This window comes from Cryptomeria japonica, chromosome 11 (assembly GCF_030272615.1).
Source record: "Cryptomeria japonica chromosome 11, Sugi_1.0, whole genome shotgun sequence".
NCBI classification, from domain to species: Eukaryota; Viridiplantae; Streptophyta; class Pinopsida; order Cupressales; family Cupressaceae; genus Cryptomeria; species Cryptomeria japonica.
Window position 1 is genome coordinate 304,171,692 of NC_081415.1, and position 72,089 is coordinate 304,243,780.

The window sequence follows — 72,089 nt, forward strand, 5'->3', positions numbered from 1 at the left end:
TAACTCATCACGCAATTTGCATTATATGTAGTATACTTGCTCATTACCAAGACAAAAAACTGTTACCTGCACCAAAATCACTTTGAAACTCTCTTCATATAATATGCATACGCGTCATAATAATTATTGCTCATAAACTAATATAACCAATTCACCAAACTTAATCGATTAGGGTTTATCAAAACAATAGGTAGGGTTTACTGGTTCAACTCTCCAATACTTAGTAATACCGGTTCACTCCACAAAGAAACCTTCTGGTTATGGTTTCCTTTCACTAGCTCTTCCTACCAGTTACAAAACAACATTACAACAACATCATTACCAGTTAATTGACATTAATGACAATATAATAAATCATTAATGCAATATTCAACAAAATGCCAACACATAAAGTCTATGCAAATGTGTATGCCCCCATTAGGCTTGCCCACAAGATTAATTGACATCAATGACAATATAATAAATCATTAATGCAATATTCAACAAAATGCCAACACATAAAGTCTATGCAAATGTGTATGCCCCCATTAGGCTTGCCCACAAGATTAATATTGGAGACCCTTTGAGGATAATCAATGGGTCTAATGAAGCCAACATCGAGAATTTTCTGTAATTTTTCTTTGACAATTAAGGCAATCTAAGGGTGCATATTGTGATTTTTTTGTTTCACTAGCTTTGCATCTATTTGGACAATAAGTTTGTGCATCACTAGCTCTAGATTTAAGCTTGGCATGTCTACATAAGACCAAGTAAAGTTGATTTTTGTCTCCTTGAGGAAGTTTATAGTATTCTTCTTTCCTAAGCTATGAGGGTCTTAGTAAAAAGCACATTCTTTAGATTGTCCTTTGTTCCCATGTTAATGGTATCGGTCTCTTCAATAAGGAGTGATGATCTTTTCAATAGTGGAGAAACACATGGTAGGCAGGTCAAGTCCCTCATCTTCTAGCACCTCATCTAAGTTTTCACTAAAGGATACATCCTTTGTTTTTACTTTCTATGTCCTGAGGTTCCTCGGAGAGGTTTTCACCTGAGGACTTTTGATTTTTCTTTTTGTATTCACTTTTGTGACTAAGGGAGTTGACTTGACTACCAAAGTATGCCTCCTTCTTGAGCTCGATTCCATTCATAGTTGTGTGATTCTCAAATTCTTGCATACTTAACAATGCTAAGAGAGCATGTTTATCAGCATAGATGTCAAGTGCCAGTGGCCCTTGTTGGTCTCAATCAATGAGTTTTGGGTATACAAGTTGTAAGTCTGATGGGGTGGAAGGAGTGATAGGGGTAATGGCATTTACGTAGGCATCATCAAAAAGGTCATCATGGTATTCGAAAGGAACTTCATGGAATTCCTCTTTGTTAGAGTTTTCTACATCGAAGGGAGGGTCTATCGGAGCACCAACAATGGTGACCTTATTCACTAGAGAGTAACCCAAGCCCTTGTTGTACTTGTATGATGCTAGTGAGATGGGTGTTTTTTTTCCTTGTTCCTTAGGTCCAAGACCATGTCCTTTATAACCCATCTTGTATATTATAGTTGATGCCTTAGGATACATTTCTTTAGGAATGTCTGCTAGTGCTTTATTTTCCTCTTTGTAGAACCCAGAGGTGACACCAGTTTCAATAGTATTTTCATCAAGTGGGCCACACTACTGAAAGGTGGTCTTCTTGCATTTGAGGGTAGGTTTCTTTTGAATCTTGATTTCCTTAGGCCTACCATAAGAATTTGGTGAAGGAGGGAGATGTTCCACATATAGTGCATTTTGAAGGGTATAATCTCCACATCCATTGTCAACTATTGAAATACTCAAAATCATGCAAAGAAACCTTGTTATACCTTTTCTTGTCTTCTTCATCCAATTAAGCTAGAAGTGGTGTGCACCCAATTCTCCAATTGATTTTCTCCTATGATGATAGATTGTAGATTTCTCTCCACTACACAAAAAGATTTATTTAGATTGGATTTCAATGATGATGGACATGGCTTAGATAAGGCAAGATTTGGGCATTATGAGGGTGCTATGGATGATTTTGAGACTCAAATGGATAGCATAAAATTACTCAAAATATGGATGATTTGTGAGGAGTGGAGATTCCAATTTATAGATTGGAGGGGCCTAAAATGGATGGCAAAGATTTATCATGAATGGAGGGCTAGGATTGAAAGAAAGTGGGAGAGGATTGAGAGGAGAAAGTGGGAGATCTAAGAGATTTTCCATAAATGCATTTCTTGTATCCACACTTTTCAAGTACATGGGGAAGAGTTCCCCAAGTACCTTAGCAAGAGAAGAAGGAATATAATTTTTTTGGGAAGGGACACCTAAGGAATTAAAAATTCCAAGATAATGGATTGTGTGGGGAGAATTAATGGAGAAAGGAATAAAAAATTAAAGAGACATGGGGATGTGCGAGGATTTGACATTCCTTGAATGGACCAAAGTTGGTGCATTTAAGGTTTGGAAGGTGAGATGCGAAAGGTCATTTATAGAAAAAGAGTCGACTCATCCCTAATCAAGGTGATTAGGGATGTGAAAATGATTAGGGGGATTGATTAGGTGGCTTAATGAGGGATTAGGACTACAAGTGGGAAAGTTAGGAGGATGTGACATGAGGATAGAGAATGAATGGATGAATTTAATAATAGGGAAAATGATAGGAGGGTTAATTATCTTAAATCATTTAATTAAGTAGGCATTGAATAATTAGTTTAATAGGAATATGTTATCACTATTTTAAACATGGATGTTTTTCAGTCCATAAATGGGCGAGTTTTTGACAATTTTGTGTCTAGTACGCCCATGTTCTTTCAAATTGTTTTAGATCTTAAGGGGTTCAGGGTTTAGGTTTTAAGTCGCTTCAATATCTGAGAAAAACCCTTTTGGTTTCTAATTTGGTGTTACTTTATTCACTTAAGTGATGGGTCCATTTATCATAAAAGTGTTCCCCCCTTGTCATTTACCTAGGCGGTCCCTTTTAATTTTTTATTTTTGTTCGCTTTTCATATGCCTTTTCTAATGTCCGTCGGGCCTTTTAAGCATCATGCAACTCTCTATTGATCTGATAGCCCATGTTGATTCACGATTGAAAAGTGCTCGAATGTTAGTTTTCATGAAGTAGCAAAAGGCAAAAGTGGACCTGACATATAGGTTTGGACTGATGCTAAACACCGATCAAGTTTCATCTAATTGGATGGACGACATGGTTTCGTGAGATCAAGTTGAATGTGTTTTAACCTTCGTGAAATAGAGAAAAGGTGGTGGGTCCCGCTAAAGGTGGCAGTGAATGCGGAAGGTCCAGCTGGCAATGACAGAGCAATGACTAGGCGCTCAGTTGGCGGTCTGTAGTGGGCCCGAGCAAGGTTGTTGTAGAAAGGAGTAAATAACGAGCAAGTTTTTGAGATCTAACGGCTCGCGTGAATTCGTGAAGATAAGATGCTAGTAGATTAACCTTCACAAAGTGGTGAAAAGGTTGGTGGGCCCAAGGGACAGGTAGGACATGAAGCTAAAAGAAGATCAGGTCTGTTTTGATCTAATAGTTCTCGTAGTTTCGTGGCTGCAAGCCAAACAAAGAATAATGTTCATGAAGTCCCAAAATAAAGGTGGAGATCACATGGAGCCGTGACGTGGCATAACAGCCGTCACTTTTTGTAGAGCTCGATAGTGATGTGTTGGATGACACGTGGTTTTAAAAGTGGTTGAGGGCCCACCTAGGTGTGACCGGCAGTTATGTGGGAATAATAAAGATAGCACGTGGCAGATCAAAGGTGGAACCCAGAGTAGTTTCCAGGGCTAATGACCCACTACCATGTGGCATTTTTCAACCGGAGAACAAGAAGGATAACTAATTCCCGGATAAAGGGCCCCCTTAAAAGGCATTCATCTCAAGATTGATCCAACCCTTCTCATTGTTTCATGGCTTGTTTCATGGCCCGAAGATGCCCGCAACTTAACTTCAATGAAATGGCAAAAAACCGTTAGCTATCAGAATAAGGCGTGGTTAGTAAGTAAAATTAACCATCCCGGTTGGAGTTAAAAGTCAAGTGATTTGAGTTTGATCTAACGCTTGGCGTGGCCTCATGAAGGAAAAGTCAACCACTTTTAAAGTCTGTGAAGTGGCGAAAAGGAGGTAGGGTCCGACACTAAAGCAAAGACATCAATGAAGATAAATGTGATAAATCCTCATGATCGAATGACCAGTGTTGTTTCACAAAAGAAAAGGGCACAAGTTTTATGTTCTACAAAATAGCAAAACAACAAAATAGAGGAAAGACTTAGAAGAATTATGACCCATTGGAGCTAGTTTTGAATTCAATTTGGTGAATTCAATTCTCAAAAGAAAGCCGAAGCATGCGGAGTTAATTTCCAAAAAACTTAAATGCCAACTTGTCCTGTTGAGTCCGCATCAACTTGATTGCTAAATATTGTTTCATCAAAGTTTGTTGCAGAGCGAATTATTGCAAAGCATATTGTTGCAGGGCGATTTTCTTCAGGTGAATAATCAAGTTTTCTGTGCTTTTCTTAATAACTCTTGGTTTGTTCTCAAAGACTGTTGTGTGAATTACTTCATTGGAGGTCTGTGCTAGCTTCTAGTGATATAATTGTTTGACCAGAATGGCACCTAGAAGAGAATTAATAGGGAAGGTGAATTACCAGGACCGAAATATCTGTGATGATTTTTTAGAGCAATTAACCATGTCCACCAATGTTGGGGCTAAGACAAAAGAGCTAGTACCTAAGAACCCTCGTCTAAAAATTGGAGATGACCTCTATGATAAGGGTAATTGGTTGAGGGACCCTGAAATAGGATTGTCAGGCTTAGGACTATTCAAAGTCAGTTTTGGGCAGAAGAATTCCCCAGCTCCTTTGAATGGCATATGGGAACAAGATGTAGGAAAGCTTGTGGTCCCAGGTGTTTTTATGGATGTAGATCTGTTAGCCCTAATTGCTCAGAATTATGACCCTGTGGCAAGAAGCATCAGGAACATAAAGGGATCAGTCTTGATTGAGATAAATGAAGATGAATTCAGGAAAGTGTTTAAGCTTAGTGAGTCCTCCAATTTGTTAGAGCCTATTGACTTTGAGTCACTAGCCCAGGTGTATAATGCTCAAAGGGATCATCTCAGAAATGGCCCATTGAAAGAATTCTTTGTAAAGATAGGGGGGTTAACAAATTGTAGGCCCCAGCACAATGGAACCATTCTCGCTCAACTTACTAAAGGTATGTATTGTGCATTATGCCAGATCTTTGGAGAGGATGCTAAAAAGAATATGCCAACCCATTATATGTTAATGACTGCACAAATTCTAAACCCCTCCCTAGCAGTAACATTTGATTATGCCTCATACCTTTCTAATGCAATTCATAAAGGGCTAGTGGGAATCAAGAATGGTAAGGTGTATAGGCCATTTGGATGGTATTGCATGTTAATGCACATGTTCTTGTTCAAAGGTGTTTATTATTTTTCAAAGGAAATGGACCTAATCAAGGTAAAGGATAAAGAAGAGATGCTAGTGCAATTGTGGAGTACTATTCTATCTTGGGATAGAGAGGATGCAATTTATCTAAAATTTGATAGATGCTTTGCATCTAAAATTAGGATTGTTCTATGCAGAGAAAACCGTAGAATTCCTAAGGCTCTTTTGGAGTTTCTCAGACCAAAAGATTTTGAAAAGGATATCAAGATTGTACTCAATTGGGAAGACCTGTATTTGTACACTTGTCTACTATTTTTATAGTGTTTGGGTTTAGAGGCACCCCCTATTTACTACCCTATCAGGTCCCATTGAAGATAAGGATTGTAGAAGTCCTGAGATAGATTGGAGGAGTGCAGGAGGCTAAGCTAACTAATAGGGGTAAAGGGACTATTTTCCCAACTATTACCATGGCTCACCATTTTCTGATCACTAAGGGTGGATGGAAATTTTTTGAAGAATTCTTCAAGCCATATAGGTTGTCTACTACAGTGTCAAGATTTGTAGACCCCGAGGATTTTTTCAATGGCATGTTTAGAAAAAGAGCAATCTGTAGAGGTAGGCCTCATCAATTTCAGTTCCTAGAAGATTTGATTAGAAATGAGTTCAGCCTAGATGAGCAGGAATTGAGGAAGTACAAGTGGGTTTCATATAAGAAAGCCCTTGATTTTATACATCAATTTGACGCTAGCTATGATCCTCTCTCTAGCTTCAACCCATTTGAGGACAAAATAAAGTTCATGATTCTTTATTTTGAAGACCTCATGCAAACTTTAAAAGAAAAGAGGGAGGCCATAATGCAAAATCATCCTAATAAGGCTAAGATGGTATTGGCTAAGCCTACCTTTGCTAGAGATATCCCACCCGGTGACTATGTAATGCACAAAAGGTCAAAGTACACTGTGATGATGCAAGTGACAGGTGAGCCTTCCACTTCAAAAGGGAAGAGGAAAATTGAAGATATCATTGACATTCAGGATTCCCCTAAGAGGCAAAAAGTGGGAAAGGAAATTGAAACTAATGAGCCTCAATATTCTCCATCTCAGTCTCCTATCCACATTGGAGATGAACAAGCTATGGCTGAACAATTTTTACAGCTAGGGAGTCTCAATGAGATTGCCTACACCTATAAGGAGACCCAAGATGGGATGCCTGAAGAGCCACCTACTGCTGAAATGGATTTGACTGATGGTGAGTTAAAGGGCCAAGAAATGGACCTTACTATTAAGCAAGCTAGTGAAGAATTCCTAGCTGATAGTAATTTTGTCACACCATAAGCTTTAATGCAGTTTGTATGGAAACAAAACATGGAACAATTCAGAGTCAGATGTGAACAGAGGAAAAGTGAATAGCCTCTCAAAAATACAACCCAAGTGGAGGAAGAGGTTAAGCAAGAAATGATGGAGGAGTTCAAAGCCATCAATCCTAACAAAGGAAGAGAGATGGTAACAAAGGCTGGTGTGTTGATTCTCCCTAAATGGGATATAGTTGATACCTTAGTGCTTGATGCAGTGAGGAAAGAAACAAAACCTATGGAAGGAGTGACATTTAGCAAGGATAATGTTGCTCTTGTCATGTGGTCCCTAGAAAGAGATGAAAATAGAAAGAAAAGGGATACCTTAGATTCTAGCTTCTTAGGAGACATGATAGTCAAAAGAGTCCAAGACACAGGGGTAGTAGAAGCTGCTAGCACAGTACTAGAGACAAAAAAGTTTAATGTGGCATTAGTAGAGAGAGAGGCACAAGAAAAGGCTAATCTCCAACTGAAGGTGGAGACTATTTTAAAAGCTTACAATGATACTAAAGAATGAATAGCCAACATGGACATCATAATTGCTAGACTCCAGAGTCATTTGGCAGGTCAAGATCATCCAGGTGAGTTTTCTACACTCATGATAGCCTCCTCTCTAGCAAGGCCCCCTCCTACTAGTCCTATCATTGAATACCCCCCTTGTCCCATGCCTTCCAGTTCCCAATTACCTGAAAATGTCCAACATGAGTTGGAAAAGTTGAAACAAGCTCAAACCTTGTATGCAAAGAAATATGAGGAGAAGGTGAAAGCCACCATTTTAAAGTTTTCTAACTTAGTCAAAACCTCCAATGTATACACAAATATGAAGAGGATTCTTGAGATTTTTTTCAAATTCAAAGAAGAAGAAGCCACTTTGGAACCAATCTTGAATAAGTGGGTACCTAGATGTAAGGAGTTAGAGCTTATGTGCTCCTCCCATGCAGATGCAGAAGAAAATGACAATCTTAGGTCCACATGTGAGTTTATAAAAGAGATGAATATTCTTTCAGTGGAAGGAACAGGTATAAAAAGAAAAGCCCAACTTTATAGAAAAGAATATTCGGATCATAAATTTGAAATATTTCCAAAAGGTTTCATTGGTCCTATTCACCTAAAGGAAGAGAAGACTTGGTTAAAGGAGGTGGACCACAATTTGTCCCTAAGGACCAATCAGATTATTAGTACTGATGACACATCCTTATTTTTCCAAACAATTGAGGAAATTGAAAAAGTGAAATCTCATTATGGTTTCATAGAAATAGAGATTGGGCATGTGCAAGTCACTTGGAAGCGGCTAGAAGATATGAAATAGAAGGTTGTTAGTTTTACTTGGCCTAGTGATGATGTGTATCAAGAGTGGAAAGATAAGTATATGGGACAAATGGAAGATGCTCGGGAGTAGTTACAAGAGGGTACAGTAGAACAACAAGTAGAAGAAGCCACAGATGCTGAAAAGGACCTATAACCACTTCTTGGAAAAGGTTGTTGTTTGCAACAAACTTTCTTTTGAAAGGTCTGAAGCTTGTATGTATCCATGATATTATAAATGGATACCAGGACCTTCTAAAAAGGGATCGCAAGAATTTGTAAAAAAACTCCACAGAAATATATCTGGGATTTTCTAGTCTTATGGAGAATACTCCGAGTTTTGTAATATTTTCTCAAAATTAATATCAAAATACACATTATCAACTTTTGAGCCTAAATTTTTTGTTGTCTTCTAGTCTACTTGCAAATATTTACTGTTTTCAAATATGAGTAATTTAGGGTTATTTATTTGAGGATTTGATTGTAAGGCAGTCTTAATAGAGGTGTTTCTTAGCTTTTCTCTTTAGGAGGGAAATTAAATACGCATGAAGCATTTCTATCAGTGAATTCTTTGTGGGAGATTTTGAATTTGATGAATGCAGTTTAGTTTGATGAGGGTAAATTCTTATGTATGTCAGGCATATGTGGGGTTTTATAGAAGTCGAGGTGATAGGATGTGTGGAGATATTTGATTGTGGAATTATTATTTAAATTCAGATGACTCGGTGGCCTGGATAAGGCACTGGTGTTAATTGTGGTTATCTTTTACATATCTTGTAGGTCAATACTGAATAAGATTATCAGCTTTCTTTATTTGTTTCAGTTAGTTTTGAGGCAATAGGATTCATTGGTTTTTGGACTGGTTTACTGTGGATTTGTCTTTTAAAAGTGTGAAGTCAATTCACATAAGGTATACCCACCTGAACTTTGGATAAGTTCGAAGTGTAGAAGGTTGTAAAACCTTGTCATATGTTGCTCTGAAATTTCCTTCTCTTTGATCTCTCTTCTACGGATAGAGTTTATCATTTTATTGTAAGGTTTTTTAAGGGGAATCAGATTTTGACAACAACAAAAGTGGTGACTCTACCGAGGAGAGTCATACTATGAATCCAGATGCTGATTGCTGCTTCAATAAAATATTAGTGTTGTCTTGATATATATATTAAAAAAAAGAGTTGCACGATATATTTGATATGTGATGTTGGTATGAGGATTTGCAATATTTCGTTCAAAGCTTGTTTTCACATTTCCCATAGATCTGTGGGTGGCGACTCTGTTAGTTCAACTAGTCCTTAAAATAAGAGAATTATTAAAAGGAAAGAAGAATAATGCAAGGAGGAAAGAACACTAGGTCCTTCATGAAGAAACATCCTCATGAGACGTTGCAGGAAGGATTACCTGAACAGTCACGAAGAGGTCAAAAAAGAAAAAAAGAGTTGCACGATATATTTGATATGTGATGTTGGTATGAGGATTTGCAATATTTCGTTCAAAGCTTGTTTTCACATTTCCCATAGATCTGTGGGTGGCGACTCTGTTAGTTCAACTAGTCCTTAAAATAAGAGAATTATTAAAAGGAAAGAAGAATAATGCAAGGAGGAAAGAACACTAGGTCCTTCATGAAGAAACATCCTCATGAGACATTGCAGGAAGGATTACCTGAACAGTCACGAAGAGGTCAAAAAAGAAAAAAAGAGTTGCACGATATATTTGATATGTGATGTTGGTATGAGGATTTGCAGTATTTCGTTCAAAGCTTGTTTTCACATTTCCCATAGATCTGTGGGTGGCGACTCTGTTAGTTCAACTAGTCCTTAAAATAAGAGAATTATTAAAAGGAAAGAAGAATAATGCAAGGAGGAAAGAACACTAGGTCCTTCATGAAGAAACATCCTCATGAGACGTTGCAGGAAGGATTACCTGAACAGTCACGAAGAGGTCAAAAAAGATCAGTACAACATGAGCCATCAAATGCTGCATGGGTGTAGAAAAGTAACAATACTAGTAAGGTATCTGATAGACCTGTATATGCAAAGTCTAATTCTTCTTCCTGAGAATCTGAACATGATGTTTTAGGTTTTCATTCTGGATTATTTGGAAATATAGATGATGTTCAAGCTTTAAATCAAAAGTTATCTCATGTTAGCTTTTCCGAGAAGGATAGAAGTAGTTCCAATGTAGTCAGACACTCTATGCCTAGAACAGTTGATGGAAACATCAACTTGATTGATATAGACCAAGTTAACGTATTTGACTCCGAGGAGATCTTCCCTAATGAAGATGAAGTGTCCCAAGAAATAGAAGACCTAAATAGAAAGGTCCATCACTTAATTTCCTTAAGAGGAGAAAATAGGGAGAGAGAAGTCAAAGCAAAACTGATGGAAAGAGATAGGCTTCTCAGGTAGATTACTGATCTTGAATTGTTAGCCCAAGAAAAAGAAAAAAGTGATGATGGAGGTCCTATGATTAGGGAAATTCTAATCCCCAAAGCCAAACCAGCGTAGAAGTCAGTAATCCAACCAAGTAAGGAGGTTTTTAGTGACCCACAGCCTGTTAGAAATGAGGTTGATAAAGGAAAACAAAAGTGGATGGAAGGTGGGTCAGGATCAAAGACTATGGTGGAGATCTCCCATACACTCAACACATGAGAGGGAGATGGAAAGAATGAGGAAGGAGAAAGAAGATCTACAAATGGAGTTAGAAAAAGATGAGTTAGAGGTAGCTAACCAAGAAGTCAAAAGAAAAATTGGTTATGTCAAAGCTCCCCCTATCATTTTCCCTTCAGAGGATCTGAATAAGCCTGTTCCTCAGCAAGTTTCTCCCCCCCTATTAAAATTCATCCCACTTTGCCTGTCAATACAACAATAGTTAGTCAAGCCCCTGTAATTAACTAGAATAATCAAATCTCTCAGATTCAAATCCCTACTATGAGAATGAACATGGGTAATAACAATGTTACTAACCATTTCCAAATGAGACCCATCAATTTAGAGCAGTACAGGTAGTTATTCTTTGATGGAATCCCAGGATATCCCAACCATGTTCCTACTGAGTTAAGAGATACACTCCCTAAATTTGCTGGAAATAATGCAATTAGTGTAGAGGAGCATTTAAAATCCTTTAGTGACTTGATAAATGATTATGAGATAGCTGATGAAGATGTCATAATAAAGTTATTTGTCTAGTCCCTAATAGATGATGCAAGATATTGGTTTAGAGGTCTCCCTATTAATAGCATTGGGTCTTGGGAAGATTTCAAGAATTGTTTTCAAGAGCAATACAGCGACAAAACAAATGTGAGTTTCATGTTAAATGAATTCAATAATATTAGAAAATCTGATAATGAGATGGTCACCGATTTCAATGCTAGATTTCAGAAAGCCATGCATAGGTTGTATCAGGTGATGAGACTAGATGATAACATGTGCCTAAACACTTATCATAATGCATTTGATTCCAAAATGGCTTATATTTTAAGGGATAAGAATCCACATAGCCTAAGAGATGCATTCAGAATTGCTATCAATGTGGATAGCAATAGGAAAGCATCCAAAAAATTAGGGAGAAGAACTGATGGTAGGCTATGGCAGGAAACAAAACAACAACCAAACAAAGTTGCTAAGGAGGAAGACAAGATAGAAAAGTTAGTCACTACTATGAAGGACCTAACTGCCAAGGTAAATAAAAATGATAAGCCTCACTATAATTGGCAAGATAGGCCTCCCAGATTGCATGATATGCCTTATAATACTAACTGGAAGGATGGTAAACCTCAGAATGAGAAGCCTAAGAATGCTTAGAGCCAAGACACCCCTGATCCTTTAAAAGGAAAAAATGTTCACAATATAGAGAACACTCCCTGGTGTATTGCTTGTGATGGGCCACATTCTCCTCATCAGTGTGTAGTAGCTCAAGCCCTTGAAGAGTCCCTAAGGCAAGAGGTTGAGCTTGATATCAATATGTTTGAGACCATTGTAGAAAGTGATGAGGAATATGTACAAAGTGAATTTAGTGATGTGTTGGATAGTAAAAGGACTTTTCAAGGACAACTAACACTTGATTGGCATCCTACTCTAAATGTGGTAACCATTGAAGATGAAGAAGTTCATCTTAGAAGGCCTAGTGAGGAAGAAGTGAAAAATCTCACCAAGGCTACTATAGCTAAGGCAAAGCACAATTATAACTTAAGGAGCACCAAAAGGGATAGTGACCAGGGTGAACCGGGTTCTATGTTTATAAAAGAGGTTCTTCAGAAAAAAGGCAACAAGTAGTGCTACTACCCCTCAGATGGGTCAAGAGAAGAAAGATCAAATCGAAGATGTACCCAAGAGTACAGATGATAACAATACAAATGATACACAAGGAGCTGCCACAACAAAGAAGGCAAGTCAGCCTAAGGTAGAAAGAGTTAAAGCTAATGCTGAGTTGAGCAACAATTCTACATTTGACATAGCTCAGGCTCTTACACAAATGAAAGTTACTATCCCACTGATAGAGTTACTGAAAATAAAGGAACATAGAGAAGCTTCCTTGAATTTGTTTTCTAATATATCTGATAGTAACACAATACTACCCACTGGTGTAGCTGAAAATGGAAAGGATCAGGAGTTCCAAACCGCAAAGGTTTATGTTGGAACAACTATTACTCAAGAGCCTTCATAGGTAGATCCTTTTTATGTCACTTTGTTAGTAAACAACCAGTTGATAAAAGATTGTATGATAGATTCAGGTGCAACTACTAATGTAATGCCTTATGGTGTCATGAAAGAATTAGGATTATCAGTGACTACAGTATATGGAGAATTCTATGCTATGGATAATAGGGAAGTTCTTGTGATAGGTACAATGAGAGATGTTGAAGTAAAGATAGCAGCATTCCCTGAAGTGACCTATAAGATGGATGTTATTGTCACTGACACTAAGCCTCATTATGGCATGTTATTATCCAGGCAGTGGGTAGCAACAGTAGGCAGAAATGTCCAATTGGATATATCTTATGCTACCATCCCAATCAATGGGAATCAAGTCAAACTATATAGAGAATCACATGCCCCTAGAGTGATTAAAAATGTAGATCCTAGCATGCTCAATTGTATGATTGATGTGTATCTTGACAACTTTAGAGTGCAACCAATTTTACCTCAGTTAAAGACTACTGACTCCATTGTGATTGAATTAGAATCACAACAACATGGTTTATGGCAAATGTATTTTGATGGAGCTTCTTCCAAAGAAGGGTCTAGAGAAAGAGTTCTCTTTGTATCCCCATCAGGTATAACTTTTAAATATTCCTTTCTATTAGCCTTTCAATGCACAAATAACACTACAAAATATGAAGCTCTATTATTGGGGCTTGAAGTTACAAAGAAGCATGGGATACAACTGTTGAAAATTCTAGGAGATTCATAATTGGTTGTCTCTCAGGCAAGATCCAAATATGCATAAAAAAATGATAGATTGAAAAGGTATAAACATGCAGTTTGGGATATCATTGAGCATTTTAGTGCTTTTTCTATTAATTGGATACAGAGGTTGAAGAATATCATGGTAGACTTTTTAGCCAATGTTGCATTGAAAAATGATGATGCAACACTAACCGCATATCCACTGTGGAAATAAAATCTAGGCCTGCCATCCCTGATAATGTGTATAATTAGCAATTTTTTGCCGATGATGAAGATATTCTTAGGTTCATACAATGCATTGATGATTACGACGGACAAAAGATTGATTGCAATGCATTAGTAGAGGTGGTTGACAACAAAGAGGCAGTATTTGGTAATGACTTGGTTCAGTTGGAAACAAATGAGATACTGAAAGGGTTGGTGGAGCTTGAGGGCATGTTCAACTATAATGACAATCACCTGCACCAGTAATCTACTACCAAGTTAGAAGAATTGGAGGAAGTAAACTTGGGGACAAAATTATCCCCTAAGTTGGTATACATTGGAAAAAACTTGCCTCCTCATGTCAGAACTAATCTTATTAAGTTATTGAAGAGATATAAGCATGTGTTTGCTTGGTCATATGAAGACCTAAAGGCATATAGACAAGACATTTTTTAGCATGAAGTTCCTTTACTTCCAGATGCTAAGCCTTTCAGACAAAAGAAAAGACCTATTAATCCCCTGCTAGAAACCAAGATGCAGAAAGAATTGACTAAGCTAAGAGAAGGGGGGATTATTAAACCTATAAGACATTCTTCATGGGTCTCAAATTTGGTCCCAGTTAGAAAGAAGAATGGGGAAATAAGATTGTGTGTCGATTTTAGAAATCTAAATGTTGCTTCCCTGAAGGATAATTATTCTTCTCCCAAAATGGAAGCCATGCTACAAAGAGTAACTGGTTGTGATCTTTTGTCAATGATGGACGGTTTCTTAGGGTACAACTAGGTGCTAGTGAAGGAATCTGAGCAATTCAAGACCGCTTTCACCACCCCATGAGGAACGTATGTTTATGTAAGGATGCCATTTGGATTAAAAAATGTTGGAGCTACATTTTAGAGAGCCATGGATGTAGCTTTCAAAGAATTCATCAACATCATCATGGTTGTGTACCAAGATAATTTAACATGTTTCTCTGAAAGGGCTAATGACCACTGTGGACATTTGGAAAAGGTGTTCAATAAGGCTTTGGAATTTGGTGTGTCATTAAACCCCAAGAAATGTCATTTTGGTGTTACTGAAGGGAAGTTGTCATGGCATATTGTCTCCAAGGAAAGGGTAAGGATAGACCCTGAAAGAATTGAAGCAATAAACAATGTGCCTTAACCAAAAAGTGTTAAAGGTATTCAATCTTTTTTAGGCAAAGTTAATTTTGTTAGAAGATTCATTGCAAACTTTGTAGAGGTGGTAAAGCCCATTGTTAGACTACTCAAGAAGGATGCAAAATTTTGTTGGGATCAAGAAGCTTCAAAAGCTTTTGCAGAGATTAAAAGAGCTATTCAGGAAGCACCTATGTTGAAATCCCTGGATTATAGTAAGCCTTTTTCTTTGTTCTCTTTTGCTTCATATCATACAGTAGCTACAGTGTTGTTGTAAAAGGAAAATGAGGGACATGAACATCCCATAGCTTTCTATAGCAAGCCTTTACAAGTAGCAGAATTAAAGTATGAGATCATGGAAAAACAGGCATATGCTTTGGTTAAAGTCGTCAAGGCTTTTAGGCCATATCTTGTAAATGCACAAGTAGTTGCTTATGTTCCACATGTTGCAGACAAGGACATTTTATCCCAATCTGAAGTCATGGGCAATAGGTGCAGATGGATTAACAGAATCCAAGAATTTGACTTGGAAATAAAGATCACCAAATTGGTGAGAGGCTTAGGCCTGGTCAAGCTTATGGCTGAATCCAATCTTCTTAGTGTTGAAATAAACAATGTTGAGGTTGAAAACATTGTAGTCACCAGTATTGAACAACAACCCTAGTATTTAGAAGTAGTACATTTCTTGAGAGATGCTACATTTTCAAAGGGGATGACCCACAACCAGAAAAGGACATTAAAGCTTAAGTCACAAAAATATGTTCTCATTCAGGGTGACCCTTTTTGGAGAAATAGAGATGGAGCATTGTTAATGTGTTTGGATGAATTCCAAGCTAAGGAAGTGTTGATTCAAATGCATGATGGAGTATGCGGAGGTCATTACTCTGCTAAGACAACTGCTGGAAAGATAGTCAGGGTTGGGTATTATTAGCCTACCTTATTTAAAGATGCTCATGAACATGTAAGGAAATGTGACCCATGCGAAAGGTTTTCATCCAAGCTAAAATATGAAGGAGCTTTACCTTTAAATCCGGTCACAATGGAAGCCCCTTTTGTCTAGTGGGGCATTGATTTTATTGGAGAAATTGTTGAAAGATCAAGAAGAGGCCACAGGTGGATTATAGTAGCAACTGACTATTTTATGAAATGGATCGAAATCATACCCACAGGGAGAGCTACAAGTAAGTTGTCATCGATTTCCTGATAGATAATGTAATAGCTAGATTTGGAGTCCCTGCAAAATTAGTAATGGACAATGCTATGAGTTTTAGATCTGAAGAGTTCGTTACATTTTGCACTAGCCATGGAATAATTATGTCCTACTCTTCACCCTCTCATCCTCAAGGGAATGGACAAGCTGAATCCAATAATAAAAGCCTCTTGAACATTATTAAGAAAATCTTAGAAGAGAACAAGAGGTCATGGGATCAAAAGTTGAAATTAGCTTTGTGGGCTGATAGAATTACTGTCAAGAAGGCCATTAGAATGTCACCCTTTGAACTGGTTTATGGTACACAAGCTAGAGTGCCAGCAAACAATCTTCTTCTAGTGTATAAATTCCTGCAAGCTAAAGACATGGAGTTGTCTGAGCCTATGGAGGACTGAATGATTCAGATGGTGGAAGTGGAAGATATCAGAACTTTAGCCTATAAGAGAAACTTGAAGATCCAATTGCAATCAAAGTATTTGTTTGATAAAAGGACATCATTGAGAAAGTTTCAAATTGGTGATGTTGTTCTTCAGTGGAATGCAAGAGGATGGGACAAGGGAAAGCATAAGAAGTTTGAGTCATTATGGATTGGCCCCTCTTTGGTCTATGATGTGAATGGAAAAGACTCATACTTTCTGAAGAATATAAATGATGAAGTACAAGAATTTCCAGTGCATGGACAATTCTTGAAGCATTACTTTTCTTGAGGTCCATGCACAGTAGGTCCTTGTTTGTATATATTTAGGTTTGCTTTATTTGTTGTTTTTGGGCTTGTTGTTGGTCTGTTTCTCCAGAGTTTTTGAGTTTCTTGTGTTGATCTTGTGATCAACCATCCCCAGTCAGAGCAGATGTTATCACTATTTTAAAAATGGATGTTTTCAGTCCATAAATGGCTAAGTTTTTGAAAATTTTGTGTCTAGTAGGCCCATGTTTTTTCAAATTGTTTTAGATCCTAAGGGGTTTAGGGTTTAGGTTTTAAGTCGCTTCAATATCTGAGAAAAACCCTTTTGGTTTCTGATTTGGCGTTACTTTATTCACTTAAGTGATGGGTCCATTTATCATAAAAGTGTTCCCCCCTTGTCATTTACCTAGGCGGTCCCTTTTAATTTTTAATTTTTGTTCGCTTTTAATATGCCTTTTCTAATGTCCGTTGGGCCTTTTAAGCATCGTGCAACTTTTTGTTGATCTGATAGACTACATTGATTCACGACCTAAAAATGCTTGAATGTTAGTTTCCGCGAAGTAGCAAAAGGCAAAAGTGGACCCGACATATAGGTTTAGACTGAAGCTAAACACAGACCAAGTTTCATCTAATTGGATGGACAGCGTGGTTTTGTGAGATCAAGCTGAATGTGTTTTAACCTTCGCAAAATAGTGAAAAGGTGGTGGGTCCCGCTAAAGGTGGCAGTGAATGTGGTAGGTCTAGCTGGCAATGATAGAGCAATGATAAGGCACTCAGTTGGCGGTCTGCAGTGGGCCCGAGCAAGGTTGTTGTAGAAAGGAATAAATAACGAGCAAGTTTTTGAGATCTAACAGCTCGCGTGAATTCACAAAGATAAGATACTAGCAGGTTAACCTTTGCGAAGTGGCAAAAAGGATGGTGGGCCCAAGGGATAGGTAGGGCATGAAGCTAAAAGTAGATCAGGTCTGTTTTGATCTAACGGTTCTCATAGTTTTGTGGTTGCAAGCCAAATGAAGAATAATGTTCGTGAAGTCACGAAAGATAGGTGGAGATCACATGAAGGCGTGATGTGGCATAACAGCTACCGCTTGTTGTAGAGCTCGATAGTGATGTGTCAGGTGACACATGGTTTTAAAAGTGGTTGAGGGCCCACCTAGGTGTAACCGACAGTTATGTGGGAATAATAAAGATAGCACATGGCAGATCAAAGGTGGAGCCCAAAGTAGTTTCCAGGGCTAATGACCGACTGCCATGTTGCATTTTTCAATTGGAGAACAAGTAGGGTAACTAATTCCCGAATAAAGGGCCCACTTAAAAGGCATTCATCTCAAGATTGATCCAACGCTTGTCATTGTTTCGTGGCCCAAAGATGCCTGCAGCTTAACTTCAGTGAAATGGTGAAAAACCGTTAGCCGTCAGAATAAGGCATGGTTAGTAAGTAAAATTGACCGTCCCGGTTGGAGTTAAAAGTCGAGTGATTTGAGTTTGATCTAATGCTTGGCGCGGCCTCGCGAAGGAAAAGTGAATGAATTTTAAAGTCTGCGAAGTGGCAAAAAGGAGGTAGGGCCCAACACTAAAGCAAAGAGATCAACGGAGATAAAAGCAATGTAAGTCCTCGTGATCCAATGACCAACATTGTTTCACGAAAGAAAAGGGCACAGGTTTTATGTTCTGCGAAATAGAGGAAAGACTTAGAAGAATTATGACCCGTTGGAGCCAGTTTTGAATTCAATTTGGCGAATTCAATTCTGAAAAGAAAGCTGAAGCATGCGGAGTTAATTTCCAAAAAACTTAAATGCCAACTTGTCCTGTTGAGTCTGCATCAACTTGATTGCTAAATATTGTTTCATTGAAGTTTGTTGTAGAGTGAATTGTTGCATAGCGAATTGTTGCAGGGCAATTTTCTTCAGGCGAATGATCAGGTTTTCTATGTTTTTCTTCATAACTCTTGGTTTGTTCTCAAATACTGCTGTGTGAATTACTTCATTGGACGTCTGTGCTAGCTTCTAGTGATATAATTGTTTGACCAGAATGGTACCCAAAAGAGAATTAATAGGGAAGGTGAATTACCAGGACTGAAATATCTGTGATGATTTTTTAGAGCAGTTAACCATGTCCACCAACACTGGGGCTAAGGCCAAAGAGCTAGTACCCAAGAACCCTCATCTAAAAATTGGAGATGGCCTCTATGATAAGGGTAATTGGTTGAGGGACCCTAAAATAGGATTGTCAGGCTTAAGACTATTCAAAGTTGGTTTTGGGCAGAGGAATTCCCCAGCTCTTTTGAATGGCATATGGGAACAACATGTAGGAAAGCTTGTGGTCCCAGGTGTTTTTGTAGATGTAGATCTGTTAGCCTTGATTGCTCAGAATTATGACCCTATGGCAAGATGCATCAGGAACATAAAGGGATTGGTCTTGATTGAGATAAATGAAGATGAATTTAGGAAAGTGTTTAAGCTTAGTGATTCCTCCAATTTGTTAGAGCCTATTGACTTTGAGTCACTAGCCCAGGTGTACAATGCTCAAAGGGATCATCTCACAAATGGCCCATTGAAAGAATTTTTTATAAAGATAGGGGGGTTAACAGTTGTAGGCCCCAACACAATGGAACCATTCTCTCTCAACTTATTTACTTTGAGAGCTAAAGGTATGTATTGGGCATTATGCCAAATCTTTGGAGAGGATGCTGAAAAGAATATGCCAACCCATTATATGTTAAAGATTGCACAAATTCTAAACCCCATCCTAGTAGTAACATTTGATTATGCCTCATACCTTGCTAATGCAATTCATAAAGGGCTAGTGGGAATCAAGAATGCTAAGGTGGATAGGCCATTTGTATGGTATTCCATGTTAATGCACACATTCTTGTTCAAACGTGCTGATTATTTTTCAAAGGAAATGGACCTAATCAAGATAAAGGATAAAGAGGAGATGCCAGTGCAATTGTGGAGTACTATTATATCTTGGGATATAGAGGATGCAAGTTATCTAAAATCTGATAGATGCTTTGCATCTAAAATTAGGATTCTTCCATGCAGAGAAAACCCTAGAATTCCTAAGGCTCTTTTGGAGTTTCTCAGACCAAAGGAGTTTGTAGAGGATATCAAGATTGTACACAATTGGGGAGACATGTATTTGTACCCTGTGTCTACTATGTTTAGAGTGTTTTGGTTTAGAGGCACCCCTTATTTACTACCCTATCAGGTCCCATTGAAGATAGAGATTACATAAGTCCTGAGACAGATTGGAGGAGTGTAGGAGGCTGAGCTAACTAATAGGAATAAAGGGACTATTTTCCCAACTATTACCATGGCTCACCATTTTCTGATCACTAAGGGTCGATGGAATTTTTTTGAAGAATTCTTTAGGCCATATAGGTTTTCTACTGCAGTGTCAAGATGTGTAGACCCCGAGGATTTTTTCAATGGCATGTTCAGAAAAAGAGTAGTGTGCAGAGGTAGGCCTCATCAATTTCAGTTCCTAGAAGATTTGATTGGAAATGAGTTTAGCCTAGATGAGCAGGAATTCAGGAAGGAGAAGTGGGTTGCATATAAGAATGCCCTTGATTTTATACATCAATTTGACACTAGCTATGATCCTCTCTCTGGCTTCAACCCATTTGAGGAGAAAATAAAGTTCTTGATTCTTTATTTTGAAGACCTCATGCAAACTTTAAAAGAAAAGAGGGAGGCCATAATGCAAAATCATCCTGATAAGGCTAAGATGGTATTGGCTAAGCCTGCCTTTGCTAGAGATATCCCACCTGTTGACTATGTAATGCACAAAAGGTCAAAGTACATTGTGATGATGCCAGTGACAGGTGAGCCTTCCACTTCAAAAGGGAAGAGGAAAATTGGAGATGTCATTGACATTTAGGATTCCCCTACGAGGCAAAAAGTTGGAAAGGAAATTGAAACTGATGAGCCTCAATATTCTCCATCTCAATCTCCTATCCACATTGGAGATGAACAAGTTGTGGCTGAACAATTATTCCAGCTAGGGAGTCTTGGTGAGATTGCCTACACCTATGAGGAGACCCAAGAGGGGATGCCTGAAGGGCTACCTACTGCTGAAATGGATTTGACTAATGGTGAGTTAAAGGGCCAAGAAATGGACCTTACTATTAAGAAAGCTAGTGAAGAATTCCTAGCTAATAGCAATTTTGTCACATCATAAGCTTTCATGTAGTTTGTATGGAGGCAAAACATGAGCAATTCAGGGTTAGACGTGAACAGAGGAAAAGTGAATAGCCTCTCAAATATACAACCCAAGTGGAGGAAGAGGTTAAGCAAGAAATGATGGAGGAGTTCAAAGCCATCACTCCTGAGAAAGGGAGAGAGATGGTAACAAAGGTTGGTGTGTTGATTCTCCCTAAATGGGATATAGCTGATGCCTTAGTGCTTGATGTAGTGAGGAAAGAAACAAAGCCTATGGAACGAGTGACATTCAGCAAGGATAATGCTGCTCTTGTCATGTGGTTGCTAGAAAGAGATGAAAATAGAAAGAAAAGGGATACATCAGATTCTAGCCTCTTAGGAGGCATGATAGTCAAAAGAGTCCAAGACATAGGGGTAGTAGAAGCTGCTAGCACAATACTAGAGACAACAAAGTTTAATGTGGCAGTAGTAGAGAGAGAGGTAGAAGAAAAGGCTAATCTCCAATTGAAGTTGGAAACTACTTTAAAAGCTTACAATGATACTAAAGAAAGAATAGCCAACAGGGACAACATAATTTCTAGACTTCGGAGTCAATTGGCAGGTCAAGATTATCCAGGTGAGTTTTCTACACTCATGATAGCCTCCTCTCCAACAAGGCCCCCTCCTATTAGTCCTATCATTGAATACCCCCCTTCTCCCATGCCTTCCAGTTCCCAATTACCTAAAAATGTCCAACATGAGTTGGAAAAGTTGAAACAACTTCCGACCTTGTATGCAAATAAATATGAGGAGAAAGTGAAAGCCACCATTTTAAAGTTTGCCGACTCAGTCAAAACCTACAATGTATACACAAATATGAAGAGGATTCTTGAGATTTTGATCAAATTCAAAGAAGAAGAAGCCACTTTGGAACCAATCCTGAATAAGTGGGTACCTAGATGTAAGGAGTTAGAGCTTATGTGCTCCTCCCATGCAGATGCAGAAGAAAATGACAATCTTAGGTCCACATGTGAGTTTATAAAAGAGATGAATATTCTTTCAGTGGAAGGAACATGTATAAAAAGAAAAGCCCAACTTTATAGAAAAGAATAATCAGATCATAAATTTGAAATATTTCCAGGAGGTTTCATTGGTCCTATTCAGCTAAAGGAAGATAAGACTTGGTTAAAGGAGGTGGACCACAATTTGTCCCTAAGGACCAATCAGATTATTAGTACTAATGACACATCCTTATTTGTCCAAACAATTGAGGAAATTGAAAAAGTGAAATCTCAGTATGGTTTCATAGAAACAGAGATTGGGCATGTACGAGTCACTCTGAAGCGGCTAGAAGATATGAAATAGAAGGTTGCTAGTTTTACTTGGCCTAGTGATGATGTGTATCAGGAGTGGAAAGATAAGTATATGGGATAGAAAGAAGATGCTCGGGAGTAGTTACAAGAGGGTGCAATGGAACAACAAGCAGAAGAAGCCGCAGATGCTGAAAAGGTTGTTGTTTGTAACAAACTTTCTCTTGAAAGGTCTAAAGCTTGTATGTATCCATGATATTATAAATGGATACCAAGACCTTCTAAAAAGGGATCGCAAGAATTTGTAAGAAAACTTTGCAAAAATATATCTAGGATTTTCTAGTCTTACGAAGAATATTCTAAGTTTGGTAATATTTTCTCAAAATTAATATTAATATATAGATTATCAACTTTCGAGCCTAAATTTTGTGTTGTCTTCTGATCTACTTGCAAATATTTACTATTTTCAAATATGAGTAATTTAGGGTTATTCATTTGAGGATTGGATTGTAAGGCAGTCTTAATAGAGGAGTTTCTTAGCTTTTCTCTTTAGGAGGGAAATTAAATACGCATGAAGCATTTCTATTAGTGAATTCTTTGTGGGAGATTTTGAATTTGATGAATGTAGTTTAGTTTGATGAGGGTGAATTCTTATGTATGTCAGGCATATGTGGGGTTTTATAGAAGCCAAGGCGATGGGATGTGTGGAAATATTTGATTGTGAAAGTATTGTTTAAATTCAGATGACTCTGTGGCCTGGATAAGGCACTGGTATTTGTAATACCCTAAAATTGGTCATCTAAACTATGGGCCCCTAATCTCGACAACATCACCAAGGTCCTAACCAAAGGCAATGAAATCAATCTTTAGCACATTATTAATTCTTTAATCATCAAATATCACATGGTAAATCAATTACTCAATATTAATTAAATATTTATTTAATTAATTGAATCATTTACAAGAATATCATTTTGATCAATTATCCCATTTTAATTTATTAAATATCCTTGCATATTTAATTAATTAATAAATTTGCCATTCAATCATGCAAAAACGATTAATTTATTACAAAAGATGAATTAATTTATTACAAAGAGTTGAATTGAAAATAAAACAAAAAAAAGAATTGAATTGAGAGAGAAATCAAACTTAAGATATTATTTCTTTTTCTAAATTTAGAACTTGAAATCAGAAAAGCAATTTAATTGAATTATTGAATTATTCTCTAAAATTGGAACTTAAAGCTTTTCAAAACAAAAAAAGAAGTTCAATTGCATTGAAAAGACCTTTTTCTTGAATAACTAAAGAATTATCTATTTTTATCCTATATGCATGGAATTAATTTATTATTATTTTCCAATGCAACTTGGAATTCTAATTTGAATGCATTTCAATTAAACTATAATTGGAATCTATCTCAAGGTTAACTCAATCTGATTTCTCAATTATTTTCAATTAATCCTAAATTGAGCTTTTTCTCTTGTGATTCTCTATAAATTTAGTCTTCAGCTCTCATTCCAATTCACCCCAGAGATTTTTGAGAACACACTTGGAGATTATTATCACGCTAATTTCGCTCTAGAGTCATTGAAGATTATTGTGCTTTTTAGATTATTTGCATCCATTTTACATCCATTATTGCTTGAATTATTCATCCATCTTGCATCCATATAGCTTAATATCATATAGATTAAATCCTTTGTCTTTGTGTAGTCTAGTCATTGGTATTGCTTATAAAAATCTGAGAGCAATCTTATACTCTTATCTTTTAGAAGGCAATTGGTCGCTTTGCTATGGTTTATTTCTTATTGATTATTGATTACTAACCATGCATATAATGACTTAATTGAAGTGTTGTGCTTGTAGCTACAAGTTTATTTTTTCACACACACATCTCTGGTGCCCATCATGGGGTCCGAAGACTACATTTTTTTGGCCTCCAAGATTGATTACTTTATTTTTTATTATCTTCCAGGTTTTAGATTTTTTGGTTTTTCATCCATACATCTCGTACGATAATTTTTATAGGCTAAAACAAAAAACTGTAGGTGTCGGACGAATTGCAAATATCCTATCGTACAAGCAGATCCTCTGTTGTACGAGCAGACCCTCTGTCGTATGAGTAGAAATCCTCTTTCATACGAGTAGACATCATCAACAATCTTGTTTTGTACGATACTGCATCATGTCTCGTACGAGTCAAGTGTCTGTCGTATGATTCTATATTTTTTGGTAAAAGAGGCAAATTTCATTTTTTTTTCATTTTTGATTGATTATTCTGATGACTGACCCTGACTATTTATCTGTCTATCTCAGAGTTTTTCATAACCTAACTAGTTTTTGTAGAATGCTTGTCAAAGAATATGCTTGTCGCACAAAGACAATATGACTACTGATTCGTTGTCTTTGCAGGTTGCCTAAGGAGAATCGACTAAACATCGTGTATTCTTTAAATTCATTTTTAGGAACCTAACTTGCTATCTAGTTAAAGAACAAATTTGTTTTTCATGCTTTTAGAAGATTTTGAGAGGTAGGAGAGTATGCTCTTGTCTTTTTCTAGACAATCAGAAATTCAGACCCTTGAAGCTTTTTCTTTGTTTGAGATTTGTACATCTTTAGCAGGCCTGCCCTCCCAAGGGGTTGAAAAACTCTTAAAGCCATTATGGCTGGTGTGAGGGGAACAACCTAAGTGGGAATGACTAGATGCCAAGTACTCCAACCCACTATAAAATAAACATGATTTGATGAAAATCAAGTCAACGGTAGTGCTCAGGAATAGCTCTCCTCGATACCTTCGAGTATATTAAACCTTGGTTTTCAATGCTGGGAGACCTCTTAATTGAGTTTATACCTCAACACGCCTAATGAATCCCTAACTAAATCCAATTTAAAATTAGAAGCTAATTGGTTCATCTCTGAAAGGGGGATAATCTTTGTGCAAGAGAGATAGTAACTCTCCCAAGATACTTGTCATTTCGTGCCCCCATTAACGTTTGGAGTCAGATAATACGGTGTTGAGAATCCATTGCATGAGACTCAGTGGCCATATTCTGATTAGCTATTGGGTGTGTACCTGAGTCTACAAGCAAAGGTTTTCTTTCCTCACCAAATTCCTTAGGGTTTGCATGCTGTGATTGGAGTCACTATACATACTACTTGTTTTCTGTGTTTTCATCCCTGAAACAAAAATTGAAATACCAAAAATCAATGAAGACCAGAAACAACTCTGTCCATGTTAGAAACTAGTCCATCCTGAGTCAAAACTCTGTCTGTGTTAGAAACTAGTCTATTTTTAAGTTGAAACTCTGTCTGTGTCAAAAACTAGTCCATCCTGAGTCGAAACTCTATCCATGTCAGAAACTAGTCCATTTTTAAGTCAAAACTCTATCCATGTTAGAAACTAGTCTGTCTTGAGTCGAAACTCTATTTGTGTCAGAAACTAGTCCATCCTAAGTCAAAACTCTGTCTGTGTCAAAAACTAGTCCATTTTTAAGTCAAAAATTTGTCCGAGTCAGAAACTAGTTTATCTTGGTAAAAAATTAGTCCATCTCAGAATTGGTCATACTTAGTTATCATACTCAGCAATCAGAAAAACTCAAAATTTCTAGGCTCTATCCTATGAACAGTCCTACAAGTCTAATAATTCATCATCCTATATCACATCTTGTGTCATACGAGTCTTCTGGTTTGTCATCCTAGACCTAATCTTGTGTCGTAAGAGTCATTTTATTTTGTCACCTGACTCTGTATCCTGTGTCATACAAAACAGAACTGCTCTGAGTCTTTTGTCATCCTGCACATACCCATTTGTCGTACGTTATGAGGCAGCAACTCGTACGAATCAGAACTATTGTCGTCCTGTAGTTGCTAAATTGTTGACCGGTCCAGAAAATCCTATCGTACGAGTCTCTGATTTTGTCATAACAAAACAGTCAAACTTGCCTAGAAAAAACTTACAACAAACATAATACTGGTTATCATTTTCCTAAGCATAAACAGATCAAGACAGTGTACCTCTACTATTTGCATTGCGCAATTTGGTCGATCACCTTTCAGCTAGTTCAATCAACTACCTATCAAATTTTAGTCACTTAGATAACGTCTTATACAGGATAGATCATTCCTGAAATGAGACTAAATCTTACACTACGCTTAGAATCAACTTAGATAATGTCTTAGATAGGATAGATCATTCCTGAAATCAGACTAAATCTCAGTTGTTTCTCCCAAACAATACTCTAAATAGAACAACTAGCTTTGAAATTGATCTTGACCTCTGCATCACAAAATGACTTTAGGTCACACTAATCCATAAAGATGCCTATTCAAACCAGAAGTTCTCATAAGAAACAAGCCAAAGGAAAACAACAAACCTTCACCTATCAAGATAATCCACTCTACGTGAAGGATCCACTCACTGACATGTCGTCATCATCAGGCGGACCAATTTTTGATGAACCAAATTCTCCCACCATACATGAGACAGAATACAATGATGGAAACGAAAACGACCATAATATTCCCAAAAATCATAATGACTCCTCATCATCAAGTGAGATTGACGAAGATGTTGAACCTCCAGAAAAAGAAATCCTTGACTGTCAAAAAGACAAAGACTTTAGAAAAATGATGAAAACAATCATGACCCGAGAGAAGGAAGACTATTTCTTAGAACTAGCAAAACAAGGTGCCAAACTTCCTATTGGATATGATGTTCAGGCACTTGTTACTAAAAGGGAAGACTCACCTATACTCATGGTACACAAACTGTTACTAGCTTTGTGGATGGAGGTCACAAAACTGAAGAATAAGGACAAGTCCCCAAAACAATATTCTCTAGAAACAATATGTCCCTTTCCATTTGACAAGAATCTACACATGCCTCCATTTCCTTCACAAGTGGAAATCCCAAAATTTGACAAATATGATGGTACCTCAGATCCTTAAGATCATGTTAGGGAATTTAGTGTTGCTTGTATGGAATTCATGCATGATCAAATGTACCTTATGCATCTCTTCCCAAGGAGTTTAAGGGGTCAAGCAATGGAATGGTTCTCAAGTCTACCCAAAGGAATAAAAACATTCGAAGAACTAATCCAACTATTTTTACAACAATACTCATACAACATTTGACATCCTATAACTATGATCGATCTTTGTAATACTCAACAGAAAACAGGGGAACCTCTTCTTACTTTTCTCCAACGTTGGAGAAAGATGTTCTCTAGGTACCCACGACCTATTCCAGACTCTGAGAAAATGGATATATTTGTCAATAACTTGGTCCCTGAACTGAAATATAGTGTACAAATGTAAGTACACCCATCATTTAACAAAATGGTAGATAATTCCATTCGAATGGAAGATGTGCTCATAAAGAAAGGGGATATCACACCTTGGAAAGAAACACAAACAGGATCTAGCTCTAAAGAGAAAAACAAGTATTGGAAATTTGGCAAAGATAACAATAAGAATGTTGTTAATGATGGAGTAGTAGATGCTATCGAAACCAACTCAAAATCCACAATATTCAACTTGGCTAGTGGTACACAAGCACTTAAAGCTATTGAGGCTGTCGTAGAGAATTCACCAAAGAAAACAAAGGAATGGTTCAAAGAAAATCCTTGGCTTTCCAAACCTAAGCGTGATTTTACTCCTCTTGAAGAATCATATGAATCTGCTTTCAAAACTCTATTGGCAAACAACTTGATAACACTACCAGATAACTCCAGACCATATGATCTAGATGTCAAACCAAGATGGTGGAGAGAAAATGAATATTGTGACTTCCATCGGAATAAGGGTCATAACATAAACAATTGCATGAAGCTAAAACATGAGATTCAGGATCTCATAGACATTGGTAAAGTTGTTGTTGGGAATCATCCAACCAATGCTGATCATAAAGCATTTAAAGACCCTTTGCCTACTTACGAACAAGGTGATTCCTCAAAGACCAAAGGAGGTGCCAAGGTAAATTATACTTATGCTAGCCAGGACAACATTATCAACATGATTGAGCCTTCACACTCAGAATATTGCAATGTGATTATAGTTCAAGATAAACCAAATGAATCACGATATGCAAGAGCTCTGACCCAATCTCAAAAGAAAGTTACCCTCCAAGGAGCTAGTTCTTCCAACCCGGCTCAAGAAACATCAAATCCAATAGCCTTGCCAAACAAACAAAAGGAATCAACCTTGGACAAATTTAAAAGATTAACCTCATCATCATCCTCTAGATACAGCGTGGTTGAACAGTTAAAAAGGACAAATGCTCAAATTTCAATTTTTGAATTGCTACAACTCTCATCTGCTCACAAGGAAATCCTAGACAAAGCATTGCTCAGTACCAACGCTCCAAAAGATTTAGACATTGATCGGTTTCAGTCTATGGGGGTCATCTAGCTTCACCTCACTATTTGACCTTCTCTGAAGAAGATGACAATTCATTAAATCATCCACATAACCAGCCATTACATATTGAAGCCATGATCCACAAACATAGAGTTAAACGTGTTTTAATAGATAGAGGTGCGAGGTTGAATATTTGTACTTATCATTTGCTTACACCACTAGGATTCTCTGAAAATGTTATTGATCCCGGCAAGAAAATAACAATTAAAGCCTATGATGAAGAAGAGAGGACCTCCAAAGGTCTGGTATCATTACCAATCAGAGTGGGACCGGTAGAGAGAGATGTCCATTTCCAGGTTCTCGATATTCCATTGTCATAAAATATTTTACTGGGCAGGTCGTGGATTCATGAAATGGCAGTACCGTCAACATATCACCAATGCTTAAATTTTCCTTATAACAGAGCTGAAGTCAGTATTCCTGCTGATACAAATATCATCTATAATGCATTAACAAAAGGTACAGATACTTTGTGCCACATAATAGGGCAGCCTCTCCAAATGAAGATCTAGAAACATTGATGAAAGACTTAGAAAAGAGATTGAAGATTATAGATACCGGCATGGATGGCTACAAGATAGAACCAGTACTATCATTAGTTTCTCTCCTTCCATCACCAAAACAATTGGGCAAACCATCAAAGGCTATGAGGACACAAACTTCAGCTCCAAATACTATATATGATGGTCTCTTTGTACAGTCTTTTGCCTCCTTGGCAGATGAAATAGAAGAGGATGTTGTGCTTAACTGGCTCTTTAAGGAAGATAGTCCAAATGAGGAGGTATGACATTGTGAAATTTCCTCAAACCAATATGGTCGTGGTTACAAAATGATTCAGCGCATGGGGTACTCAAGTACTGGTCCTTTGGGAAAACAAAAAGAAGGTATTACTGAACCAATTCAGCTACAAACCAAATCCACACATGTTAAGGCTGGACTGGGATACAATCCAAAAAAGACATCACACCAAAAACATGTTTCTAATTCTAAGTGCTCGAAAAAGATATCGCCTTTAACATTACATGAAGCAGACACTAAAAAAACAAAAGTAGAGTGTAGACAAGAGAAAGAGGAATCAATAGTCAAGAAAGAAGAAATAGTCAGTGCTCAAGCTTCGACGGTATCAGCTACGATAATACAAGAAGTTGAGGTTCCTAAGGATATAAGAGATGAAGTCGTAAGAATCAAAGAATTGTTTGTACCATTAAAAGTTCTAGTCACATATACTAGCAGGCAACAAGTAGATGATTCAGAGACTAATTCAAATGAGTATGAATGGGGGCCTGACTATCTTTCAGACATATCCACTACAAAAACTCCAAAAGAATATAGTGGTGTCATAGAAGATACTTAAGAGCTGATGCGCATAAAACTAGAGAAGGAAATACAAGAAATTAGACAAAAGAGGCAAGCAAATTATGAACAAGGATTGAAAGAAGGAAGAATACCAGAAATCTTCTCATCTATGTGCCCTTAACCTAAAATAGAACAAATCAGTTATCGTACTACACAGGAAGAGTTGGAAGCTACAGAACGAGAACTAGTCATCAGTCTAGAAGAAGCTGAATGGAATAGATGACAACAAATCATGGAAACAATGAGATCATGTTAATAGGTGTGTCAGATACAAATGACAAATAAACCACAACATGAAGGAACTTGTAGCATAAAAGATGTTAGTATTGATACCATACATATGCTTACTAAATCACCTAAAAGAGACTTGGAAACTTCATCCGATGACTCTAATGACTTTGATGACTCTAATGATAGTCTCATTCATGATGATATCCACTTAGCCTCAAATTTTGAATCATCTGATACAAACAATGAAAAGCTGCCTACTAGTCTTATTGTTGTTAAACCATGATATGATGTCTAGTCCAACGTAGTAAATGATGTTACAAGTATGCCTATTGGATTAGTTAGATTAATCCTTAACGTGAACTTTAATAATCATGATCTGACTCTTCCTAGTCTCGAGAGACTTACGCAAGGTATCATTCTAAAACTCAACTTTTCGATCCGCAGCAGTGATAACAATGTCGTTAATGCTCTTGAACCTATCCAAAATTTATCCTTAGTACATCCTGAATTGATTGATTGTACTTTACAGAATCAACCCATGGATATACCTACTTTTTCCAATGACTATACATTATCATATTATATCAATGCAGTCAAACCTATAAACTCTTCCACCAGTGAACAGAGTGAAAATATGACTGAAGCAGATATCAAGTATCTTAGTCGCAAAACCAAGAAAAATAAAAATAAAAGATCTGATGGCAAAAACCATATTGTGGCAGTGTCAAAATCTAAAAAAGAGAAAATAAAGGACGTACCTAAAGGTGAAAACCTCTTTGAGGTCCCTGAAGGTGAGATACTTGGTATACTGCCCAGTCATTTTCAGGAGCGGTCTTCCATATTGATTGAGCCAACTCAACCAGTAAATATCGGGAATCAAGAGACACCACAAATTATTCACGTAGCTCAATCACTATTAGCAGAGGAATTGAAGGATTTCACTCAGCTATTATTAGAGAAGAAAATAAACTTTGCATGGAGGTACTCTGATATGCTAGGCTTGGATCTTGATCTCATTATGCACCATCTCTCAATCACACCAGGAGTAAAACCAGTTAAACAAAAAATTCATAAGATGCACCCGCATGTAGCACTATTGGTCAAAGCTGAACTAGAGAAACTGCTCAAAGCTAGATTTATCAGAGCAATAGATTATGCTGAATGGATTTCCAACATAGTGCTTGTGTTGAAGGCAGATAAATCTATCAGAGTTTGTACAGATTTTAGAGATCTCAACAAAGCATGTCTGAAAGACGACTTTCCATTGCCAAATATTGATATGATAGTCGACATGATGGCTGGGTATGAGATGTACTCACTAATGGACAGATTTTCCAGCTACAATCAGATTAAAATCGCTCCTGGAGATCAAGAAAAGATAGTTGTCACCTATGCATGGGGAACCTTTTGCTAGAACATTATGCCATTTGGGTTAAAGAACCTGGGGGCGACCTATCAAAGAGCAGTTACAACTATCTTTCATGACATGATGCATAAAAGATTATGTTGATGACACCTTAGTGAAGACTATGAAAAGATCAACGTATATTCAAGAGTTAGGTCCTATACTTGACAGAATAGAAAAATTTAAGCTCCGATTAAATCCAAAGAAGTGTGCATTTGGAGTGACATCTAGTAAACTACTTGGCTACATCATTTCAAAGAAGGGCATCAAGGTTGATCCTGAGAAGGTCCAAGCTATAATGGAAATGTCGCCTCCAAAAAATATTAGTCAAATGAGAAGTCTACAGGGACGTCTCCAATCCATTAGAAGATTCATTTCTCAGCTAGCAAACAAGGCTCAACCTTTTACAAAAGTATTGAGAAAAGGAATAATATACAACTAGGATTAGCAGTGTGAACAACATCTTCAACAGATAAAAGAGTATCTATCTAATCCACTGATATTGATGCCACCTATTCAGGGTGAGCCACTAATTTTATATATATCAGCAACTGATTCATCACTAGGGGCACTTCTAGAGCAACAGGATTACAACAAAAAAGAATGAGCTATTTATTACATCAATAGGACATTGGTGTCTTATGAAATGAGCTATAGTATAATAGAAAAAGCATGCTTGGCATTAGTCTTTACATCATAGAAACTAAGGCACTATATGCTAACACATTCAGTCAAGTTGGTGGCCAAAATCGATCCACTCAAGTATGTTCTTAATAAAGCAACACTCACCGGAAGATTGGCAAAGTGGGTAATGATCCTTACAGAGTTTGACATTGAATATGTGGAACACAAAGCCATAAAAGGATAGGTAATTGCTGATCAACTTGCTGAAGCTTTACTTGAGGATACTCGACCACTACACATCGAGTTCCCAGATGAATCAATAATGCATCTTACTCATCAACCCTGGAAGATGTTCTTCGATGGTTCCTTTACTCAAAATGGTTCAGGTGCTGGCATACTATTCATTACTCCTCAAAAGTATTCAATTCCAAAGTCTTATAAGATTTTGTTTCCCTGCACAAACAATATTGCAGAATATGAAGCTTTGGTGAATGGAATAAAACTAGCTATTGAATGGAAGGTTGCTGAATTACATATCTATGGAGATTCTCAGCTGGTCATCAATCAAATCAATGATATCTATTATAATCGAGATGAGAAATTGATGCCTTACAAGAGGATGTTGGACGATCTCAAGAAATACTTTGCTTTTGTATCATTCCAACAGATTCCTCGATCAGCAAACAGAGTAGGAGATGCTATGGCTACCTTGGCATCTATACCTGAGCTACAGGAGTCCAATTTTTTCTTTGATTTCTTGGTGGAAGAGTTATATTACCCTGCTTATGATTCTCCTGAGACCCAAATAGTCTATTCTATTATTGGACATGACTCATCCCGATACAGCCACATCTATTCCTATCTATGCAATCAAATTATCCTTGAAAACCTTACTCGTAATGAGAAAAGAAACCTAACTCAAAAAGATTCATGGTATGTTATCATAGCTAATGATTTATTTAGATGAGGTTTGGATGATACATTGCTTAGATGTCTAGAAAATGAAGAATCTAAACGTGCATTATCGGAAGTCCATGAAGGTATTTGTGGATCTCATTCAAATGGTTTTACTTTAGCTCGAAAACTATTACGGGTTGGCTACTACTGGCTAGATACGAAAAAAGATGCCATTAAATTTGCTAATACTTGTGAGAAATGTCAGCTTCATGGAAATCTCATACATGCCCCGGCAAGGGACCTCATACCATTTATAACACACTGGCCTTTTTAGCAATGGGCCTTTGATCTCATTGGTTAGATATATCCGGCTTCATCCAACGAACATAAATTCATCATAACTACCACTGAGTATTTCACCAAGTGGGTAGAGGCAATTCCGCTCATCAAAGCAACTGGTAAACAAGTCACCTTGTTCATCCTAAACTATATAAGTTGCAGGTATGGGATACCTTCATCCATCGTGACTGATAATGGGGGGAAATTCAAGAATAAAGATCTGGATGAGCTTTGTGAGAAATTCAAAATAAAGCAACACTGGTCATCAATATATTACCCTCAAGGTAATGGACAAGCTGAGGCGTCTAACAAAAACCTACTAACTATCTTGCACGAAACAGTGAACCAGTCTGGGAAGGATTGGCATCTGTAGCTCAATCTTGCACTATGGGCTTACAAAACAAGTATCAGAACACCTATTGGGGCTACACCTTTTTCTTTGGTGTACGGGTCCGAAGCAGTATTACCTATTGAAGTAGAAATACCATCTCTCAGAGTTTCTTTGCAAGGTCTAGTCACTGATGAAGATCATAGAATATCTAGATTGCAAGAACTCGAATTGCTGGATGAGCGTCGGCAAGTGGCATTTGATCATCTCAGAGTGTATCAAAAGAGAATGTCCAGAGGATATAACAAGAAGGTTTGACAAAGATAATTTCAAGTTGGTGACCTAGTTCTGAGAGAAAATCCAAAAAATCAACAGTTTTGTAACAATAAAGAGAAGTTTGAACCCGACTGGCTGGGTCCCGACATTGTTACTGCAGCATTCGGCTCTGGTGCCTATCAACTCTCAAACTTAGAAGGGGAACCACTCTATGAACCAATTAACACGATCCACTTGAAGAAATTCTTCTCTTAGCACTCTTTGCTCCAGCAAACATGTACAGTTGGAAAAAGTCCTGAAAGAAATCCAAAAAAATTTTAAAAAGTCCTGAAGAAATCCAAAAAAAAGAAAAAAAATATATAAAAAAGAGAGAAATTGCCCTGGTGAAAACCTGGTAAATAGGCACCTTAGTTAAAAAAATGAATCTCTGCCAAGTAGGTGAAAACCTAGCAAACAGGCGTCTCTTGTACTCAAGCGCTCCATCTATCAACACAACGTTGGCATTTCCTGCTTTCATGCATCTTTTGCTTTTGTTTGTACATATTTTTAGTCACTTTTGTGACATCCTGGTTCATTGGAACCCTCATGACTTGAAACTAATCAACATCCTAGTCTTAGGTTACTCGATAGAGCATATTACATATCCTAAGTAGTGTCAGCCAAGTCATTCTTTCGTCACTGAAACCTGGTCGTCCACTCCAAGTCAGTCACCTGTCTCCTAACTACCAAAGAGTTTATCACTGAGTTCACAAGCAAAACGACATAATGGAAAACAATCACTAAATAGTTTGAGCTATAAATGAAAATTTTCTTTGTATGTTGTCTTTTATATTAGTTTTAGATTATTATCCCTCTGGGTAACTCAAGGAAGTCTATTGTGACTAAGAAGTGCAAGGATTGGGGGCCTAATATTTTCTTTTTTTTCTGCTTGTAGGAATGATCCCGATGATATGAAAAACATATAAATTAGTTGGGTGTCTATGATAAGAGCCTTCACATTAAGGTGAAATCACCTCACATACCTTGACTTCGCTTATTTGTATGTTACAGGGAGGTCCATATCATTTCTTTGTTTGTTTTGAGGGAATTTCTTTATGATGCAATTCGGGTCCCTGCGAAATTTGTCCAAGGATATGAACGAAAAAGGGTCATTGCAGACAAGGAAATTAAAATTGCACATTGAAAAAGAAAGGAACTCTAACCTACCTATTGTGTTCATTATGCTCAGTGATGAATCTTAAGTATTTTAAATCCGGTGACTAGGTTTAGGTTGCATTTCGCATATCATTTTGCATTTTTGTGAATCTAGAGTGATTTTGGTATAGTAATAATCTCTTTATCTTCTGAATGAGAGCTGAAAGCATCATCATTTCTTACGCTAAGTGGTCTATTTATCATTATTTCTTCGATCGAGTACTTGTGTTTTGAGATGTTTAGCTGCATACATAACATTTCATATAGATTCATTCATTTCATTATTATTCATTTACATTGATCTTATTGCATAGAAAAATGAAAAAATTGCATTACTCATTTTCATTCATTTATTTGCATATGAAAAGAAACCAAAACATAGACATCCATATTCATTTGCATTACATACATTCATGCTGAAATAAATGCATACATATAGAATAAAGCATATAGAAACATCTCATAGTCAATTGACACAAGTACAATGAAGTCAAAACAGATCTCTTATATATATCATATCAAGTCTAAGGGTACAAAATGATGTCCAATGACATGTACAAACTCCCATCAGAGCAAGAATCGTATCGTCTACAAAAAATGGGTGTCTACAAAAAATATCCCAGCTACAAAAAATGAATCATCTAGCTGGTGCCCTCTCCCTCATCACCTGGTGGAGGAGGAGGATCCTGATGCCCGAGATCCTGGCGTAGTGCCCGAGCTCCCTCTAATCTAGCCATATACTGTGAATAGGGTTGCACCTGCTATGCAATAGGAACTGTGACACTATATGCCGCCACATAATATGCAGCCTTACTGCTCTAGGGAAGCACCTCTTGTCATAGAGACTCTATCTCTACTCTCGACTCTACTCTCAATGCTATGATCTGGCGATCAAGCTCAGCCCTAACCTCGACCAGCTGTCGGTCTCACTCCGCTAGCTGAGTCTGAGCCACTATCAACTATGACTATAGTTCTACAAGACATGCTCTCATCGTCCATCCCATGTTAGCCCCCTACTCTCTTGCAGGTTCTCCACCACCATCTCCACCTATGGCTCCACCCTGCTCATCCCACCGCTGCCAGACCTACCTCAAAGCTACTCGCTCCTCCTCACTACCACCCAACCTCACACCTACTCTCCCAAGGGATCTACCCTCACCCCTCTGTTGTCCAACATTAGCTTGCACCCCGCCACTGCTAGCACTAGGATCACCACCAGTCCGTCATAGAACCCCTGATCTCTATGCCTATCCCTGCCTATGGCCCTATCCCTATGCTGGTGCGGGGGCATCATCCTCCACATCCTCATTATGAGGAGCCTGCTCTCTCAGATCTATAAACTGAGGGAATGGATGCTATTGAAAGTAATCCCTATACTGGGGCGATACCCTCACATCTGCTATATCATCTAGGTAAACCCACCTCAAGTGATGTAAACCTATCAGCTCCTACATCACTAAAGCATAGGATAGCTTAAGTGACCATGCTTGTCTCTCCTCATCAATGTATCGAGCATACGCTGTATACTCCTAAGAGATCCCCTGAGGCCAACCATACTACCTCATCACTTGTGAAATGATGAATCGCTCCACAATAGTCTGTGACCTCCAAATTAGTGGGCATGTAACAAATAGGTCTCTACAAACTGCCTGCTAGTCATCCCATGACTCCAACCCTCTGTATGGTCTCCATATGATAGCTATCAAATCATCGAGTTGTCATCACTAGAAGTCTATCTTTCCCAGATGAGGCTGTGTAATATATCCAGCATACCTATAAATGATCGGCTGCCCTGGCTCTCTGCTATCATCAACTATCGACCGACAAACAGGAAGGTGCTCCCAAGCCCACACTTGTAAAATTTACACCCCTACAGCCATGCTTCGCCCATCTTTGTAAACAATCTCATGCACCTCCCGATACATGTGGGCCAACAAACAAGAGCCCCAACCAAGTCTTTGAGGGGTCTCTATCAACTTCTCCAACATCTGTCCCCATCCACTCTGGAAAACCTGCTGCCCTCTATCTAGCATCAAAAAGAAACCAATGAAACATGCTAGGGCACATGCCAGTGGATACTCCTCACTGTACCTACTCATCAATATATCCCAACTCATGGAATGAGTCAAGAAATTGGGATCCCTGAATATATTCCTAAGAGCCTGTAGTCTAGGTAAAAATGCAGTATCATAATCCACCTTATCCCTAGCAAAAGGGATACGAAGGATCCTGTACACATCCTTGGGAGTGATAGTCAACTCCCCAACTAGCAAATGAAAGGTATTATGCTCTGAATGAAACCACTCTACCAACACTGTGAGCATCCCGTGGTTCACATGGATATCAGGTAACCTCATCAGGTGAGTCAAGCCACGCATATCAACATGGGCCTTCTCAACCTCAGACAAATCATGAACTAAAGCCATAGTGGGAGGATATACGCATCTGAAGAGCACAGGAGGTAAGCACACCTGCAAAAAAATCCAACAACGATCATCAAAAAACATTCCAAATGAGCCTACAAGAGAAGTTAAACATCACGCAAATCCAAATAAGTCAAATGCAAAAGCAAAATTTCATGTTTACACTTTCAAAAATGATCACTATCTTTTAAACGACAAAACATAGTCAAGTAGCATATCGTACAAGTCAAGAATGGCTCTCGTATGAGAAAACAGCCTCAAATGACAAACTTTTACACATCATACAACAAAATGGTCTTCTTACCGACCTATCATATGACACAAGGGTGAATCCCGTATGGCAAATCTAATGGCTTCAAATGATAAAAGAAAATTTGCCAGTTTCTCATACGAGACAGGATCCTGTCTCGCATGATAAACTGCAACACCCGATCCAAAACTTGTGAAAAACGTGAAAAATGAACAAAAAATTTCAAAATTTGGAAACATAAAGAGGCTTAAGATCGATCACTTACCGCTGGCTCATAGTTTCGGGGTCAATTATGTCTCCTCTGGCATCAAATAGATGCTGACAAGTAGGAACCACCATTTTTCTTCGCAGAAGGCTTTTTGAATTTTCAAACTTGGTTGGTTAAAATGATTTGAAAATGACACTTTTGTCCTATATATAGCCTAAAACCTAATTTTTCAACTTGCTCCGATGGTTATGAAAATTGTACCCTTAGCTAATGTGCTTGCTTTGATTCCATTTTCGGGATCGAAATCAAAATTTGTGATCATCTTGCTAATCAATTTCAGAATTTGAATCACTTAGCACTCTTTTCATCAAATGCTCATTTTTTTCTTTGATTTGTGCTCAATTTCTCAATTTCAATGTTGCATCTCAATTTCAAATTTACGAATCAATTTCGCAATCAATTCAATCTTCAAAATTCTTCAAAATCAATTTATGCTCACATAACTTATCATTGCTCAAAATTGCCTAAAATCAAACACTCTCGCTATCTTTCGATTTCGCTCCCGAGGGGGCATACAAGTGACCTTATGACCTTACATCTTTAATGTCGAGATAATTTTTTCAAATCTTCATCAAAAGTCGAGAAAAATCTTTTCAATTAAAGAAAATCAATCCTTATTGCTAAGGGGTATCTCAGCTTCATCGCTTCACATCAAGTTGAGATCTCTCGATCATCTAAATCAAATCAATCACTAGGGGCATATCAGTTTCATTGCTTCACATCAAGCTGATATTTGTCTTTCATCTGAATTAATATCTTAACATTAATCAGTTTCATCACTTCAAATCAAACTGATTATTCATTTAAACTCAATCAAAAGTTTAGAGAGTTTCTTTGATCACACTTAATCTAAGCAGGCGTTCAGTGTTCGTTTCTTGATCAAGCTGGATAGTTCATTCTTCTCTCATCGTGTCTTGATCAATCAAGTTCAAGATCAATTTTTATCATCACTCTTTGCATCTAAGATCAATCAAGTTCTAGATCAGTAAGATCCGCTTCTTGATCAATCAAGTTCAAGTTTGGTATCTTTGTTTTCTATCGTTCCTCAGTTCAATCAATTCGGGATCGGTATCACTTCAATCAGACTTCACTCAACTTTGTCGCTTCAAATCAAGCTAAACACCTTGCTTTTTATCTAGTTCCTAATCAATCAAGTTTAGAACTGGCATCTCCTAGACATCACACATTCTTTGAACCAACGTGTTGCTCGCACATTAATTCAAAGAGGGGCAAATCTAATACCCTAAAATTGGTCATCTAAACCATGGGCCCCTAATCTCGACAACATCACCAAGGTCCTAACCAAAGGCAATTAAATCAATCTTGAGCACATTATTAATTCTTTAATCATCAAATATCACATGGTAAATCAATTACTCAATATTAATTAAATATTTATTTAATTAATTGAATCATTTCCAAGAATATCATTTTGATCAATTATCCCATTTTATTTATTAAATATCCTTGCATATTTAATTAATTAATAAATTTGCCATTCAATCATGCAAAAAGGATTAATTTATTACAAAAGATGAATTAATTTATTACAAAGAGTTGAATTGAAAATAAAACAAAAAAAAGAATTGAATTGAGAGAGAAATCAAACTTGAGATATTATTTCTTTTTCTAAATTTAGAACTTGAAATCTGAAAAGCAATTTAATTGAATTATTGAATTATTGTCTAAAATTGGAACTTAAAGCTTTTCAAAACAGTAAAAGAAGTTCAGTTGCATTGAAAAGACCTTTTTCTTGAATAAATTAAAGAATTGTCTATTTTTATCCTATATGCATGGAATTAATTTATTATTATTATTATCCTATATGCTTTTTCTCTTGTGATTCTCTATAAATTAAGTCTTCAGCTCTCATTCCAATTCACCCTAGAGATTTTTGAGAACACGCTTGGAGATTATTATCACGCTAATTTCGCTCTAGTCATTGAAGATTATTGTGCTTTTTAGATTATTTGCATCCATTTTACATCCATTATTGCTTACATCCATTGTTTCTTGAATTGATTATTATTGCTTGAATTATTCATCCATCTTGCATCCATATAGCTTAATATCATATAGATTAAATCCTTCATCTTGGTGTAGTCTAGTCACTAGTATTGCTTATAAAAATCTGAGAGCAATCTTATACTTGCATCTTTTAGAAGGCAATTGGTCACTTTGCTATGGTTTATTTCTTATTGATTATTGATTACTAACCATGCATATAATGACTTAATTGAAGTGTTGTGCTTGCAGCTACAGGTTCACTTTTTCACACATATAGTATTAATTGTGGTTATTTTTTACATATCTTGTAGGTCAATACTGAACAGGATTATCAGCTTTCTTTCTTTGTTTTAGTTAGTTTTGAGGTGATAGGATTCATTGGTTTTTGGACTGGTTTACTATGGATCTGTCTTTTAAAAGTGTGAAGTCAATTCACATAAGGTATACCTGCCTGAACTTTGGATAAGTTCAAAGTGTAGAAGGTTGTAAAACCTTGTCATATGTTGCTCTGAAGTTTCCTTCTCTTTGATCTCTCTTCTGTAGACAGAGTTTATCATTTTATTATAAGGGTTTTTAAGGGGAATTAGATTTTGAGAACAACAGAATATTTGTAGGACAAGGCTAGACATAAATAAATTTAACTTTATTTAATTAAGGGTGAAGGTTAAACTTAATTAAATAAATGCAAATTTATTTAATTAAGGGTGAAGGCTAAATTTAATTAAATAAATATAAATTTATTTAATTAAAGGTGGAGGGTTAAGATAAAGGATTAATTAAATAAATAATTAATATTTATTTAATTGGTTGGAATGGGATAAGGTCAAGTGAGGTTGGGTATGGACAAATTTAGGTGTTTACATTTTGCCCCTCTTTTATATAGCATCATGAAGTGATGTTATATCAAAGAAGAATGAAATGTAGTGGATAGAAATGGATAATGACTAGTAGCATGATGCCCTAGTCATAGGTGGGTTAGGAAGGATGATGAGGAGGTAGTGGTATGTCCCCTCAAGAGGACATGTGGGTTCCAAGAACACAAGTGTGATCTCAAAATGGATAGGACTATAGGATGAAAGGTGAAAGGGAATATGATAAGGATGATTAAGGGAAGGATAAAAGGAAAACTAGAGGAAAACCATGCTATAGTGGTATGATAAACCTAGAATTGATATTGTACTTGATGTTATGCACCAAGGTATGAGGAACCAGGATGAAAATGTGCCAAGTACATGATTAAAAAGGTCAAGTGCAAACATATGCCTTATGACACCATGATATGGAAGATCTTCATGCCTTTGTGCAAATGGGATGCAAATACCATGATCAATGTAAACAATGATAACACAGATAAGAAACAACCAAGCATGCACAACAAACCAAAAAAAACCAAAATTTTGCCACTAGTCAAGTTGAAAACCAATTGATTGATGGATTGATTGATTAAGAGGATAAAAATGTTAACGATAAGAGCAATGCATATCCCAATGATTGGGATTGATACATCCCAGGATGATGATTGGATTAAAGATTGATTAATGGAGTATCAACTAATTTAGATCAAAATGATGAATTGATTAAGGATCATGGGCTAGATTGCAATATTGGATTGCATGGATTAGAATTGATTGCACTTGATTGGATTGATTTGGGATTTTTGGATTATAAGGATAAAGGAATTGGATGGTAAGAGGATAAATGGATTTGTAGGATGGGAGGAGGATAAATGGATTGGATATGATGGGATTACATGGAGGATAAAGGATAAATGGATTAGGACCAATGGCAAGGGAAAACCAAGGATTGATAAAAGGATAGGAGGAGGATAACTGATTTGGATAGGATTTGAGGATGAAAAATGGATTAAATATGTCAAGATGTGGAGGATAAAAGGATGGAGGATAGGTGGATGAGGAGCCAATAACTATGTTGCAAAAGAGTAAAATTCCCCACACTAAGGGTCGTACAATTAAGGATGGAAAGATGATGAATAAAGATGTATGGGATGGAAGGATAAGTTGTAAGAGATATGGATGGTGGAGGAATTAAGGTTTGTAGTTTCCAAAGTATGCTTTTATATTTTTCTTTACTTCTAGGTTTTTTATAAAGATCAAAGATAGGAAGGAAGGATGGGTTTGGATAGGATGAGGATTATGAGATGGAAGATACAAATAGGATAGTCAAGATCCAAGATAGGAAAGGGGGATGGATGTAGATAGGATGTAGATAGATGATGGAGGATGTGGATGGTAGGATGGCATGAATGAAGCTTTCCCCCAAGTGTAGAGTGCAAGAGGATAAGGGGATTAGACATGACACTTGTTTATCAAGTTTTCATCATGGTACTTACCCAAGGCGCCAAAAGAAGTGGTTTTCACCATTGGATGGATTTTTTCTCTTTAGTCTTGTTTTTTCTTTTTTCTTTTTGTTTTCTTATTTTTTATTTTTCTTTTTTCTTTCTTTGTTTAGAATAGTTGGGATGGGTAAGGACGAGGATAAGTGGATGTAGAGAAGTGGATCTGTGAAAGGGAGATGGACGGAGGACTCAAGCATCTAAATCCATATATAGTATCCATTAAAGATGTGCTATATTGAACCAAGATAACTAGAGGTATGCTCATAGATGTTGGTAGAAATAGATGGGGAGATGGAATGGATTGAAGATGGAGGTGGATAAGGATTTATACAAAAGCTTGAATTAAAGAGATGGGATTACATAAAATGGATGTTGGATAATGGATGGGGTTGTGAAAGACTTGTGGATAAATGGATGGGGATGTTGGGAAGATCAACATTGGCACATACCTTGAAGGGTGGTGGAGTTGTGGAGGAGAGGATTTTAAATTAGATGGAGGATAAAATCTAGATTTTGGGACATGAGGACCCAAGATAGATGAAGGGGATGATGGACTTTAGATAGTGGATTTTGAGATGTAAGGGGCCAAAATGATTTTTAAGATAGAGGATTGTTAGATGGAGGATTGGAGAAATTATGAGTGGAGGGAGCTTTTTGATTAACAAGTTTGGATGTCAATTTGGATTTTTCTTTGAGATCCATTGCTTCTATGAGTATTTTTAAAATCCACATGGTTTTTATTTTTATTTTTGGGCCTTTGTGGCCTTTTGGATTTGTCTTTCTTTTGGATCATATTTTTCTTTTCTTGAGCATGTCTTTTTGAGTGGACATGTTGATCCTTGGGATTTTGTGATTTCTAGCTTTATGCAATTTGGGTTGGGAATCCAAATTTCTTCCAATAATAATGGTACGGGTGCATGAAGATGGATGACTTAGATATTTTGTGGATGGTATGGTGGAAGGAGACTGCGAGAAGAGGTTCAAGGATGTGTACCTTTGTTGATAATTATTATTTGAGGTGATGGAGTAGTGGATGGAGGGAGGTAAGGACCCAAGATGGATGGAAGGGATGAAGGGTTTATCTTTGTAATGTAAGGACCCAAAATGGATGTGGATGATGAAGGAGTGGACTTTTCAATGCAAGGGACCAAAATGGATGGGAAGATGGGGGATGGTGTGATTTTGATTTATATAAAGGGATTTTGGATTTAGGAGGAACATAAGATATAACAACATCTTGTGCATGAGCTTTGTAGCCAAGGCCATATGAACTTTCATTTTATTTGATTTCAAGGGATTCTAATATGCCTTGTTCATGGAGGCCTAACCCTTTGCCTTGATACTTCCTTTTTTCACAAACTCTTTTTTTTATAGGATACTTATTATTTTGGAAACAAGATGCAAGTCTACTTTGATGGGGATGCAAGGTGGAAGGAATTGCAAGCTCTTGGACAAAACCATAGTGGATGAAGGTGGAAGAGCCAACTTGATAGGTATGGCATTCATGTATATCTTGGATAGGGATGATGGTATATTGTGTAGGATTGGGATCATGTGGGGGACTAGGAGGAATATTAGGATCTTGAGATGGATTTGTTAGATAGTTAAAATAACTGGAAGACAACTAAGAGGGGGGTGAATCAGTTGTCACCAGATTACTAGAACCTTAAGCAATTTAAACTTTAATACCAGAACACATAAGATCAATACTGGAATGCATAAAATAATTACCAAAATAGCAGATATACTAATTAAGCACAAGCAACAATTAGAGAATAAATACCATCCACATGACACCAATATTTGTACGTGGAAAACCCGATAAAGGGAAAAACCATAGTGGGAAGCCTACCCACAATCAGATAATACTTCTACAGTAAGTATGTGATTAAAAATTTAGGGGCCTGCACTTACAGGAAGGCCAATAGCCTAGAGCACACTGCTCATTAAAAAAGGAGTCTCACTGACTACATAAAAATCCTGACTACAATCCAGAATGAAGAATGAACTGCAATGATAGCATCTCCTATGCCTGAATATTGTTTTGGTTAACCTCAATATCAGAGGACTTAATCCTCTTACATAAACCCAAATAGACCACCAATTATCGACCAAATCCTCTACATGAATGATTATTACATTATTCACTCATATACATCCTTTCCTTATCCCTTGCATCATATATATATAAACCCTCAATGATAAACACTAAATTCTACCACTAGACAATAAAGAAATTACATAATTACAAAACATGTCAGCCTGAGACCAAACAAATAATATCCAACCCATAAGAGATCCCAGAAACACATAGAGAAGATTAAACAACATGTTACATTAAGCCAGTCCATAACCTAGATAGAACCGGACCCAATTTAGGTCCACACACACTAAAGAAATGATAACAATTAGCCAAGTCTCGAACATGATCACCATTACCATCCTGAATCTCTACTATAAGCTGCACCAACACCACTTATTCATAACATCAAAGATCTTCAACAAAGCTCTGTCAGTGAAACACTCACCGGATCAACAAACCAAGCTTACTAGCATACAATATAGCATCCGATCACCAAATCAAAACCAGTTGATTGAACATGAATCTAAGTAGCATGAATATCATATCTAATCCAATTCCAAAAGCTAAAGCATACTAGAGTATATCAGATCATCATGATCTAATCCAACTAGAAACCAAACATCCTATTGGGACCAAAATGATATCAGTAAAGCAGCCAAAATAGCTAGTGTTGACATCAATGACAAAACATCAATGCAACACATAATAAATTCATTCAAATGGCCAACAATATCCACCTTTAGAATTGATGACAACACTAGATGTGAAAAACATCCAAGTGCCAAGAAATGTTGAACAAATCTCCCACACAAGAATATAGCAATGAAGTTATGATCCATACTCTCCTTGTAGATGATATCTCAGTTAAGTTCTGCAAATTTCTCCACCTAATGTATATATCTCTTTAAGTTTTTCACATGAATATCTCTCCCCCTTTGACATAAATTCCATAAATCTAACATAAATATCAAAGCAAAAACATAAACCACTGAATCACAAGACTAACTACTCCCCTTGAGTAGTAGCATCACCACATCAATCCAAAATGAATAATATTTATGATAATGCATATCGGACTGATGTCAAATAACATCAATCAGTTTTCTTCCAGAGGGGTAGAAACCCCTAATTTGTCTCTGAGGTACTCAAATGATTCTTTAGGGAAAGGTTTAGTGTAGATGTCTGCAATCTACTCTTTAGTGTTCACATAAACCAATCTAGCTTCATTTTCTTCCACCTTCTACTTCACAAAGTTATACTTGATAGATATGTGCTATGTCTTAGAGTGAAATACTGGATTCTTTGATATGTCAATAGCAGCAGAGTTATCACAGTGAATAACTACCGGTCCATTGCAATGCACTTTTATGTCCTTCAACATTTTCTTCATCCATAGAACTTGAGTATAGTCAGTAGCAACAACAACATACTCAGCTTTAGCTATAGATAGATAAGTACATGACTGTTTCTTGTTGATCCATGAAATAAGTTTCTTTCCAAGAAAGAAAGATCCACTAGAAGTACTTTTCTAGACATCAACATCACCTGCCCAATCTGCATTTGTATATGCACATAAAGTAAAGTCATCATCTTTAGGGTACCACAAACCATATTCAGATGTTCCTTGTAAGTATCTAAAAATCCTTTTCACGACACTCTCATGATTTTCTCTAAGATCACTTTGATATCTTGATGCAATGAAAACAACATTCATTATATCTAGTCTAGTCTGAATCAAATATGGTAGACCTCCAATCATAGACTTGTATCTTATAGGATTTACCAGTGCAGATTCATCTTTCCTTGTCAATTTCTCACTTGTAACCATAGGAGTACTAACCGGTTTAGAATCTTCCATACCAAATTTCTTCAACATCTCCCTAGCATACTTAGTTTGACAGAAGAAAATACCTTTATTAGTTTGAGTAATCTACAACCCTAAGAAAAATTTCATTTCCCCAATCATAGACATCTAGAATTCTTTCTCCATATTGTTAGAAAATTCCATGCACAACTTAACTTCACCTCCACAAATGATGTCATCAACAAAGACCTCAATAATTAGTATATCATAAGCAGTGACTTTATAATATAGAATATTGTCAACATTACCTTTAGTGAAACCAATCTTCAAAAGATATTTGTCCAATCTTGCATACAAAGCTCTAGGTCTGTTTCAATCCATATAAGGCTTTCTTTAACCTGCAAACCATGTTTTTATCATCTGAAAGTGAAAAACCCTCAGGTTACTCAATATAAACTTCCTCATCAAGATCCCCATTTAGAAAAGCACACTTAACATCCATCTGATAAACCTTATCATTTTATGTACAACATAGGCAGGAAATAATCTTACAGCTTCAATCCTAGCTAAAGGTGCAAAATTTTCACCATAATCAATTCCTTCCTTCTGAGAATATCCTTTACAAACCAATCTAGCTTTATTCCTCACAACTTGTCCATCTTCATTTAATTTACTCCTAAAAACCCATTTATTTCCAATAATATTCTTATTTTTAGGCCGGGGAACTAAAATCCATGTGTTATTCTTTTCTATCTGATCTAATTCTTCTTCCATAGCTTTCATCCAGCATTCATCTTTACATGCTTCAATTACTGATACCGGTACAACTTGAGAAATTAAACATACCTCATTAGCTTCCAATATTCTTCTTGTCATCACTCCATTGTTCTTATCCCCAATGATCTAATCTTCTAAATGATTCAACCTTACATACCTAGGAGTCTTCTCATTCTCTGTTCCTCTTTCTTGTTCTTCAGTTACTATTGAATTTTTTGATACTATCGGAGTAACTGGTTCAACATTTTGTTCTAGTAAAGGTGTTACCAGTTCAGTTATGATCATTTCCACTATTGGTTCTTGCTCATAGATTTTTATTTGACTTTTATTTAGCTCCTCCACCTTGACATTAGCACTCTCCACAATTATTTGCAATCTCTTTTTATAGCATCTATATGCTTTTCTTTCATTATAATAACCAATAAATATTCCTTCATAACATCTAGGATCAAATTTGCCAATGAAATCATCTCTCCTGATATAACATTTACTACATGTTGGCTTGATGATGATTGTAATGTATTCATCAATTGTTGTCATTGATGAAACATTCTCTCACACACATATGATTTCATTGACTATCGATGTAACTTCATTGGTTTACACTGTTAACCGGTATGTTTAAGGTTCATCTCTAACTAGTACTTTGTATCAATGGGTATGTGCTTAAGAGATAACTTGTGGCTACACTAAGTCGACAACAAAATGAAGATGAAGATGAAGATGGAGATCAAGTGGAAGATTCTAGGACAATGAATCAAATGTTTTGTTCCAACCGGTATTGACCGTTCTAACCGGTATCTGAATTTGTGATGAGTTACCAGCACTGACTTCTTGGTGGTCATTTTTGTGATGAGTTTTGTTCACTTGTCTAGATACACTGCATCTAGGAAATTATGTTTTAATTTTCTTAGGCCGACATAAGATTTGAATGTCTATATTAAGACATCTTAGTGAATCATTTACTAGTGATAGAGAATGATGTTATGCGAATACTGATATGCATAAAGAGTGAAAGCTTTTGTTGAAGAGTGATAGGTGTTATGATGAAGAGTAGTGTTGAATGTACTTACAATGATATAATCAAGCAAGTATTGTGCTACTCAGAATAGATTAAACCATTCTTGTTGTTTTCTAATCATTACAACAGAATCAAAATCCCCTAACCAGGTAAGCTCTAGCAAGCTTCATTTTAGAAATCCTCTAACAAGGTAAAACATTAATTTGGATTCTCAAATCCTTCAGTGAGGTTACTCCTAACATGGTAGTACTCTTAACAGGGTATAAGATTTTAATCAAGCTTGGGATCTCTAACAAGATTCACTCCTAGTAGAGAACTTTGTAAGGCCTTAACCAGACAGTTATCTATTACTGCAGATAGTTAACTTGTGAGTTCCATCTCACCGTGGTTTTTACCTATTTGGGTTTTCCACGTATAAACACTTGTGTTATGGTGGATGTTTTACTTTTTGTAGATGTTGTTATATCATTTTGGATAGCATGTATTTTGTTTAAATTCTTGACTAAGTTCATCTACCAGTTAGTGTTTGAAGTAGTGTTTTATTTGGTGTCACTAATTCACCCCCCCCCTCTTAGTTATTTTCAAGTCCATCAATTGGTATCAAAGCCTAACTTCTTTGAAGCCTAACTACCTAGAAGGGAGTCTTCAAACTATCATGGGGGACAGGAGCTACTTCAAGATGGTTAGAGAGCTAGAAGCTAGCAAAAATGAAGTTGAATCCCTTAGAGGCAAACTAAAAGCTTCTCAAGTCAAAAGGAGAGAGCTATTTGAAAAACTGTTAGAAATATCTGATAATAGTTCTTCAGGTGAAGCCAATATTGAAGCTTTAGTAGATGAAGTTGAAAAGGTGAACGATGAGAAACTAAATCTAAGGAGGGAGCTAGAAGGTCTAACTATCTGCATGAGTCAAGAACTGGAAGCCATAAGAGCTGTTGAAGACCTTATCAAGGAAAGAGATCAAGACATTATAAAGATCAAACAGGAAAAAGTTACTATGCATGAAAACTTGATTGTTGAAACAGAAGAAAAGGAGAATCTAAAGCTAGATCTTGAGCTGGCATCATCTCTAAAAGAGAACCTATCTAAGCATAATGAAGATCTTGTCAAAAAGCTTACTAAAGCCAATGAGAAATTGGAGAAGTTTTTCAAAAGCTCTACCATGCTGGAAGAACAAATTCAATTATAGAGAATGAAGGGTGATATCTCTGGACTTGGTTTTCATACAACTGAAAAAGGTGAATCCTCCAGTTCAAAGAGTAACTATCCAAAGAACAAAACTACTCCTAAAGTCAATAAGACTACCAGTAAGAATGTTTTTAAACCTGTCTACTTTATTTCCCATAAGCCTAGTCATACTGCAAATGTCTAAAGAGACAAACCTAACAGAAATACAAATTACAATACTAATGCTAGGTATGTGTCAAGAAATTTTGAAGGTCATTGTTTCACATGTGGAATGTATGGGCATAGACATGTTGAGTGCAGATATGGAGCAAACAATCCTATACCACACATGCATCCTAGACCAAATGGTGACTGGATGAGGAACTTTGATAACCGGGTAAACCTGAACTGGCACAGGTCCTATGGCAACCGGTTTAGTCCATTCGAGATGGAGAATGTAACAAATGTTATTTACACCTTCTGTAATAACTTTGGTCATGTGGCTATGAACCGCAGAAGAAGAACAAGAAGAGGAAATGTAGGACCTTGGAGATCATCTAGTATGGTCTGTTATCATTACAACAAACCGGGACACTTAGCAAAGTTTTATAGATCAAGAAATAGAAAACTAGTAAACTCTTTCAAGGATCAGAAAGGAAAGCAGAAAGTTGATGTTGAGGAAACCAGAGAGGATATGAATCAGATTTGGAAAAAGAAAGGTGATGACTCACCTTGAGAAGAAACCGTTCCTTCACCTAGTGAAGAGAACCCAACATCGGTGACTTAATCCTATTTAACATGGCTAAGGGGAGCTTAACGGTAAAACATCTCCGAACCCCTTGTAGAATGAGCAGGAAAGAATTTTTGAATTGAATTTTTGGTGACTTTTTGTTGACGTGTTATCAATTGTTTTTTCACTTAAGCGGTGAAATTAGGGTTTGTAACCTAAAGTGTGAGCATTTATTACAGTTGGTAAAAAGGATAAAAACAAGTTTTACTTTATCATTTTTATGCTAAATCTTTTGAGAAAGAAATTTGAAGCGACTGGAGAGCTGAATAAGATTGTCTTGTTGTCAATTGGTGAATTGTTTTGTGATTAGAGGAACTGAGCTGAATCAAAAGTTGTAGGGAGGTGAACAGGTGTGCATTTGGGCATTTCAACTAGGAAACGGAGCAACGTGCAAGAAACAAGGTATTTTCTTGAGTTTACCACTTCTAAACTTGCTTATCTAGAATGGCATCTACTTCTATGTCTATAGAGAGGTTGATGATCACTACTGAGCCTACAGAAGCTCTAAAGGCAGACCAAATTATGTCTTATAATGCATTGTTGCGAGTCTCAAGCGGTATTGTGGTCAAAGGTGACTTGTCCAGCTATATAGATTGCAAGATAGAAGATTTAGGAACATTACACATTTATACACAGTTGAAATCACTCTGTGATAAGAGTGGAGAGATTGAAACAAAATATGCTAGGGTTTTTGGTAAAGGTTTTCATAATGCCGCCCACTTTCTTGAAGATTTTGAGGAAGAACACATCAGGATCATTTTGAGTCAAGTCCATAGAGAGAATATGTATTTGGAGATGACTCACACAATAACCAAGGAAGCTATTCAAGATGTAACGGGTTATTTCTCAATTAGTGAAATTATTGTGCTAAGATGAATTTCAAAGGATACTGTCTTCAAATTAACCAATTCTATATTTGATAAGTGTGCTTTTTCTATTAACAATATTAGAGACCTTGCAGTGAAACTAGCAGCAATGGTGATAGGCTACCAGGTATTTTACTTTAGTAGACTTAATAGTGTTCCATCTGCAGCAATTCATACAACACATAGAATGATTGTTGATAATGCACATTATGATCTTTATGAAGCCATCAGAGTGCAATTATTTCAAAATTTGCAATCCATTAAGAAGGAAAACACTCAAAAGTTCAAATATGGTTAGCTATTAGCCAGATTATTTTCTATTTCCAGAACTTCCTACTAGGAATTGGAGAGATTGAATGGTCCAAAGACCTACCAGTCAATGCATAGATCAAGAACAACATTAAGGCTATGAAGAATACTTTTTTAGCTACCGTGAATAAGTATTTTAATGAATTTCAGAAAAAGTTGAGCATGAGAATGAGGTTACCTGAAGATGTGGTAAAATACTTTGCAAAAGATATAGTCTTCACTATTACCATTGACTTTTGCTTGATGCAAGAAATTGAGCCTAGAAAGGAAGAGTGGAAGATATGAGCTATGAGTTTAATCATGATTTACTGGTTGGCTATGCTAATACCCTGTTAGCATCGCCTAAAGATAAAAAACATGCAAAATTGGACATTGTGGCAGTCCAAGTTGCACCAACAGAAACTGGTATTGTACCTAAAGCAAATGTGAAAGGAAAGAAAAAGAAGTCTGATGAAACATCTCCTATGAAAAAGACCACAAGGGTGACTCGGGGTGTCCTAACCAAAAAGGAACTGACACCTAAAGTATATGTAAAGAAGGAGAGTGCACCAAAGAAGAGAAATCAGAAATTGATTTTGCAACCAGAGTCCGAGGGAACAGATTCTGAAGGAGAACCAAAGAAGGAAAAAGCAACTGGCAGAACACCCAAGAAGGTAAAAGTAGTTCCAAAGGCAACTACACCTATAGATATTGCTACCTACAAACCTAACACAGTCTTTGAGAGAACTATGAAGACACTAGGAAGAAATAGGTTTGACAATGTCAAAGAATATTTTGATTCTTTCACTGAAGATGAGCAGAAACAAGTCATTCAACAGGTAATAACTTACTTGGGTCATTACAATAGATTTTTGCATGACTTGGAAAAATATATTTCAATCTCTTTTTATAATACTCTTTTAGATAAATGGGAGGAAGCTATTCAATTGGAAAAGAAAATTGTTAATGAAATATTTGTACAATATTTTCCCAATTTATCTTCGGATGGAATTAGTGCTTTGGTTGAGCAATACAAAGTATATTTTTATTTCAAAATGAGAAGATTGAAGCTTCTTAATGCAAAAAGGGTAGTTATTGAGTCTGAGACACATCAGATAGCCTATGTAATCAAATAGAGGGAAGAACTCATCCACTCTAGAGATAAGGATAATACTACAGATGATGTTCTTCAACTAGAAATGGATTAAGAGGAGATTGTTTAATCTGACATAGTCTATCCAATCAAGAAGAAGGATGATTCCATTATTCTTGTCGATGAAGATGATCAGAACATAGTGGACCTATCTGGAGACAACACTACACCAGATATGGAGCCTCCTACAATTACTGAAGTATAGGTTACATTAGTTGATAAATCGGCTATTCAACTAATAGTGGATAATGAACCGACAACAGAACAACTGGAGAAACCCCAATCTCCACCGGTCATTGAAAATACTCAAAAGGAGTCTACTAAGAAAGTTGTCACTAAGTTAACTGAAGAAACAACAAAGTATACACATAGAGAGAGCTATCATTAAAAGTGTACCTCCTGAACCGGCGAAGCAAAAACTACTTGAAGATGATGATGATGATTCTTTAAGTATTTCAGGATCCATTAACATGAACACTTTGAGTGTGTCATAAATGATGAAGATTTCTTATGTTATGCAATCTAGAGAACATAATAAGAGACCGAAAGAGGAAAGGATTGAAGTAGAGACAATCCTGAATGCAGTAGAAATTTTGTCTGGTTTACTACCTGAAATAGCTATTGCACATCTTCCTACACCCATTAGTAAACTTGGTCAGTTAGTTGCAAATTCCTCTGATCAAATCAAGTCACTTGAATATGTTGCTCAAAAGTCTGCCAAGAAGAGCCACAAGAAGAAATATGGAGATAAACTGGCAAAGAACATTGAAAGTGGCCAAATGGTTCTATCTAATAATGGAAGTCTATTGAAGAAAGCTATTGAATTGAAGAAAGCTATTGAATCTGGAGGAAAGTATCTTGCATCTACCTCCAATGTTTCTTTCTTTTACTCTAACATTTCTAAGAGTCAAGTTGAAACCGAGAAAGAAATGGAAAGGATATGAAAGGCATATGTCCCACTCTAGGACTCCATTCATGCCTTTAAGTGGTTTGTAGATGATTTGCATGACAGATTGGTCAAGAATGATAATGAGAAGACTAAGACATTCTAATCTCTAAAAGAGCTCAAGAGTTTGCTTACATTATAGGTCAACATTATTCAGAGAGCCTACTCCAATGTAGAAGCTATTCTTACTACTCTTGAAACCTGCATGCTAGACTCAATGGAAGAATTTCATTCCTAGCTGATGTTTGCATTTGAGTATACTGCTAACATACTGGAATCATGGGAAAATGCTTTATCCTAGATGAAGCAAAACTTCAATGATATTTTTATGAGATTAGCCAATGTATGAACTTTTTTTTAAGTTATAAATATATGCTGAACACTTTGATACAAATTTTCTATATATATATATGTATATTTTACTTTTTCATTTTGGCATTGTTGTAAAAGGGGGAGTAGAAATATGTATGTGTGTTTTTGAAAAAATTGTATTTATGCATGCATTAAGGGGGAGTATGAGTATATGTGTAAATTTTTTGTGTATGCACACTTAGCGGTATTGAATTACTCTAAAATTTTATGTGTTGCCATCAATGCCAAAGGGGGAGATTGTTGGCTTGATGATGGTTGTAATGTATTCATCACTTGTTGTCATTGATGAAACACTCTCACACACACATATGATTACATTGAATACTGGTGTAACTTCATTGGTTTACATTGTTAATCGGTATGTTTAAGGTTCATCTCTAACAAATACTTTGTATCAACCAATATGTGCATAAGAGATAACTCGTGGCTACACTAAGTTGACATCAGAATGAAGATGAAGATGAAGATGGAGATGGAGATCAAGCGGAAGATTCCAGGACAATGGATCACATGTTTTGTTCAAACTGGTATTGACTATTCTAACCAGTATCTAATTTTGTGATGAGTTACCAGCACCGACTTCTTGGCGGTCATTTTTGTGATGAGTTTTGTTCACTTGTCTAGATACACTGCACCTAGGAAATTGTGTTTTGATTTCCTTAGGCCGACATAAGATTTGAATGTCTATATTAAGACATCTTAGTGAATCATTTACTAGTGATAGAGAATATTGTTATGCTACTATTGATATGCATAAAGAGTGAAAGATTTTGTTCAAGGGTGATAGGTGTTATGATGAAGAGCAGTGTTGAATGTACTTAGAATGATCTGATCAAGCAAGTATTGTGCTACTCAGAACAAATCAAACCATTCTTGTTATTTTCTAATCATTACAAGAGAATCAAAATCCCCTAACTGGGTAAGCTCTGGCAAGCTTCATTGTACAAATCCTCTAACAAGGTAATCCATTGGTTTGGATTCTCAAATCCTCCAATGAGGTTACTCCTAACAATGTAGTACTCTTAACAGGGTATAAGCTTTTAATCAAGATTGGGATCTCTAACAAGATTTGCTCCTAGCAGAGCACTTTGTAAGACCTCAACCGGTCAGTTATCTATTACTGTAGATAGCTAACTTGTGAGTTCCAGCTCACTGTGGTTTTTACCTATTTGGGGTTTCCACGTATAAACACTTGTGTTATGGTGGATTTTTTACTTTTTGTAGATGTTGTTATATCAATTTGGATAGCATGTATTTTGTTTAAATGCTTGATTAAGTTCATCTACCGGTTAGTGTTTGAAGTAGTGTTTTATTTGGTGTCATTGATTCACCCCCCCCCGCTCTCAGTGCTTTTCAAGTCCATCACTACCAAAGATTTTGAAATACTTAACTGTAGGTGTATTGCCAAATCATAATTCATAAGGTGTCTTACTAATTTCTCCTTTGATGTGAACTCTATTAAATGTATAAACTATTGTGGTCACTACTTCTCTCTAGTAGATATGAGGTATATTAGCTTCCATCATCATGGTTCTAGAAGAATCCAAGATAGTTTTGTTCTTTCTTTCTACAACTCCATTCTGCTGAGGTGTTCAGGGAGCGAAAAATTGTCTCCTTGTGCCATGATTCTCACAAAAGTTATTAAACTCACTGGATGTGAATTCTCCACCATGATCCGACCTTAAAATCTTAAAATTCAATCTTGTCTTAGTTTCAACCTTAGCTTTAAATATTTTAAACTTTTCAAAAGCCTCAAATTTCTCCCTTAAAAAAGTAACCCACATCATTCTACAATAATCATCAATGATTAGCATAAAATATCTCTCACCTTGAAAACTTTTAATTATAGTAGGGCCAAACAAATCAGGATGAATAAGATCAATAACATCATTAGATTTGTCTTGTATACTCTTAAAAGAGGTTTTGACCTATTTTCCCATTTGAAATTCCTTACATACCGGATAATAGGGCTTCACAATCTTAGGTATATCTTTAACAGCCTTAGTTGAACTGATCTTTACCATGCAATCAAAATTCACATGACATATCCTTTTATGCCAAGCCAACTCTCATCAATGTGTGCAATCAAACATGTCATCTCACTAGAATTCAAATCAAATATATTACCTTTTGTTTGAGTACTAGTTGAAATCTCCAATCCAGATCTATTAATGATTTTGCATTTTCCATCCTTGAATTGTAATTGAAATCCCTTATCCACCAATTGTCCTACACTCAAAAGATTATGCCTTAAAACTTCAACATACTAAACATTATTAGTATAGTGCTTACCATCGAATGATATAGTTCCTTTTCCTTTGATCATGCATGCTTTTTCATCTCCAAATCTAACGAGACCACCATCAAATTCTTGCAAAGATAGAAACTTCATTTTATCTCCAATCATATGATGTGAACATTCACTGTCAATTACCCATTAACAACCATGGCCTTTTCTTCAGGTATATTCTCTTCTAGTGTTGCATCATGTTCATTGATAGCCAATAATACCCATTCCTTTCCATTGCCAGAACCACTAGCAGAGTCTTGTGCTGATTCATCATCAGAATCAGTCACACCTTCCTCATCCACAAAGTAACATGATTTATCTATATTTTTTCTGTACTTATGCTTGATATGATATCTAGGGTTGGGCTTAAAATATCTTCTAGCTCTCTTCAAATCATCTTGAATTCCTTTCAGGACATCTAAATACAAACTGACCTATCTTATTACATGCAAAATGTTTAAAAGGTGATTTTTCTTCATACTTACTTCCTACCAGCCTTTTAGGTATTCTTCTAGCAAATAGGGCTTCAAGTTGCTCAAATTCTTCATCTTCCCTCTTCATATCATCCAATTCCTTTGCATACAAATCTTTCAAATCTTGCTTTCTAGTTGATGATGTAAATGCATGAAAAGAAGGTTCAGACTTCACAGCTCCAGAAGGTCCAAATTCTTCAAGTTCAAAAGAAGATAATTTCCCAACCAAGGTATCTTTATTGACAGAGGTATTAGCCATTGTTCTCAATTCATTAATTGTAGTAGCCTTCATCTTATAAGCTGACGGTAAATCTCTCAGAACTTTAGAAACTATTTCATCTTCACTCAGAGATCCACTACAACATTGAATTCCCATGACAATTTCATTTACCCTTTCCATGAATGCAGTAATCCTTTCATCTTCTTCCATCTTCAAATTTTCATATCTCACCTGGTAACCATCAAGTTTAGAAATCTAAACAATAGGGTCACCTTCATCAAGAGTCTCCAACTTGTATCCATATAGCCTTTGCTGATGATTTGTCAGTCAATCCCATTATTTGTTGATCAAAAAGTGTACACAAGAGGGCTTCTCTTTCTCTAGAATAATTCTCAAGATCCTTATCCAAGTTTGTTGGAGGAGGATTGCCAGATGCCGGATTAAAAGGAATAACTCCATTCTTAGTGATTTCCCATATTTCTCTACCAATACATCTCAGATGAGTCTCCATCTGAATTTTCCATACTCCGTAAATTGATCCATCAAGCCTAGGAATATCTCTTTGAAAGATAGCAGCAAATGAACTAGATGAACTTGAACTATTAGTCACCATAGGATCTTCCTCAAGTGGTTAATCTTTTGTAGAGAGGACTAGAGCTCTAATACCAATTAGTAGATAGTTCAAATAACCAGAAGACAACTGAGAGGGGGGGTGAATCAGTTGTCACTAGATTATAGGAACCTTAAGAAATTAAAACTTTAATACTGAAACACATAAGATCAATACCAGAATGCATAAACCAATTACCAAAATAGTAGATATACTAGTTAAGCACAAGAAGCAATTAGAGAATAAATACCATCCACATGACACCAAGATTTGTACATGGAAAACCTGGTAAAGGGAAAAACCACGGTGGGAACCCTACCCATAGTTAGATAATACTTCTGTAGTAAGTATGTGATTACAAATTGAGGGGCCTGCACTTGCAAGAAGGCCAATAGCCTAGAGCACACTGCTCATTACAAAAGGAGTCTCACTGACTCCATAAAAATCTAGACTACAATCCAGAAGGAAGAATGAACTTCAATGATAGCATCTCATATGCCTGAATACAGTTCTGGTTAAGCTCAATATTGGACTTAATCCTCTTACATCAACCCAACTTGATCAGCAATGATCGACCAAATCCTCTACATAATTGATTATTACATTATTCGCTCATATACATCCTTTCCTTACACATTACATTCCATATATGATCTACAATGAGATCTTACATCATATATATACAAACCCTCAACCATAAACAATAAGGTCGACCACCAGACAATAAAGCAATTACATAATTATAAAAAATGTTGGCCTCAGACCAAACAATAATATCCAACCCATAAGACATCCCAAAAACACATCAAGAAGATCGAACAACACGTTACATTAAGCCGGTCCATAACACAAATAGACACGGACCCAATTTAGGTCCACACATGCTAAAGCAATGATCCCAATCAGCCAAGTCATGAACATGATCACCATCAGCATCCTGAATCTCTACTAGAAACCACACCAACACCACTTATGAATAACATCAAAGATCTTCAACAAATCTTTGTCAGTTAAACCCTCACCGGATCAACAAACCAAGCTTACCAACATACAAGATAACATCCGATCACCAAATCAAAACCAACTAACAGAACATGATTTTGAATAGCTTGAATAGAAGATCTGAACCAATTCCAAAAGCCAAAGCATATCGGAGTATACCAGATCATCATGATCCAATCCAACCAGAAATCAAACATCCTACCGGGACGAAAAGGATACTGGTAAAGCAACCAAAATAACTAGTGTTGACATCAATGACAAAACATCAATGCAACACATAATCAATTCATCCAAATGGTCAACAAGATTCAGATCATGACATGGAGATAGAGGAATAGTTTGATCTTGAATTGGGATGGGAACATGTGGTGGAGTGGGAGGGATTATTGAATCTTGAGATGGAAGGGGATCATGCAATTGGATGGAGGGGATAATTTTCTCTTTAAATGTAATTGGATTATGAGATGGAGTGATTTGATCTTGACTTGGAGGGGAATTATTGTTTTGGATAAAAGGGTTCTCTTGATCTTGATTAGGAATGAGATCACGAAGGGGATTAGGAGGGATAATTGGATCTTGAGATGGAAGGGGATCATTAAATGGGGTGGAGGGTAGACTTGAATTTTGAGATGGAGAAGTACCATGAGATGGAGGGATGATTTGATCTTGAGATGGAGAGTATTTTATGATAGCAAGCTTTGGAACAAGGTCTTGGCATGTTTAAGGCTGTGGGGATAGTGTAATAGAGGAGGGTATGCATTCTTCAACTTGGGTGGGTGAAGGGATGGTGGATTCATGAAGCTTAAGGGATTGAGTTTTTTCTTGGTTTGGAGGGGGTGGAGTTCGATGCATGACTGGGTGAGATTAGACAACTTTTTTTGGAGGGGGGGAATTTTTGTCATTTGCTTGTAAGTCTTAAATTATTTGTTGGAAAAAAGTCTAGAGGGATGGGGATACCATGGATTTTGAAGGATTAGGATTATGTGGAGGTTTAGCATAAGATGGAAGATTGGGATTATGGATTTGGGGATTAGGATTAAGGCTTGGAGAACTATGGTTTAAAGGATTTGGATGGTGAGTGTATATGATGGAGGTATTGAGTGGACAATATTAGGGATGTTTTCCTTCAAGGAGTTTGCAATACTGGAAAGGTTGTGGATCAACCAAGATGGTGATTTCTCTACCGTTGTATGGGAATTTGAAGCATTGATGGTAGGTGGATAGAATGGCTTGGATGGAATGGATCCATGGGTGGCCAAGGAGGATATTATAGGGGATATAAAAGTAAAAAACTTGACAAGTAGTTTCCGTTGTTGTAGGGCCTACTTGAAGAGGTAATGTGATTATACCCTTTGAAACTCTTTCTATATCATTGTATGCCTTTATTATAATTTTCCCAAATGTGTCAACCAAGTCTTCAGAGATACTTAGTTATTTGATCAATTTATATACATACAAAGATTCAGTCCAGATTCACCATCTATGAGGACTCTCTTTATTTTGTGTTTATGTATAATGGCTTCAATATGAATGGGTTTATTATGAGAAGGATCAACGGATGGAGCATCTTTGGAGGTAATAAAAAGGTGGTGTTGGTAATGAGATTACCTATCAAGGCCTAGAATTGAGCAGCATTGATGTTGTCTGGAACATGAGATTCCAAAAGGGCCTACTCAAGGATCTCTTTGTGGATGGGTGAGATCTTAAGAAGTTCAAAGATGGATAACTATGTAGACAAATATCCAAGGTGATCAAGGATGTTGTGTCAACTAGAAAATGATGTGGAATCTTGTGGTGGAGGAGGAGGATCTCCTTGGATAGTTAGTTTCCATCAACGGGTGGTGACATTGCAATCATTTAGAGGAGATGAAGAAGAGGTTGATGTACCTTGGAGGACTCTCTTAGCTTGATTGGGTCTGCTAGATTGTTGGGTAAGAGGGGCTATTTGAATGGTTACCCTAGGTTTGCAGGGTGTTGATATGGGGTCAACTCCTTGGATAGTGATGATATTAACATGAGTATCAATAGGTTCAATGTGGCCAATCAAGGCATCAAATCTAGTGATGTTACTAGTGTAATCATTGTGGACCTCATGTCATGATGAGATTTTATTCTTACGATGCTTGGGGAAGGGACCCTGATACATTTTGAGCTTATCATTGTTATCACCAAGCTTAGCAACCGCAACTTCAACATCATCCTTGTCAATCTTAGATATAATTATTATTTTAAACACTTTCATGTATCATGGACATAGACACAATGGTATTCACAATATTCATTCTCATTGTACCATCTAGGTTTTGGTTGATTAGCCTCATACAGATGGGTAATCACGAATACAACAACACCAACCTTAACAAGCTCTAGAATATGACCTTAATAGGTTTAGCAAGTGGATTTTATTCATGCTAAGATTGGTTATTGGGATGGAAGGATCGACTAGGAATAGAGATGTTGTTGTGGGGTTTGTGTTGGTTTTGCAAATCAGATTTTTTGTTAGATGGATTATTGGTCATGGTAGGCTTGGCCAGGATTGTCATAGTCTAGACACACTTGGCATTAATGACTCCATTGTTGACAACATTATTATTCTTGGACCAAATCCTAGGCTTGTCATTTGATGAAGAGGACCCATGGTTATCTTTCTAATAAGGATTTAAGACACCTTTCTCTAGGAGGACTCTTTCTAATGCTAGTCCATTTTAGTGACTTTCTCAAAGGTTTCAAGACACTAACAGCTCAGGGAATGAGATCTTTGGGATGAGATTGCATTGGAACAACTCAATTTGGTAGGATTCAGGTTATCCCATGGGATATTCCTAATAAGATGTCACCACCTTTGCAAAAAGTTGGCAAAAGTCTCTCCAATCATTTTCTTTGTGTTGCATACGTCTATCATAGAGGTGTCAATCTCAATGTTGTATTCATAATGGGACACAAATTTCTCTACCAAATCAGGGAATGACTTGATTGAACCATGAGGTAAGGCTGAGAACCAAGGAAGGACGAGACCACTAAGACTCTTGGGAAAGAGTCGTTGTAGGCAGAAATCACTATAGGAGACCTTTTTAATAGGCTATGTAGGATTATTTCACATGTTATCTAGGGTCACCTTTTCCTTCGTACTTGTGGAATTTAGGAATTTCAAAAGTAGGGGGATATGGAGCCATTGAGATGGAGGGGTCATAAGGACATGGACAGGTTTCCTCAAAGGTGTATGATTTCTTACAAGTTTTGTCCTTAAGGTTCTTAATAAGATCCTTCATGTCCTGAATTTACTTCATAAGGTTGGTCAATTTATTTTGAACATAAGGTATGTGTGGACCTAAGTTTGACCCTGGGATATGCATAGACACAATTGGTATACCACCACAATTACATTGATGGGAGATGGGAACTTGAGAAGTGACTAGGGGTCATGAAGTGGTAATGGCACTGATGGTTGGCAAGATAGCATTGACATAGTTGGTGGAATTGACACTGATGGGTGGCAAGATAGCATTGACATAGTTGGTGGAATTTTCAAGAGGTGCAGATGTCCTAGGAGGTTGAGAGATGGGGTATTAAAAGTACTGTTAGGTGCAAAAGTTGTAGGTGGGGGATGAAGAATGACACTGAGAAGGGGTCGGTCAGTAAGGTCACCTTCCATGAAAGTGTCAAGGATGGATCAGTCAAAGTTAGGTGGAAATCATGCCCTCTATTTAATAAGTTCAACCAAGAACCCACTTGGATCATGATCGACATATAGATTAGGATCAAGTAACTCATTACTTTGAGTGACCATGTTTTCCTTTTGAGGAAAGTTCAAGACCATGCATAGGTAAACCTAAGAATGGAGATGATGAGTTGAAATCGGTTGGATAGACTTGATTAAACAAGTGATGAAATGATGGAGATGGAGATGAAGACAAGGACTTGGTGATTTTTTTATTGGACTCAAGATCAATTTTGGATTGGATTTGATAGGACGGTCCTTGGATTAGGACAAGATTGATCTGGATGAGGATGACACCTTAGTCCTTGGATTAAAACTTAGGTGAGGTGTAGGGGTCAATGATGTGGGCCACAAAGAAAGCTAGGCTAAAATCAAACCTTTGGATTACGATTGATTTGATCAAGCCTTATTCTAATTAGGATAGAATAAGTTCCTAAGAAAAATTAGGTAAGGGATTAGGGTTTGGAGTAACCCAAATGATTGAGACCAATTGAGAAAAGAACTTGAGATAGATTCTTTCTCAAGCACAAGGCTAATTAGGGATCGACAAATGAGAAAGGCCTAAATCAGACTTTGCAAAGTGTTGACTTTGGATTGGAGATTGATGATTGATTGATTGACTGATTGGTTGAGCGCTAAGTCCTCAGAGATGGAATGAAATAATTATAGAAGAATAGGTTGAGAAAAAGAAGAAGGGAAGGTTACCCTTTACATAAAGATGACTCAATATGTGATCTCTAGTTGAGGTAGGAGAGACAGTGAGATACAACCACTCCTATTAACCGATTGGGAGAATGTTGATCTCAGCTCAAAAGCATGGGTTCTCAAAGATTCTTGATCAAATTCATTGTTCAAACTATGGAGATAATCATGGAAATGATGTAAAAAGGTTCAAAGTTTCAACAAGAGTGTTTGTTTCTTATACAAGAAGCTTCAATATTTGAGGATCTATTTGTAACTAGGCTTTTTCTTCTTGACCTCTTTAGATGTTTGAGAGACTTTGGTTTATGGTGCATGGTTGAAAAACTAATTGGGGATTTAGTTCTGGCAAAGATGTTGAAATAGAGGCAAAGATGACAAAACTCAGATGAAGACGTCGATCCTTAGGAAACACAAATGGAGAAACAAAGGTGGAGATGATGAAACTTGGGTGGGGACGTCAAAACTTAGGTTTGACAATGTTGAAGTGAAATTTGATGGATCTTAGTCAAATTTTTGGTCAAAACTAGAAATTTTTAAAATTGTTTGACTTGGCAAGAGATATCAAGCAAAGAATACACATTGGCCAAGGTGATTCTTAAAATACACATGAAAATGAGGCCCTAGATTAGCCCAATGTGACAAATTTTACTAGTTTGCACAATAGAAAATATGTGAAAACACACAACCTAGCCTGGAAAGTGCATTCTACTTGTTGAATCTCCATTTGGATTTATCCATATACTCAAATGAATCAGATAGATAGAGATCTAGTAGCACTAGCTCCCCCACCATGACACTCACTTCTCAGGCTTACTAGAATCTCCTAACCCAAAGATCCCAAAATCTTATGATTTGAGGGATATCTATCTCTACTTCAAGTAGTAAGATGTGGGGTAGCTTTGGAGGTCTAACCTCTTGTACCAACAAGAAAATATGATTTTGGCTACTACTACAAGGTGTCTAGTAAGTTTCTAAGTGATCCTAGTCCAACAAAGAATCTGTGAAGCAATCAACTTAAGACTCTAATTGAGATTATCAATGTAGATAAGATCTCCACATAGCCAAATTCACTCAACACTCCAACCTTTTGACCAATGTATTTGTATAGTGGCTCAAAAAACACCACTTGAGACCCTATTGGGAGAGATGATATCCCTAACATGCCTCAAATTTGTAACACTCCCTTGAGGTGATGAGGCCCCCAAGAGGTGATTCTATTCTCAAAAAGAAAAATCATGTGTTGTTAATCACCTTTCTTTTTCACCCAAGGTCCACGAAGGTGAGGGGAGAAGATACTTGGTGTAATGGTGGGTCCAACCTATAGATGTGCAAGTGCACCAAACATGGAAGATAATGGTTTATTTTAAGCACCAAATGAAATGTTAGCTAATCTAAGACAAAATCTAAACTAGTGTAAAATGATGCTTCCTTCGACACACGTCCTACAACAACAATTAGTAGTTTGAATTTTGGGTCTTTGACAAGAGAAAGTGTTGCAAGAATAAGAAACAATAGTGAAAATATGAAAGTAACAGTAGTCACAACGTAAATGCTAAAGTGCAGGCGCAAACAGTGAAGCATCTACACATGCATTGATTAAAACCATGTGTACAAATAGTCAATTCAAAAAGCAGAATTTCAAAAATAGAAAGAGGTAGGAGAAAAAAGAGAGGTAGCGGAACTGAACTATTAACATAAACATTGAAGTGTCTGCGCAAATACCAAAACACCTTCTATAGAAAATTAGTTAGCTAAAGATCCAAAAATGTGCAAAAGATTTGGATAAAAACCAGAAAAATGTTAATTTCAAATAAATAACAATTAAACAGAAAATATATTTTTGTGCTTTTTAACAATTTATGATTTTTTTTGGACTTTTAAGAAATATTTTCACTAAGAACAAAATACTACAAAGAAATTGTACTCAAACAGGGACGACGATTCTAAGAGATAGAGACATCAAATCTGTGACATATATGTCGATCTATAGATAGAGATGGTGATCTATAGTTCCTACAAAAAACATAGTCAGGTGGGAAAATAGTTGAGCAGAGATGCTATTTTGGGAGCACAAATATTGATGGATAGGCATAGATGGCAATCCAAAATGGAGATGTTAATTTGTGACCTATGAAAAAATTCTACAAAACTTGCAAAAAATGTTGGATTCAAGGAACTTGTGGTCCCACCAGGCATGCCAAAATGAAGAGGGGTAAAATAGGAGAAAAGTTAAAATGCATAAACAAGATAAATAAAAACATTTAAATACTTAAAATGATGCAAAGTAACCTTGTTATACCTTTTCTTCCCTTCTTCCTTTGATCGAGCTAGAAGTGGTGTGTTCCCATTGTTCCAATTGATTTGCTCCTATGATGGTGGATTGTGGATTTCTCACCACCATAGAACAAGATTGATTTGGATTGGATTTGGATTGGATTTGAATGATGATAGATATGGCTTAGATGAGGCAAGATTTTGGCATTATGAGGGTGCTATGGATGATTTTGGGACTCAAATGGACAACATGAAATTATTCAAAATATGGATGATTTGTGAGTAGTGGAGACTCTAATTAGATAGGAGGGGCCTAAAATGGATGGCCAAGATTTATCATGAATGGAGGGATAGAATTGAAAGAAAGTGGGAGAGGATTGAGAGGACAAAGTTGGAGATCCAAGATATTTTCCATAAAGGCATTTCTTGTCTCCACACTTCTCAAGTACATGGGGAAGAGTTCCCCAAGTACCTTGGGAAGAGAAAAGGGAATATAAAATTCCTTGGGAAGGGACACTTGAGGAATTAAAAATTCCAAGATAATTGATTGTGTGGGGAGAATAAATGGAGAAAGGAATTAAAAATTACTTGAAGAGGAGACATGGGGATGTGCAAGGATTTGACATTCCTTGAATGGACCAAAGTTGGTGCATTTAAGGTTTGTAAGGCGAGATGAGAAAGGTAATTTATGGAAAAGAGTTGACTCATCCCTAATAAATTTTATTATGGATGTGCAAATGATTAGGGGGATTGATTAAGGGGCTTAATGAGGTATTAGGAGTGCAAGTGGGAAAGTTAGAAGGATGAAACATGAGGAGAGGGAATGAGTGTATGAATATAAAATTGGAGGAAATGATAAGTGTGATTAGAGTAGATTAATTAGGATAGATGATGAGATTAGGAAGGGTGATTTATAGGAATCAGATGGTTAGTTAATTAATTAAGATTAATTAACAAATCAGGGTTTAGAATAAATAATGAAGGTTGAAATGATTTGATAAGAATAAGGGATAATTAATCTTGATAAATTAATTATAAGGGCTATAGTGATAAAATTAATTGAATTTGATTTAATTAATTTTAAGAAGAGGACTAACAAAAAATATTTAATTAATTATGTCGAAAGGCTTAAATTAATTAAATATTAATTTAATTAATTGCAGGAATCTACAAGGGTTTAATAACATTAGTTTCCTTTAGGTTTCTCTTAGACTAGAATCAATTTGTAAACATTAGCATCCCTAGACAATTTGCATTATAGGAATCAACTATCCTCAAGGAAATTAGAAAACTAGATCTTAGGGTTAAACCTCCATCATTGTAAAAGACACTGAGACCTCATTAAATCTCCAATCATCAATTTATCTTTTATGCTCATTAGTCTAGCACAAGGTCATAACTTTCATCAAATTATGAATTAACCATCAGTCAATCTTTAGGTCAAGGTTTCTCTTTCAATTTCATAGGTGAATATCTATTGGTTTGTATTTACAAATTTCCTAGGAATCAAGCTTAGAGGACTATATAATTTTTCAATACATTCCAAAAAATATTAAAAACAAAAACAAAAACATAGAATAGTGTTCTCATATTTTAGTTGCACCATCATTCAAAAATCTCAAAAATCTAGAAACACAACTACATATTAGTTTCATTGTTTCTCAAAAATCCAAAATTACCAAAAAACATTGTCATTTTGTAGATTGCATTGTCCTCAACTTCGCATTTATTAGTATCAATCCTAGAGAGTCATCACGATGTACACTAGACAACAAAGCAAGAAAAATGAAGAAGACCCAATATCAAAGCCCAATTTCAATCCCACATCAACTATGAACATAGGGTCTAACACCTGGAAGACAATGTGACAACCTACGCATATCTTAGCTGTGATGTTAGGTCCAAATCCAAATGATCCTTTCCCAATTAGAAACCATTCAAGCCAATCTAAATGATGATGTATTGAATCCAACACAACATGATGCTCAAATCCTATCTTTTATCAATGCCCTCTTAAATCATGACAAAGATAAATACTTCCTATTGTTGGCTCAAAATGGAGCTTATATACCCCCTAATTACAATGTCATGACTATGCTACCACCAAGGGTACCAATATCATATAGCATGGGATCCACACAAGCATCATCCTCAAACCAAATACCCACCAATCTTCCTCTAAACAACACTATTAATACCATCTCCACATTTGTATCATCTTTCAATTCTCAATATAACAATTCACTCTACAACACAATAATTCTTAATCCAAATGCCTCCACTATAACAACTACAAATGTTAACACCCAAAATATCCAATAATATACATCAAAACCTAACACTAGTGTTATTTCACAACCCATAGTGATAGTAACATCTATGCAAAATAGTGTAGCCATGACAACATCTTCCACTCAAGCAACCCCACCTCATAGCACACATTCCACCCAAAACATAAATTGGCAGAATCTTATCACCTCATCACAATCTAATCAAATTAAAACCATAACATATCCTCAAAGTCACCCTCAATATATTTACTTCACACCACCGGAAAGTTCTTCAAACTTCCAAAACACTTACGTTCCACCACCTTCCAATACATCTTCATTCAACCTAAACAATCATTTCCAAAATCTTGGTCATCATGCTACAAACTTTGCTTAGCCTCCATCATACACTAACACCAATCCATTTGTGGATCCCAGCCAAAATTTTAACATGCACATTTCTCTGACACCAACAAACATACACAATAGGTGCAAAATTTACAACTCCATTTATCCAACAAGCAAGCAAACAACACCAAAAAGTCATATATAATAAAATATTTATGCACATATCCCTTTGATAAATCACTCTACATGCCACCTTTTCCCCTGAACTTTAAAGTTCCTAAATTTGATAAATATAAGGGAAAGGGAGATCCTCATGATGACATTCAAGTATTATTTATTGCATGCATAGAGGTCACATATAACAAAACCTACCTCATGTGTCTTTTTCCACATAGTTTAGGGGGACAAGCAATAGAGTGGTTCTCACATCTACCCACAAGAATCAAGACATGGAAAAAAATGGCTAAAAAATTTATAGCTCACTTTGCACAAAACATTGAGAACAAAGTCACTTTAATAGACCTATGCATTACAAAACAAAAGAATAGAGAATTGTTTGTTGCATTCTTACAATGATGGCAAAGCGTCACTACCAAAATTCCATGCGATATCCTCAAAAGGGAGCAAGTCTAAATGTTTGTTGACAATATTAATGAAGGATTGACATTCGTTGTCGCATCCCTTATTTTCATAATTATTTAATAATTAAATTAATTGTGTAATTATTTAATCATGACATATGATTTCTTATTGCATGATTTTAATATTTTAATAAATATATGTATTGATTTTTTTCCTTTAAATCATAATATAAATTATATTAATAATATTATAAATTAAAAAAAAAATGTTTGAAACATATTTTATATGAACATAATGAATTTTTAGTTAATTTTTAATGTTTTATTTTTTATTTATTGTTTTAAAAAGTTTTTTAATTTATTTATATATATATATCACATGCATGTAATTAATAAATAAAAATAAAGTAAAACAAAAAGAATCTTTTTAAGATAAAAAGAAACTTAAAACAAAAGTTTCTATTAAAATAATATTTAGAAACTTAACTTATAAAATTCATGTTATATATTAAGAACTTTAGTAAGAAAAGGTAAGAAAGGTATCTAATATTTTTAAAGAAAAACAAATTAAAAAAAATTAAAAAATTCTTTCAAAATTCTCTTAGAAACTTGAAATATACAAGTCATATTATAATTGCTTTTATGTGGAAAGGTAACCATTATAAAGAAAAGTAAGAACTTTACTATGAGAAAGTTTTTTTCTAAAAAACTAAAATTCCTATTAAGGATAGAGCAAATTAAAATAGGAAACTTATCTTTTTATGCCTAGAAGTTCTTAAAGTAGAGTTTTAAGACTTTGGAAATAAATATATGAATATAGGTTTTTCCACATGAGAAGTAAAAGATAAAAATTAGTTATAAGGATAATATAAAAATCTTACATATTCTATAATGGAATTTTTTATTTAAAGAATAATGATTTACTAATTTAAAATATGTAAGAAGGTGCATAAAGCGAGGGAAAGTTTAGTTTTTATTTTTAATTTAGAAAGTTATACCTATTTAATGTAAGTGTGTTGATATTTATTGGTAGAATGGTACTGTACAATGGGGAGATATTTTTCTTATCAATAATAACTTTTGAGTTACGTCATGAACAAAATGTGTTTAGATAAATTACTATATAGAATATCACTATCCAAGCTTGTTATGATATAACTCTTTGTGTGGACAAGGGTTAGCGGTAGGAAAGAAATATAGAATTAAGTCCAAAGCTTGGGGGCTGGTTTTAATAATAGGCTTGTTATAGATCTTAAGTGGCTTCATTATTGCATCCATATTATTTAGGTTGTTCATTCAAAATTTAGATCTTGATTATAGCTATATTTTTGAGTGATTGTAATACAGAATGGTAATAATTATAGAACTTTATTGGATTAAAAATTACAATAATTTATGATAGATAATATTAATATTTTTATAAAAAAAATTGAAATGTTGCGCTCTACAATTTGCCCACACAAACCTTCAAGCTCTTCTCTGAAGCTTGAAGTGGGCCAAAAATGGCAAATTTTGTGACAGATCAATAGTTCTTTTTTCTATTATCTTAGCAATAGACATCTCTTAGGCAAGAAAACCATGGTTACCAGAAACACAAAAAAATGCCCTCTCATTGGCATAGGTTGTTGATCAAAGACAAATAGGCAGTCTTCGATATCTATGAAGATGACAGAAACCCATCTGCCCAAAAGTCAAAATCAAGTTCCCATCATCAAGAGATCACTTCAAGGTTAAGGCTCGGTTCAAGGGATGGATATTGTTTAAGCTTCCCTAATAATATCCCCCTGCATCCTTCAGAGCTTTTAAGAAAGCGGGGAAATTATCATAAAGGAGGAAAGGGTTTTCCCACATTTCCAAATAAAATTCCTCTCCACTCTCCAGAAATTCGCTATGGTCGGGAAAAATTTCAAAGGAAAGGAGATAGGGGTTTTATCTCATTACCAAATAACATTCCTTTAGGAATCTCCTCAAACCCAATCACTCCTTCTGAGGCCTAGGATGATTTGAGAAAACCGTCAAGGCACAACTCAAGGGAAGACATCACAATAGGGTACAAATTCATTCAAAACTTGGGTTCGAAAGAAAATTCCCATTCACACTACTCCAAAACCCATGCCGACCCTTGTAAATGGGTACAGAGGAGACAAGGAAGGCAGCTACAAGATTACCTTACCAGATTTGGCCTTGAATGATCAAATATCTCTTCTTAGAGACAAATCTCTCATTGGTAATTGTAATACCCTAAAAATGGTCATCTAAACCATGGGCCCCTAATCTCGACAACATCACCAAGGTCCTAACCAAAGGCAATTAAATCAACCTTGGGCACATTATTAATTCTTTAATCATCAAATATCACATGGCAAATAAATTACTCAATATTAATTAAATATTTATTTAATTAATAGAATCATTTTCAAGAATATCATTTTGATCAATTATCCTATTTTAATTTATTAAATCTCCTTGCATATTTAATTAATTAATAAATTTGCCATTAATCATGCAAAAAGAATTAATTTATTACAAAAAAAGGAACTAATTACAAAGCAAGAGTTGAATTGAAAAATAAACAAAAAGAATTGAATTGAGAGAGAAATCAAACTTGAGATATTATTTTTTTTTCTAAATTTAGAACTTGAAATCAAAAAAGAAATTAAATTGATTTATTGATTATTCTCTAAAATTAGAACTCAAAGCTTTTCAGAAAAAGAAGTTCAGTTGCATTGAAAAGACTCTTTTCTTGAATAAATAGAAGAATTATCTATTTTTATCACAAATGTATGGAATTAATTTATTATTATTTCCAATGCAACTTGGACTTCTAATTTGAATGCATTTCAATTAAACTATAATTGGAATCTATCTCAAGGTTAACTGAATCTGATTTCTCAATTATTTTCAATTAATCCTAAATTGAGCTTTTCTCTTGTAATTCTCTATAAATTTAGCCCTCAGCTCTCATTCCAATTCACCCTAGAGATTTTTGAGAACACGCTTGGAGATTATTATCACGCTAATTTCGCTCTGGAGTCATTAAAGATCATTGTGCTTTTTAGATTATTTGCATCCTTATTGCTTGAATCCATATTTCTTGAATTCGTTATTGCTTGAATTATTCATCAATCTTGCATCCATATAGTTAATATCATATAGATTAAATCCTTTGTCTTGGTGTAGTCTAGTCACTAGTATTGTTTATAAAAATCTGAGAGCAATCTTATACTTGCATCTTTTAGAAGGAAATTAGTCGCTTTGTTATGGTTTATTACTTGTTGATTATTGATTTACTAACCATACATGTAATGACTTAATTGAACTGTTGTGCTTGCAGCTATAGACCCTTTTTCAAACACACGGTAAGTTTTACAATAAGTACTTCCAAATTTCAGTTTTCAGAAAATGGGCTTTTGAAAGTTGGGAGGGAATCAACAATATTTTCTACATTGATAAAGGGGAAGGGTTTTTTATTGCCATTTTTGCTTCAAAATTTGACATAGAGTACATAGCTATAAATACTGGTTTTGTGAATGGGAAGGCTTAACAGCTCTTCCTTGGGTTCCAAACTTTATCTTGAGATTAACAAAATTAAAATTTTCTACTATCTTGGTTTCATTTCCTGCCTTGTCGTTGGAATTCAAAGACATTGATCTGATTGAAACCTTTGCCAACCAGATGGAAATTTTTATTAAAAATGACCTAATTCCACTTGAACACATTGAGTTTGTTGTTAGAGTCTGCCTCTTGGTAGATCTAGCAAAACCATCTGGTGCAGGACACCCATGGCGT